This window comes from Narcine bancroftii, unplaced genomic scaffold (assembly GCF_036971445.1).
Source record: "Narcine bancroftii isolate sNarBan1 unplaced genomic scaffold, sNarBan1.hap1 Scaffold_269, whole genome shotgun sequence".
In the NCBI taxonomy this organism is placed as follows: Eukaryota; Metazoa; Chordata; class Chondrichthyes; order Torpediniformes; family Narcinidae; genus Narcine; species Narcine bancroftii.
The window spans coordinates 157,989-230,077 of NW_027212004.1; the positions used below are offsets into that span (position 1 = coordinate 157,989).

The following is a 72,089-nucleotide window of genomic DNA, read 5'->3' on the forward strand; positions in this document are numbered from 1 at the left end:
GTAACCCCACTACCCAGAGCCACCGTAACCGCACTACCCAGAGCCACCATAATCCCACTACCCAGAGCCACCATAACCCCACTCCCAGAGCCACCGTAATCCCACTACCAAGAGCCGCCGTAACCCCACGACCCACAGCCGCCGTAACCCCACCACCCAGAGCCGACGTAACCCCACTACCAAGAGCCGCTGTAACCCCCAGTACCCAGAGCCACCGTAACACCACTACCCAGAGCCACTACCCAAAGACACCGTAACCCCACTACCCAGAGCCACCGTAACCCCACTACCCAGAGTCACTGTAACCCCACTACCCAGAGCCACCGTAACCCCAAGACCCAGAGTCGCCGTAAACCCAAGACCCAGAGCCGCCGTAACTCCACGACACAGAGCCGCCGGAACCCCACGACCCAGAGCCGTCGTAACCCCACGACCCAGAGCCGCTGTAACCCCACTAGCCAGAGCTGCCGTAACCCCACCACCCAGAGGGGTCTTAACTCCACCATCTAGAGCTCCCATAACCCTACCACCCAGAACCGCCGTAACCCCACTACCCAGAGCCACCGTAACCCCACAACCCAGAGCCACCGTAACCCCACTACCCAGAGCCACCGTAACCCCACTACCCAGAGCCACCGTAACCCCACTACCCAGAGCCACCGTAACCCCACCACCCAGAGCCACCGTTACCCCACCACCTAGAGCCACCGTAACCCCACCACCCAGAGCCACTACACAGAGCCTCCGTAACCCCACCATCCAGAGCCACCGTAACCCCACCACCCAGAGCCACCGTAAACCCACCACCCAGAGCCACCATAACCCCACCACACAGAGCCACCCTAACCCCATCACCCTGAGCCACCGGAACCCCACTTCCCAGAGCCACCGTAACCCCACCATCCAGAGCCACCGTCACCCCACCACCCAGAGCCACCGTAACCCCACCACCCAGAGCCACCGTAACCCCACCACACAGAGCCACCCTAACCCCATCAGCCTGAGCCACCGTAACCCCACTTCCCAGAGCCACCATAACCCCACTACCCAGAGCCACCGTAACCCCACTACCCAGAGCCACCGTAACCCCACCATCCAGAGACACCCTAACCCCACCACCCAGAGCCACCCTAACCCCACCACCCAGAGCCACCGTAACCCCACTACCCAGAGCCACCATAACCCCACTGCCCAGAGCCACCATAAACCCACTACCCAGAGCCACCGTAACCCCACCACCCAGAGCCACCCTAACCCCACCACCCAGAGCCACCCTAACCCCACCACCCAGAGCCGACGAAACCCCACTACCAAGAGCCGCTGTAACCCCCAGTACCCAGAGCCACCGTAACCACACTAACCAGAGCCACCGTAACCCCACTTCCCAGAGCCACCGTAACCCCACTACCCAGAGACACCGTAACCCCACTACCCAGAGACACCGTAACCCCACTACCCAGAGCCACCGTAACCCCACTACCCAGAGTCACCGTAACCCCACTACCCAGAGCCACCGTAACCCCACTACCCAGAGCCACCGTAACCGCACTACCCAGAGCCACCATAACCCCACTACCCAGAGCCACCATAACCCCACTCCCAGAGCCACCGTAATCCCACTACCAAGAGCCGCCGTAACCCCACAACCCACAGCCGCCGTAACCCCACCACCCACAGCCGCCGTAACCCCACCATCCAGAACCGCCGTAACCCCACTACCCAGAGCCACCATAACCCTACTACCCAGAGCCAACGTAATCCCACTACCAAGAGCCGCCTTAACCCCCAAGACCCAGAGCCGCCGTAACTCCATGACACACAGCTGCCATAACCCCACGACCCAGAGCCGCCGTAACCCCACGACCCACAGCCGCCGTAACCCCACCACCCAGAGCCGACGTAACCCCACTACCAAGAGCCGCTGAAACCCCCAGTAACCAGAGCCACCGTAACACCACTAACCAGAGCCACCTTAACCCCACTACCCAGAGCCACCGTAACCCCACTACCCAAAGACACCGTAACCCCACTACCCAGAGCCACCGCAACCCCACTACCCAGAGTCAACGTAACCCCACTACCCAGAGCCGACGTAACCCCAAGAACCAGGGCCGTCATAACCCCACGACCCAGAGCCGTCGTAACCCCACGACCCATAGCCGCTGTAACCCCACTAGCCAGAGCTGCCATAACCCCACAACCCAGAACCGCCGTAACCCCACTACCCCGAGCCTGCGTAACCCCACAACCCAGAGCCACCGTAACCCCACTACCCAGAGCCACCGTAACCCCACTACCCAGAGCCACCGTAACCCCACTACCCAGAGCCACCGTAACGCCACTACCCACAGCCACCGTAACCCCACCACCCAGAGCCACCGTAACCCCACCACCTAGAGCCACCGTAACCCCACTACCCAGAGCCACCGTAACCTCACTACCCGGAGCCACCGTAACTCCACTACCCTGAGCCACCGTAACCCCACCACCCAGAGCCACTACACAGAGCCTCCGTAACCCCACCATCCAGAGCCACCGTAACCCCACCACCCAGAGCCACCGTAACCCCACCACACAGAGCCACCCTAACCCCATCACCCTGAGCCACCGGAACCCCACTGCCCGGAGCCATCGTAACCCCACCATCCAGAGCCACCGTAACCCCACCACCCAGAGCCACCGTAACCCCACCACCCAGAGCCACCATAACCACACCACCCAGAGCCACCCTAACCCCACCACCCAGAGCCACCCTAACCGCACCACCCAGAGCCACCGTAACCCCACTACCCAGAGCCACCATAACCCCAATTCCCAAGAGCCACCGTATCCCCACTACCCAGAGCCACCATAACCCCACCACCCAGAGCCACCGTAACCCCACCACCCAGAGCCACCGTAACCCCACCACACAGAGCCACCCTAACCCCATCACCCTGAGCCACCGTAACCCCACTTCCCAGAGCCACCGTAACCCCACTACCCAGAGCCACCGTAACCCCACTACCCAGAGCCACCGTAACCCCACCACCCAGAGCCACCGTTACCCCACCACCTAGAGCCACCGTAACCCCACCACCCAGAGCCACTACACAGAGCCTCCGTATCCCCACCATCCAGAGCCGCCGTAACCCCACCACCCAGAGCCACCGTAAACCCACCACCCAGAGCCACCATAATCCCACCACACAGAGCCACACTAACCCCATCACCCTGAGCCACCGGAACCCCACTTCCCAGAGCCACCGTAACCCCACCATCCAGAGCCACCGTAACCCCACCACCCAGAGCCACCGTAACCCCACCACCCAGAGCCACCGTAACCACACCACCCAGAGCCACCCTAACCCCACCACCCAGAGCCACCCTAACCCCACCACCCAGAGCCACCGTAACCCCACTACCCAGAGCCACCATAACCCCACTGCCCAGCGCCACCATAAACCCACTACCCAGAGCCACCGTATCCCCACTACCCAGAGCCACCGTCACCCCACCACCCAGAGCCACCGTAACCCCACCACCCAGAGCCACCGTAACCCCACCACACAGAGCCACCCTAACCCCATCACCCTGAGCCACCGTAACCCCACTTCCCAGAGCCACCATAACCCCACTACCCAGAGCCACCGTAACCCCACTACCCAGAGCCACCGTAACCCCACCATCCAGAGACACCCTAACCCCACCACCCAGAGCCACCCTAACCCCACCACCCAGAGCCACCGTAACCCCACTACCCAGAGCCACCATAACCCCACTGCCCAGAGCCACCATAAACCCACTACCCAGAGCCACCGTAACCCCACCACCCAGAGCCACCCTAACCCCACCACCCAGAGCCACCCTAACCCCACCACCCAGAGCCGACGAAACCCCACCACCCAGAGCCACCCTAACCCCACCACCCAGAGCCACCCTAACCCCACCACCCAGAGCCACCCTAACCCCACCACCCAGAGCCACCCTAACCCCACCACCCAGAGCCGACGAAACCCCACTACCAAGAGCCGCTGTAACCCCCAGTACCCAGAGCCACCGTAACCACACTATCCAGAGCCACCGTAACCCCACTTGCCAGAGCCACCGTAACCCCACTACCCAGAGACACCGTAACCCCACTACCCAGAGCCACCGTAACCCCACTACCCAGAGTCAACATAACCCCACTACCCAGAGCCACCGTAACCCCACTACCCAGAGCTACCGTAACCCCACTACCCAGAGCCAACCTAACCCCACCACCCAGAGCCACCCTAACCCCACCACCCAGAGCCGACGTAACCCCACTACCAAGAGCCGCTGAAACCCCCAGTAACCAGAGCCACCGTAACACCACTAACCAGAGCCACCTTAACCCCACTACCCAGAGCCACCGTAACCCCACTACCCAAAGACACCGTAACCCCACTACCCAGAGCCACCGCAACCCCACTACCCAGAGTCAACGTAACCCCACTACCCAGAGCCGACGTAACCCCAAGACCAAGGGCCGTCATAACCCCACGACCCAGAGCCGTCGTAACCCCACGACCCATAGCCGCTGTAACCCCACTAGCCAGAGCTGCCGTAACACCACCACCCAGACGGGTCTTAACTCCACCATCTAGAGCTGCCATAACCCCACAACCCAGAACCGCCGTAACCCCACTACCCCGAGCCACCGTAACCCCACAACCCAGAGCCACCGTAACCCCACTACCCAGAGCCACCGTAACCCCACTACCCAGAGCCACCGTAACCCCACTACCCAGAGCCACCGTAACCCCACTACCCAGAGCCACCGTAACGCCACTACCCAGAGCCACCATAACCCCACCACCCAGAGCCACCGTAACCCCACCACCTAGAGCCACCGTAACCCCACTACCCAGAGCCACCGTAACCTCACTACCCAGAGCCACCGTAACTCCACTACCCTGAGCCACCGTAACCCCACCACCCAGAGCCACTACACAGAGCCTCCGTAACCCCACCATCCAGAGCCACCGTAACCCCACCACCCAGAGCCACCGTAAACCCACCACCCAGAGCCACCGTAACCCCACCACACAGAGCCACCCTAACCCCATCACCCTGAGCCACCGGAACCCCACTGCCCGGAGCCACCGTAACCCCACCATCCAGAGCCACCGTAACCCCACCACCCAGAGCCACCGTAACCCCACCACCCAGAGCCACCATAACCACACCACCCAGAGCCACCCTAACCCCACCACCCAGAGCCACCCTATCCCCACCACCCAGAGCCACCGTAACCCCACTACCCAGAGCCACCATAACCCCACTGCCCAGAGCCACCGTATCCCCACTACCCAGAGCCACCGTAACCCCACCACCCAGAGCCACCCTAACCCCACCACCCAGAGCCACCCTATCCCCACCACCCAGAGCCACCGTAACCCCACTACCCAGAGCCACCATAACCCCACTGCCCAGAGCCACCGTATCCCCACTACCCAGAGCCACCGTAACCCCATCACCCTGAGCCACCGTAACCCCACTTCCCAGAGCCACCATAACCCCACTACCCAGAGCCACCATAACCCCACTACCCAGAGCCACCGTAACCCCACTACCCAGAGCCACCCTAACCCCACCACCCAGAGCCACCCTAACCCCACCACCCAGAGCCACCCTAATCCAACCACCCAGAGCCACCGTAACCCCACTACCCAGAGCCACCATAAACCCACTACCCAGAGCCACCGTAACCCCACTACCCAGAGCCACCATAACCCCACTGCCCAGAGCCACCGTATCCCCACTACCCAGAGCCACCGTAACCCCACCACCCAGAGCCACCCTAACCCCACCACCCAGAGCCACCCTATCCCCACCACCCAGAGCCACCGTAACCCCACTACCCAGAGCCACCATAACCCCACTGCCCAGAGCCACCGTATCCCCACTACCCAGAGCCACCGTAACCCCATCACCCTGAGCCACCGTAACCCCACTTCCCAGAGCCACCATAACCCCACTACCCAGAGCCACCATAACCCCACTACCCAGAGCCACCGTAACCCCACTACCCAGAGCCACCCTAACCCCACCACCCAGAGCCACCCTAACCCCACCACCCAGAGCCACCCTAATCCAACCACCCAGAGCCACCGTAACCCCACTACCCAGAGCCACCATAAACCCACTACCCAGAGCCACCGTAACCCCACCACCCAGAGCCACCCTAACCCCACCACCCAGAGCCACCCTAACCCCACCACCCAGAGCCACCCTAACCCCACCACCCAGAGCCGACGAAACCCCACTACCAAGAGCCGCTGTAACCCCCAGTACCCAGAGCCACCGTAACCACACTAACCAGAGCCACCGTAACCCCACTTGCCAGAGCCACCATAACCCCACTACCCAGAGACACCGTAACCCCACTACCCAGAGACACCGTAACCCCACTACCCAGAGCCACCGTAACCCCACTACCCAGAGTCACCGTAACCCCACTACCCAGAGCCACCGTAACCCCACTACCCAGAGCCACCGTAACCGCACTACCCAGAGCCACCATAACCCCACTACCCAGAGCCACCATAACCCCACTCCCAGAACCACCGTAATTCCACTACCAAGAGCCGCCGTAACCCCACAACCCACAGCCGCCGTAACCCCACCACCCAGAGCCGACGTAACCCCACTACCAAGAGCCGCTATAACCACCAGTACCCAGAGCCACCGTAACACCACTACCCAGAGCCACCGTAACCCCACTACCCAGAGCCGCCGTAAGCCCATGACCCAGAGCCACCGTAATCCCACTACCCAGAGCCACCGTAACCCCACTACCCAGAGACACCGTAACCCCACTACCCAGAGCCACCGTAACCCCACTACCCAGAGTCACCGTAACCCCACTACCCAGAGCCACCGTAACCCCACTACCCAGAGCCACCGTAACCGCACTACCCAGAGCCACCATAACCCCACTACCCAGAGCCACCATAACCCCACTCCCAGAGCCACCGTCGTCCCACTACCAAGAGCCGCCGTAACCCCACGACCCACAGCCGCCGTAACCCCACCACCCAGAGCCGACGTAACCCCACTACCAAGAGCCGCTGTAACCCCTAGTACCCAGAGCCACCGTAACACCACTACCCAGAGCCACTACCCAAAGACACCGTAACCCCACTACCCAGAGCCACCGTAACCCCACTACCCAGAGCCACCGTAACCCCACTACCCAGAGTCACTGTAACCCCACTACCCAGAGCCACCGTAACCCCAAGACCCAGAGCCGCCGTAAACCCAAGACCAAGAGCCGCCGTAACTCCACGACACAGAGCCGCCGGAACCCCACGACCCAGAGCCGTCGTAACCCCACGACCCAGAGCCGCTGTAACCCAACTAGCCAGAGCTGCCGTAACCCCACCACCCAGAGGGGTCTTAACTCCACCATCTAGAGCTGCCATAACCCCACCACCCAGAACCGCTCTAACCCCACTACCCAGAGCCACCATAACCCTACTACCCAGAGCCACCGTAATCCCACTACCAAGAGCCGCCTTAACCCCCAAGACCCAGAGCCGCCGTAACTCCATGACACACAGCCACCAAAACCGCACGACCCAGAGCCATCGTAACCCCACAATCCAGAGCCACCGTAACCCCACCACCCAGAGCCACCGTAACCCCACCACCCAGAGCCACCGTAACCCCACCATCCAGAGCCACCGTAACCCCACCACCCAGAGCCTCCGTAAACCCACTGCCCAGAGCCACGTTAACCCCACTACCCTGAGCCAACGTAACCCCACTACCCAGAGCCATCGTAACCCCACTACCCAGACCCACCATAACCCCACTACCCAGAGCCACCGTAACCCTAACTCCCAGAGCCACTGTAACCCCACTACCCAGACCCACCATTACCCCACTACCCAGAGCCACCGTATCCCCACTATCCAGAACCACCTTAACCCTACCTCCCAGAGCCACCGTTACCCCACTACCCAGATCCACCGTAACCCCACTACCCAGAGCCACCGTATCCCCACTACCCAGAGCCACCGTAACCCCACTACCCAGAGCCACCGTAACCCCACAACCCAGAGCCACCGTAACCCCACTACCCAGAGCCACCGTAACCCCACTAGCCAGAGCCGCCGTAAGCCCATGACCCAGAGCCACCGTAATCCCACTACCCAGAGCCACCGTAACCCCACTACCCAGAGACACCGTAACCCCACTACCCAGAGCCACCGTAACCCCACTACCCAGAGTCACCGTAACCCCACTACCCAGATCCACCGTAACCCCACTACCCAGAGCCACCGTAACCGCACTACCCAGAGCCACCATAACCCCACTACCCAGAGCCACCATAACCCCACTCCCAGAGCCACCGTCGTCCCACTACCAAGAGCCGCCGTAACCCCACGACCCACAGCCGTCGTAACCCCACCACCCAGAGCCGACGTAACCCCACTACCAAGAGCCGCTGTAACCCCTAGTACCCAGAGCCACCGTAACACCACTACCCAGAGCCACTACCCAAAGACACCGTAACCCCACTACCCAGAGCCACCGTAACCCCACTACCCAGAGCCACCGTAACCCCACTACCCAGAGTCACTGTAACCCCACTACCCAGAGCCACCGTAACCCCAAGACCCAGAGCCGCCGTAAACCCAAGACCAAGAGCCGCCGTAACTCCACGACACAGAGCCGCCGGAACCCCACGACCCAGAGCCGTCGTAACCCCACGACCCAGAGCCGCTGTAACCCCACTAGCCAGAGCTGCCGTAACCCCACCACCCAGAGGGGTCTTAACTCCACCATCTAGAGCTGCCATAACCCCACCACCCAGAACCGCTCTAACCCCACTACCCAGAGCCACCATAACCCTACTACCCAGAGCCACCGTAATCCCACTACCAAGAGCCGCCTTAACCCCCAAGACCCAGAGCCGCCGTAACTCCATGACACACAGCCACCAAAACCGCACGACCCAGAGCCATCGTAACCCCACAATCCAGAGCCACCGTAACCCCACCACCCAGAGCCACCGTAACCCCACCACCCAGAGCCACCGTAACCCCACCATCCAGAGCCACCGTAACCCCACCACCCAGAGCCTCCGTAAACCCACTGCCCAGAGCCACGTTAACCCCACTACCCTGAGCCAACGTAACCCCACTACCCAGAGCCATCGTAACCCCACTACCCAGACCCACCATAACCCCACTACCCAGAGCCACCGTAACCCTAACTCCCAGAGCCACTGTAACCCCACTACCCAGACCCACCATTACCCCACTACCCAGAGCCACCGTATCCCCACTATCCAGAACCACCTTAACCCTACCTCCCAGTGCCACCGTTACCCCACTACCCAGATCCACCGTAACCCCACTACCCAGAGCCACCGTATCCCCACTACCCAGAGCCACCGTAACCCCACTACCCAGAGCCACCGTAACCCCACAACCCAGAGCCACCGTAACCCCACTACCCAGAGCCACCGTAACCCCACTACCCAGTGGCACCGTAACCCCATGACCCACAGCCATCGTAATCCCACTCTCTGCAGAGGTCTTTCTGGTTGGGATGTGCCTTTGTTTTTGCTCATTTGAAAACAGCTTAAATGTACTTATAAATACTACTGATATTATTCTACGTTCCAAAATATTCCAAATTCTGGTAGTGTCTGTTCCACAGGATGTCGGATAAATGATTGAGCACCTGGAAACAGAAAGATGAAAGTGTTAGAGAAGAGGAATCAAACTATTATATAAACACTATATCATAACAGTCAAATGACAACAAAGTCATAAAAACTTCAACAATTATAACATATGGCGAATTGTAAAAAGTCACAAAATTATATAATACGACAAATTCTATCCTCTCCCCTTCTGAACTTCTCAGGTAAGTACAAATCATTTCACTACCATTAAAGTAAAACACAAAATAATAAAGCAAGTTTCTAGTGATCACATAAATTAGGAAAATATTGAATAAAAGTAGCTCATAAACAGAGAAAGTTTAAATGTGATCAAGGTAGAAGAACATCGGAGATTCCCCAAAGTATCTTTTCCTTTAGCAGGCCCTTTCTACAACCAGAAGGACTATTACACAGCTGACATCCGTCAGGAGGCCCAGTCCAAATCTGGCACCTGCAAGACAGACCATCCCACAACAGGCACCTGGCTGGCGGTCCATTCCTCATCTGGCATCTGGGAGGTGGACTATCCACACCTGGCACCTGGCAGGTGGTCCATTCCACATCTGGCAAGCAGACCATTCCATATCTCGCAGGCAGACCATCGCACATCTGGCAACTGGTAGGCGGACAATTCCACATCTGGCAGGCGGACCATCCCACATCTGGCAGAAAAGCTATTACACATCTGGCATCTAGCATCAGGAACATTCCACATCCGGCATTGAAAGGTGGACTATTCCACATCTGGCATCTGGCAGGCCGACCATTCCACATCCGGCATCTCGTAGCAGAAACATTCCACATCCGGCATCTGGCATTTGGAGAATTCCACATCAAGCAGGAGGAAGATACTACTGGGGTCATGACCAACTCACACATACCAGAACCAACACCAAATTAACTAAGGAGTCGTCAGATGTTCGCGAACGTCAAATTCCTAAGCATTAAAACTCTGAGGATCTGTCATGGAGCCTCCATGGTGATGCTTTCATAAAAAACCCTCACCATTGGCAATACTGTGTGATGTGCCTGAGGAGATTCATTATCACAATGAAACCACCTTAACCTCCACAGGTGTACTATGCAGATCATTCTGGTAGGTTGGATCACTGCCTGGTCTGGAGGTGCCATCTCTCAGGTAAATGATAATTTCGAGAGGGTGTTTAACTCTCCCTGTAACATCACAGGCACCAGAATTCACTCCAGTCAGAATCTATACATGACATGCTGTCTTAAAATAAAAGTCTCTATCATGTAAAACCTCCACCACCCAGACCATAACATCCTCACTCTACTATCATTGGATAAGGTACTGGAGCCTGAGGAATAGAGGTCAATGCCACAATGTCAGTTTCTTCCCTGATGCCACCAGATCCTGTATAATCAATGAGCCAAAGACACAGCCTTGCTTTTTTGTGCACTGTTAACTTTATTTTTAAGTCTAGTTCTGAACGATGGTTATAAGATGAATGTTTTCTCCATCCTGCTGCCCCAAATCACCAAATATTAGGACATGTTCTTGACAATAAATCCTGATTCTGAACCTGACAAGATATGAAAGGTATCTTCACAAAAAGTGGAAATAGGTGCATGAGAACAAAAAATATGTAAATAATTACCTTCCCAGCAGGAGGCACACTGCACATCCGGCATCCGGATTGAGGCTCTTTCCACATCCGGCAGGAGGACTATTCCACATCCAGCATCCGGCAGGAGTCCCGTTCCACATCCGGCAGGAGGCCCATTTCACATCCGGCATCCGGATGGAGGCCCATTCCACATCCGGCAGGAGGACTATACCACATCCGGCATCTGGCAGGAGGCCCAATCCACATCCGGCTGGTGGCCCCTTTCATATCCGGTACCCGGCTGGAGGCCCATTGCTTCAAAGGCATGAGGCTCTCTTTTAAAATATTTTCAGTGGCCTTTACAGAAACAGGAAACAAACAGAAGCCATTAATCAATGGTAATACATAAAAAGGAATATTCAGATAAAATACAAATTATAAAAATAAATTGATCATGTCTAACCATTATATCATAACAAACAGAAATAAAGTGATAAACATTTAAACAATTAAAACATATGTCTAATAGAACATGATTTAAGGAGTATACTATACTCAAAATTCCTTCCCCTTCCCTTCTGAAGTTCTTTAGTGAGTACATAAAATTTCACTACCATTAAAAAACACAAACATATAAAGCAAGGTCCAAGTGATTAAATGTTACAAAAACTTTGAATTAAAGTGCCCATGGACATAGAATGTTTAAATGTGAATCTGTGGAAGAACATCTGATTATTCAAAGTTAGGCCTGCCACCATATCACAGAGTAATTGAGTGTTTTTACGGGCAACAGCATCTTTCCAACTCATCAATATTAAACGTCGAGCAACAAGGGAGGTAAAAGAGGCTGCATGTGGTTAATTCATAGTTCAATTCATTTAGGTAGTCTCTGTTGATTCAAAAGGAGCAATATTAGATTAGTTATCAACTTCAGGACGTCCTTCAATACCATTGTTCCCTCAGTGCTGGTCAAAAATCAACTAACTTTATCCCTCTGTAACTCACTCTACAATTGGATCTTTGACATTCTCATTGGAAGACCACTGTCAGGACGAATTGGAAACAAGGTCTCTTCCCCACTGATCATCAACACAGGCGCAGTCCAAGGATGTGTGCTTAGCCCCCTGCTCTACTCTCTGCAAACCCATGACTGTGTGTGGTGAGCCATAATTCCATTGCTATCGACATGTTGGCTGATGACACCAGAATGGTCAGCAAACAATAAATGGCAATGATGAAGCGAAGAAGGAAGGACATAGATCAGCTGGTTGAATGCTAACAAATCAAACCATTCACTCAATGTCAACAATACAATGGATAAGATTTTGGATTCAGCAGGAAGTCAAAAGAACACGACCCAGTCTTCATGGAGGTGTCAGGAGTGCAGATGTTCGCAAACGTCAAATTCCTAAGCATTAAAACTCTGAGGATCTGTCATGGAGGCTCCATGGTGATGCTTTCACCAAAAAGCCTCACCATTGGCTATACTGTGAGATGTACCTGAGGAGATTCATTATTGCAATGAAGACACACCTTAACCTCCACAGGTGTACTATGCAGATCATTCTGGTAGGATGCATCACTGCCTGGTCTGGAGGTGCCATGTCTCAGGAAAATGATAATTTCGAGAGGGTGTTTAACTCTCCCTGTAACATCACAGGCACCAGAATTCACTCCAGTTAGAACCTATACATGACATGCTGTCTTAAAATAAAAGTCTCTATCATGTAAAACCTCCACCACACCAGACAATAACTTCCTCACTCTACTATCATTGGATAAGGTACTGGAGCCTGAGGAATAGAGGTGAATGCCACAATGACAGTTTCTTCCCTGATGCCACCAGTTCCTGTATAATCAATGAGCCAAAGACACAGCCTTGCTTTTTTGTGCACTGTTAACTATATTTTTAAGTCTAGTTCTGAACGATGGTTATAAGATTAATGTTTTCTCCATCCTGCTGCCTCAAATCACCAAATATTAGGACATGTTCTTGACAATAAATTCTGATGCTGAACCTGACATGAAAGGTATCTTCACAAAAAGTGGAAATAGGTGCATGAGACCAAAAAATATGTAAATAATTACCTTCCCAGCAGGAGGCACACTGCACATCCGGCATCCGGATTGAGGCTCTTTCCACATCCGGCAGGAGGACTATTCCACATCCAGCATCCGGCAGGAGTCCCGTTCCACATCCGGCAGGAGGCCCATTTCACATCCGGCATCCGGATGGAGGCCCATTCCACATCCGGCAGGAGGACTATTCCACATCCAGCATCCGGCAGGAGTCCCGTTCCACATCCGGCAGGAGGCCCATTTCACATCCGGCATCCGGATGGAGGCCCATTCCACATCCGGCAGGAGGACTATACCACATCCGGCATCTGGCAGGAGGCCCAATCCACATCCGGCTGGTGGCCCCTTTCATATCCGGTACCCGGCAGGAGGCCCATTGCTTCAAAGGCATGAGGCTCTCTTTTAAAATATTTTCAGTGGCCTTTACAGAAACAGGAAACAAACAGAAGCCATTAATCAATGGTAATACATAAAAAGGAATATTCAGATAAAATACAAATTATAAAAATAAATTGATCATGTCTAACCATTATATCATAACAAACAGAAATAAAGTGATAAACATTTAAACAATTAAAACATATGTGTAATAGAACATGATTTAAGGAGTATACTATACTCAAAATTCCTTCCCCTTCCCTTCTGAAGTTCTTTAGTGAGTACATAAAATTTCACTACCATTAAAAAACACAAACATATAAAGCAAGGTCCAAGTGATTAAATGTTACAAAAACTTTGAATTAAAGTGCCCATGGACATAGAATGTTTAAATGTGAATCTGTGGAAGAACATCTGATTATTCAAAGTTAGGCCTGCCACCATATCACAGAGTAATTGAGTGTTTTTACGGGCAACAGCATCTTTCCAACTCATCAATATTAAACGTCGAGCAACAAGGGAGGTAAAAGAGGCTGCATGTGGTTAATTCATAGTTCAATTCATTTAGGTAGTCTCTGTTGATTCAAAAGGAGCAATATTAGATTAGTTATCAACTTCAGGACGTCCTTCAATACCATTGTTCCCTCAGTGCTGGTCAAAAATCAACTAACTTTATCCCTCTGTAACTCACTCTACAATTGGATCTTTGACATTCTCATTGGAAGACCACTGTCAGGACGAATTGGAAACAAGGTCTCTTCCCCACTGATCATCAACACAGGCGCAGTCCAAGGATGTGTGCTTAGCCCCCTGCTCTACTCTCTGCAAACCCATGACTGTGTGTGGTGAGCCATAATTCCATTGCTATCGACATGTTGGCTGATGACACCAGAATGGTCAGCAAACAATAAATGGCAATGATGAAGCGAAGAAGGAAGGACATAGATCAGCTGGTTGAATGCTAACAAATCAAACCATTCACTCAATGTCAACAATACAATGGATAAGATTTTGGATTCAGCAGGAAGTCAAAAGAACACGACCCAGTCTTCATGGAGGTGTCAGGAGTGCAGATGTTCGCAAACGTCAAATTCCTAAGCATTAAAACTCTGAGGATCTGTCATGGAGGCTCCATGGTGATGCTTTCACCAAAAAGCCTCACCATTGGCTATACTGTGAGATGTACCTGAGGAGATTCATTATTGCAATGAAGACACACCTTAACCTCCACAGGTGTACTATGCAGATCATTCTGGTAGGATGCATCACTGCCTGGTCTGGAGGTGCCATGTCTCAGGAAAATGATAATTTCGAGAGGGTGTTTAACTCTCCCTGTAACATCACAGGCACCAGAATTCACTCCAGTTAGAACCTATACATGACATGCTGTCTTAAAATAAAAGTCTCTATCATGTAAAACCTCCACCACACCAGACAATAACTTCCTCACTCTACTATCATTGGATAAGGTACTGGAGCCTGAGGAATAGAGGTGAATGCCACAATGACAGTTTCTTCCCTGATGCCACCAGTTCCTGTATAATCAATGAGCCAAAGACACAGCCTTGCTTTTTTGTGCACTGTTAACTATATTTTTAAGTCTAGTTCTGAACGATGGTTATAAGATTAATGTTTTCTCCATCCTGCTGCCTCAAATCACCAAATATTAGGACATGTTCTTGACAATAAATTCTGATGCTGAACCTGACATGAAAGGTATCTTCACAAAAAGTGGAAATAGGTGCATGAGACCAAAAAATATGTAAATAATTACCTTCCCAGCAGGAGGCACACTGCACATCCGGCATCCGGATTGAGGCTCTTTCCACATCCGGCAGGAGGACTATTCCACATCCAGCATCCGGCAGGAGTCCCGTTCCACATCCGGCAGGAGGCCCATTTCACATCCGGCATCCGGATGGAGGCCCATTCCACATCCGGCAGGAGGACTATACCACATCCGGCATCTGGCAGGAGGCCCAATCCACATCCGGCTGGTGGCCCCTTTCATATCCGGTACCCGGCAGGAGGCCCATTGCTTTAAAGGCATGAGGCTCTCTTTTAAAATATTTCAGTGGCCTTTACAGAAACAGGAAACAAACAGAAGCCATTAATCAATGGTAATACATAAAAAGGAATATTCAGATAAAATACAAATTATAAAAATAAATTGATCATGTCTAACCATTATATCATAACAAACAGAAATAAAGTGATAAACATTTAAACAATTAAAACATATGTCTAATAGAACATGATTTAAGGAGTATACTATACTCAAAATTCCTTCCCCTTCCCTTCTGAAGTTCTTCAGTGAGTTTATAAAATTTCACTACCATTAAAAAACACAAACATATAAAGCAAGGTCCAAGTGATTAAATGTTACAAAAACTTTGAATTAAAGTGCCCATGGACATAGAATGTTTAAATGTGAATCTGTGGAAGAATATCTCATTAATTCAAAGTTAGGCCTGCCACCATATCACAGAGTAAATGTGTGTTTTTACGGGCAACAGCATCTTTCCAACTCATCAATATTACACGTCGAGCAACAAGGGAGGCAAAAGAGACTGCATGTGGTTAATTCATAGTTCAATTCATTTAGGTAGTCTCTGTTGATTCAAAGGGAGCAATATTAGATTAGTTATCAACTTCAGGACGTCCTTCAATACCATTGTTCCCTCAGTGCTGGTCAAAAAGCAACTAACTTTATCCCTCTGTACCTCACTCTGCAATTGGATCTTTGACATTCTCATTGGAAGACAACAGTCAGGACGAATTGGAAACAAGGTCTCTTCCCCACTGATCATCAACACAGGCGCAGTCCAAGGATGTGTCCTTAGCCCCCTGCACTACTCTCTGCAAACCCATGACTGTGTGTGGTGAGCCATAATTCCATTGCTATCGACATGTTGGCTGATGACACCAGAATTGTCAACAAACAATAAATGGCAATGATGAAGCGAAGAAGGAAGGACATAGATCAGCTGGTTGAATGCTAACAAATCAAACCATTCACTCAATGTCAACAATACAATGGATAAGATTTTGGATTCAGCAGGAAGTCAAAAGAACACGACCCAGTCTTCATGGAGGTGTCAGGAGTGCAGATGTTCGCGAACGTCAAATTCCTAAGCATTAAAACTCTGAGGATCTGTCATGGAGGCTCCATGGTGATGCTTTCACAAAAAAGCCTCACCATTGGCTATACTGTGAGATGTACCTGAGGAGATTCATTATCGCAATGAAGACACACCTTAACCTCCACAGGTGTTCTATGCAGATCATTCTGGTAGGATGCATCACTGCCTGGTCTGGAGGTGCCATGTCTCAGGAAAATGATAATTTCGAGAGGGTGTTTAACTCTCCCTGTAACATCACAGGCACCAGAATTCACTCCAGTTAGAACCTATACATGACATGCTGTCTTAAAATAAAAGTCTCTATCATGTAAAACCTCCACCACACCAGACAATAACTTCCTCACTCTACTATCATTGGATAAGGTACTGGAGCCTGAGGAATAGAGGTGAATGCCACAATGACAGTTTCTTCCCTGATGCCACCAGTTCCTGTATAATCAATGAGCCAAAGACACAGCCTTGCTTTTTTGTGCACTGTTAACTATATTTTTAAGTCTAGTTCTGAACGATGGTTATAAGATTAATGTTTTCTCCATCCTGCTGCCTCAAATCACCAAATATTAGGACATGTTCTTGACAATAAATTCTGATTCTGAACCTGACAAGATATGAAAGGTATCTTCACAAAAAGTGGAAATAGGTGCATGAGACCAAAAAATATGTAAATAATTACCTTCCCAGCAGGAGGCACACTGCACATCCGGCATCCGGATTGAGGCTCTTTCCACATCCGGCAGGAGGACTATTCCACATCCAGCATCCGGCAGGAGTCCCGTTCCACATCCGGCAGGAGGCCCATTTCACATCCGGCATCCGGATGGAGGCCCATTCCACATCCGGCAGGAGGACTATACCACATCCGGCATCTGGCAGGAGGCCCAATCCACATCCGGCTGGTGGCCCCTTTCATATCCGGTACCCGGCAGGAGGCCCATTGCTTTAAAGGCATGAGGCTCTCTTTTAAAATATTTCAGTGGCCTTTACAGAAACAGGAAACAAACAGAAGCCATTAATCAATGGTAATACATAAAAAGGAATATTCAGATAAAATACAAATTATAAAAATAAATTGATCATGTCTAACCATTATATCATAACAAACAGAAATAAAGTGATAAACATTTAAACAATTAAAACATATGTCTAATAGAACATGATTTAAGGAGTATACTATACTCAAAATTCCTTCCCCTTCCCTTCTGAAGTTCTTCAGTGAGTACATAAAATTTCACTACCATTAAAAAACACAAACATATAAAGCAAGGTCCAAGTGATTAAATGTTACAAAAACTTTGAATTAAAGTGCCCATGGACATAGAATGTTTAAATGTGAATCTGTGGAAGAATATCTCATTAATTCAAAGTTAGGCCTGCCACCATATCACAGAGTAAATGTGTGTTTTTACGGGCAACAGCATCTTTCCAACTCATCAATATTACACGTCGAGCAACAAGGGAGGCAAAAGAGACTGCATGTGGTTAATTCATAGTTCAATTCATTTAGGTAGTCTCTGTTGATTCAAAGGGAGCAATATTAGATTAGTTATCAACTTCAGGACGTCCTTCAATACCATTGTTCCCTCAGTGCTGGTCAAAAAGCAACTAACTTTATCCCTCTGTACCTCACTCTGCAATTGGATCTTTGACATTCTCATTGGAAGACCACAGTCAGGACGAATTGGAAACAAGGTCTCTTCCCCACTGATCATCAACACAGGCGCAGTCCAAGGATGTGTGCTTAGCCCCCTGCTCTACTCTCTGCAAACCCATGACTGTGTGTGGTGAGCCATAATTCCATGGCTATCGACATGTTGGCTGATGACACCAGAATGGTCAGCAAACAATAAATGGCAATGATGTAGCGAAGAAGGAAGGACATAGATCAGCTGGTTGAATGCTAACAAATCAAACCATTCACTCAATGTCAACAAAACAATGGATAAGATTTTGGATTCAGCAGGAAGTCAAAAGAACACGACCCAGTCTTCATGGAGGTGTCAGGAGTGCAGATGTTCGCGAACGTCAAATTCCTAAGCATTAAAACTCTGAGGATCTGTCATGGAGCCTCCATGGTGATGCTTTCACAAAAAAGCCTCACCATTGGCTATACTGTGAGATGTACCTGAGGAGATTCATTATCGCAATGAAGACACACCTTAACCTCCACAGGTGTATTATGCAGATCATTCTGGTAGGTTGCATCACTGCCTGGTCTGGAGGTGCCATCTCTCAGGAAAATGATAATTTCGAGAGGGTGTTTAACTGTCCCTGTAACATCACAGGCACCAGAATTCACTCCAGTTAGAACCTATACATGACATGCTGTCTTAAAATAAAAGTCTCTATCATGTAAAACCTCCACCACACCAGACCATAACTTCCTCACTCTACTATCATTGGATAAGGTACTGGAGCCTGAGGAATAGAGGTCAATGCCACAATGTCAGTTTCTTCCCTGATGCCACCAGATCCTGTATAATCAATGAGCCAAAGACACAGCCTTGCTTTTTTGTGCACTGTTAACTTTATTTTTAAGTCTAGTTCTGAACGATGGTTATAAGATGAATGTTTTCTCCATCCTGCTGCCCCAAATCACCAAATATTAGGACATGTTCTTGACAATAAATCCTGATTCTGAACCTGACAAGATATGAAAGGTATCTTCACAAAAAGTGGAAATAGGTGCATGAGAACAAAAAATATGTAAATAATTACCTTCCCAGCAGGAGGCACACTGCACATCCGGCATCCGGATTGAGGCTCTTTCCACATCCGGCAGGAGGACTATTCCACATCCAGCATCCGGCAGGAGTCCCGTTCCACATCCGGCAGGAGGCCCATTTCACATCCGGCATCCGGATGGAGGCCCATTCCACATCCGGCAGGAGGACTATACCACATCCGGCATCTGGCAGGAGGCCCAATCCACATCCGGCTGGTGGCCCCTTTCATATCCGGTACCCGGCAGGAGGCCCATTGCTTCAAAGGCATGAGGCTCTCTTTTAAAATATTTTCAGTGGCCTTTACAGAAACAGGAAACAAACAGAAGCCATTAATCAATGGTAATACATAAAAAGGAATATTCAGATAAAATACAAATTATAAAAATAAATTGATCATGTCTAACCATTATATCATAACAAACAGAAATAAAGTGATAAACATTTAAACAATTAAAACATATGTGTAATAGAACATGATTTAAGGAGTATACTATACTCAAAATTCCTTCCCCTTCCCTTCTGAAGTTCTTTAGTGAGTACATAAAATTTCACTACCATTAAAAAACACAAACATATAAAGCAAGGTCCCAGTGATTAAATGTTACAAAAACTTTGAATTAAAGTGCCCATGGACATAGAATGTTTAAATGTGAATCTGTGGAAGAATATCTCATTAATTCAAAGTTAGGCCTGCCACCATATCACAGAGTAAATGTGTGTTTTTACGGGCAACAGCATCTTTCCAACTCATCAATATTACACGTCGAGCAACAAGGGAGGCAAAAGAGACTGCATGTGGTTAATTCATAGTTCAATTCATTTAGGTAGTCTCTGTTGATTCAAAGGGAGCAATATTAGATTAGTTATCAACTTCAGGACGTCCTTCAATACCATTGTTCCCTCAGTGCTGGTCAAAAAGCAACTAACTTTATCCCTCTGTACCTCACTCTGCAATTGGATCTTTGACATTCTCATTGGAAGACCACAGTCAGGACGAATTGGAAACAAGGTCTCTTCCCCACTGATCATCAACACAGGCGCAGTCCAAGGATGTGTGCTTAGCCCCCTGCTCTACTCTCTGCAAACCCATGACTGTGTGTGGTGAGCCATAATTCCATTGCTATCGACATGTTGGCTGATGACACCAGAATGGTCAGCAAACAATAAATGGCAATGATGAAGCGAAGAAGGAAGGACATAGATCAGCTGGTTGAATGCTAACAAATCAAACCATTCACTCAATGTCAATAAAACAATGGATAAGATTTTGGATTCAGCAGGAAGTCAAAAGAACACGACCCAGTCTTCATGGAGGTCTCAGGAGTGCAGATGTTCGCGAACGTCAAATTCCTAAGCATTAAAACTCTGAGGATCTGTCATGGAGCCTCCATGGTGATGCTTTCACAAAAAAGCCTCACCATTGGCTATACTGTGAGATGTACCTGAGGAGATTCATTATCGCAATGAAGACACACCTTAACCTCCACAGGTGTACTATGCAGATCATTCTGGTAGGTTGCATCACTGCCTGGTCTGGAGGTGCCATCTCTCAGGAAAATGATAATTTCGAGAGGGTGTTTAACTCTCCCTGTAACATCACAGGCACCAGAACTCACTCCAGTTAGAACCTATACATGACATGCTGTCTTAAAATAAAAGTCTCTATCATGTAAAACCTCCACCACACCAGACCATAACTTCCTCACTCTACTATCATTGGATAAGGTACTGGAGCCTGAGGAATAGAGGTCAATGCCACAATGTCAGTTTCTTCCATGATGCCACCAGATCCTGTATAATCAATGAGCCAAAGACACAGCCTTGCTTTTTTGTGCACTGTTAACTTTATTTTTAAGTCTAGTTCTGAACGATGGTTATAAGATGAATGTTTTCTCCATCCTGCTGCCTCAAATCACCAAATATTAGGACATGTTCTTGACAATAAATCCTGATTCTGAACCTGACAAGATATGAAAGGTATCTTCACAAAAAGTGGAAATAGGTGCATGAGACCAAAAAATATGTAAATAATTACCTTCCCAGCAGGAGGCACACTGCACATCCGGCATCCGGATTGAGGCTCTTTCCACATCCGGCAGGAGGACTATTCCACATCCAGCATCCGGCAGGAGTCCCGTTCCACATCCGGCAGGAGGCCCATTTCACATCCGGCATCCGGATGGAGGCCCATTCCACATCCGGCAGGAGGACTATACCACATCCGGCATCTGGCAGGAGGCCCAATCCACATCCGGCTGGTGGCCCCTTTCATATCCGGTACCCGGCAGGAGGCCCATTGCTTCAAAGGCATGAGGCTCTCTTTTAAAATATTTTCAGTGGCCTTTACAGAAACAGGAAACAAACAGAAGCCATTAATCAATGGTAATACATAAAAAGGAATATTCAGATAAAATACAAATTATAAAAATAAATTGATAATGTCTAACCATTATATCATAACAAACAGAAATAAAGTGATAAACATTTAAACAATTAAAACATATGTCTAATAGAACATGATTTAAGGAGTATACTATACTCAAAATTCCTTCCCCTTCCCTTCTGAAGTTCTTTAGTGAGTACATAAAATTTCACTACCATTAAAAAACACAAACATATAAAGCAAGGTCCCAGTGATTAAATGTTACAAAAACTTTGAATTAAAGTGCCCATGGACATAGAATGTTTAAATGTGAATCTGTGGAAGAACATCTGATTATTCAAAGTTAGGCCTGCCACCATATCACAGAGTAATTGAGTGTTTTTACGGGCAACAGCATCTTTTCAACTCATCAATATTAAACGTCGAGCAACAAGGGAGGCAAAAGAGACTGCATGTGGTTAATTCATAGTTCAATTCATTCAGGTAGTCTCTGTTGATTCAAAAGGAGCAATATTAGATTAGTTATCAACTTCAGGACGTCCTTCAATACCATTGTTCCCTCAGTGCTGGTCAAAAAGCAACTAACTTTATCCCTCTGTACCTCACTCTGCAATTGGATCTTTGACATTCTCATTGGAAGGCCACAGTCAGGACGAATTGGAAACAAGGTCTCTTCCCCACTGATCATCAACACAGGCGCAGTCCAAGGATGTGTCCTTAGCCCCCTGCACTACTCTCTGCAAACCCATGACAGTGTGTGGTGAGCCATAATTCCATTGCTATCGACATGTTGGCTGATGACACCAGAATTGTCAACAAACAATAAATGGCAATGATGAAGCGAAGAAGGAAGGACATAGATCAGCTGGTTGAATGCTAACAAATCAAACCATTCACTCAATGTCAACAATACAATGGATAAGATTTTGGATTCAGCAGGAAGTCAAAAGAACACGACCCAGTCTTCATGGAGGTGTCAGGAGTGCAGATGTTCGCGAACGTCAAATTCTTAAGCATTAAAACTCTGAGGATCTGTCATGGAGGCTCCATGGTGATGCTTTCACAAAAAAGCCTCACCATTGGCTATACTGTGAGATGTACCTGAGGAGATTCATTATCGCAATGAAGACACACCTTAACCTCCACAGGTGTACTATGCAGATCATTCTGGTAGGATGCATCACTGCCTGGTCTGGAGGTGCCATGTCTCAGGAAAATGATAATTTCGAGAGGGTGTTTAACTCTCCCTGTAACATCACAGGCACCAGAATTCACTCCAGTTAGAACCTATACATGACATGCTGTCTTAAAATAAAAGTCTCTATCATGTAAAACCTCCACCACACCAGACAATAACTTCCTCACTCTACTATCATTGGATAAGGTACTGGAGCCTGAGGAATAGAGGTGAATGCCACAATGACAGTTTCTTCCCTGATGCCACCAGTTCCTGTATAATCAATGAGCCAAAGACACAGCCTTGCTTTTTTGTGCACTGTTAACTATATTTTTAAGTCTAGTTCTGAACGATGGTTATAAGATTAATGTTTTCTCCATCCTGCTGCCTCAAATCACCAAATATTAGGACATGTTCTTGACAATAAATTCTGATTCTGAACCTGACAAGATATGAAAGGTATCTTCACAAAAAGTGGAAATAGGTGCATGAGACCAAAAAATATGTAAATAATTACCTTCCCAGCAGGAGGCACACTGCACATCCGGCATCCGGATTGAGGCTCTTTCCACATCCGGCAGGAGGACTATTCCACATCCAGCATCCGGCAGGAGTCCCGTTCCACATCCGGCAGGAGGCCCATTTCACATCCGGCATCCGGATGGAGGCCCATTCCACATCCGGCAGGAGGACTATACCACATCCGGCATCTGGCAGGAGGCCCAATCCACATCCGGCTGGTGGCCCCTTTCATATCCGGTACCCGGCAGGAGGCCCATTGCTTTAAAGGCATGAGGCTCTCTTTTAAAATATTTCAGTGGCCTTTACAGAAACAGGAAACAAACAGAAGCCATTAATCAATGGTAATACATAAAAAGGAATATTCAGATAAAATACAAATTATAAAAATAAATTGATCATGTCTAACCATTATATCATAACAAACAGAAATAAAGTGATAAACATTTAAACAATTAAAACATATGTCTAATAGAACATGATTTAAGGAGTATACTATACTCAAAATTCCTTCCCCTTCCCTTCTGAAGTTCTTTAGTGAGTACATAAAATTTCACTACCATTAAAAAACACAAACATATAAAGCAAGGTCCCAGTGATTAAATGTTACAAAAACTTTGAATTAAAGTGCCCATGGACATAGAATGTTTAAATGTGAATCTGTGGAAGAATATCTCATTAATTCAAAGTTAGGCCTGCCACCATATCACAGAGTAAATGTGTGTTTTTACGGGCAACAGCATCTTTCCAACTCATCAATATTACACGTCGAGCAACAAGGGAGGCAAAAGAGACTGCATGTGGTTAATTCATAGTTCAATTCATTTAGGTAGTCTCTGTTGATTCAAAGGGAGCAATATTAGATTAGTTATCAACTTCAGGACGTCCTTCAATACCATTGTTCCCTCAGTGCTGGTCAAAAAGCAACTAACTTTATCCCTCTGTACCTCACTCTGCAATTGGATCTTTGACATTCTCATTGGAAGACCACAGTCAGGACGAATTGGAAACAAGGTCTCTTCCCCACTGATCATCAACACAGGCGCAGTCCAAGGATGTGTGCTTAGCCCCCTGCTCTACTCTCTGCAAACCCATGACTGTGTGTGGTGAGCCATAATTCCATTGCTATCGACATGTTGGCTGATGACACCAGAATGGTCAGCAAACAATAAATGGCAATGATGAAGCGAAGAAGGAAGGACATAGATCAGCTGGTTGAATGCTAACAAATCAAACCATTCACTCAATGTCAATAAAACAATGGATAAGATTTTGGATTCAGCAGGAAGTCAAAAGAACACGACCCAGTCTTCATGGAGGTGTCAGGAGTGCAGATGATCGCGAACGTCAGATTCCTAAGCATTAAAACTCTGAGGATCTGTCATGGAGCCTCCATGGTGATGCTTTCACAAAAAAGCCTCACCATTGGCTATACTGTGAGATGTACCTGAGGAGATTCATTATCGCAATGAAGACACACCTTAACCTCCACAGGTGTACTATGCAGATCATTCTGGTAGGTTGCATCACTGCCTGGTCTGGAGGTGCCATCTCTCAGGAAAATGATAATTTCGAGAGGGTGTTTAACTCTCCCTGTAACATCACAGGCACCAGAATTCACTCCAGTTAGAACCTATACATGACATGCTGTCTTAAAATAAAAGTCTCTATCATGTAAAACCTCCACCACACCAGACCATAACTTCCTCACTCTACTATCATTGGATAAGGTACTGGAGCCTGAGGAATAGAGGTCAATGCCACAATGTCAGTTTCTTCCCTGATGCCACCAGATCCTGTATAATCAATGAGCCAAAGACACAGCCTTGCTTTTTTGTGCACTGTTAACTTTATTTTTAAGTCTAGTTCTGAACGATGGTTATAAGATGAATGTTTTCTCCATCCTGCTGCCCCAAATCACCAAATATTAGGACATGTTCTTGACAATAAATCCTGATTCTGAACCTGACAAGATATGAAAGGTATCTTCACAAAAAGTGGAAATAGGTGCATGAGAACAAAAAATAAGTAAATAATTACCTTCCCAGCAGGAGGCACACTGCACATCCGGCATCCGGATTGAGGCTCTTTCCACATCCGGCAGGAGGACTATTCCACATCCAGCATCCGGCAGGAGTCCCATTCCACATCCGGCAGGAGGCCCATTTCACATCCGGCATCCGGATGGAGGCCCATTCCACATCCGGCAGGAGGACTATACCACATCCGGCATCTGGCAGGAGGCCCAATCCACATCCGGCTGGTGGCCCCTTTCATATCCGGTACCCGGCAGGAGGCCCATTACTTCAAAGGCATGAGGCTCTCTTTTAAAATATTTTCAGTGGCCTTTACAGAAACAGGAAACAAACAGAAGCCATTAATCAATGGTAATACATAAAAAGGAATATTCAGATAAAATACAAATTATAAAAATAAATTGATCATGTCTAACCATTATATCATAACAAACAGAAATAAAGTGATAAACATTTAAACAATTAAAACATATGTGTAATAGAACATGATTTAAGGAGTATACTATACTCAAAATTCCTTCCCCTTCCCTTCTGAAGTTCTTTAGTGAGTACATAAAATTTCACTACCATTAAAAAACACAAACATATAAAGCAAGGTCCAAGTGATTAAATGTTACAAAAACTTTGAATTAAAGTGCCCATGGACATAGAATGTTTAAATATGAATTTGTGGAAGAACATCTGATTATTCAAAGTTAGGCCTGCCACCATATCGCAGAGTAATTGAGTGTTTTTACGGGCAACAGCATCTTTCCAACTCATCAATATTAAACGTCGAGCAACAAGGGAGGCAAAAGAGACTGCATGTGGTTAATTCATAGTTCAATTCATTTAGGTAGTCTCTGTTGATTCAAAAGGAGCAATATTAGATTAGTTATCAACTTCTGGACGTCCTTCAATACCATTGTTCCCTCAGTGCTGGTCAAAAGGCAACTAACTTTATCCCTCTGTACCTCACTCTGCAATTGGATCTTTGACATTCTCATTGGAAGAACACAGTCAGGACGAATTGGAAACAAGGTCTCTTCCCCACTGATCATCAACACAGGCGCAGTCCAAGGATGTGTGCTTAGCCCACTGCTCTACTCTCTGCAAACCCATGACTGTGTGTGGTAAGCAATAATTCCATTGCTATCGACATGTTGGCTGATGTCACCAGAATGGTCAGCAAACAATAAATGGCAATGATGTAGCGAAGAAGGAAGGACATAGATCAGCTGGTTGAATGCTAACAAATCAAACCATTCACTCAATGTCAACAAAACAATGGATAAGATTTTGGATTCAGCAGGAAGTCAAAAGAACACGACCCAGTCTTCATGGAGGTGTCAGGAGTGCAGATGTTCGCGAACGTCAAATTCCTAAGCATTAAAACTCTGAGGATCTGTCATGGAGCCTCCATGGTGATGCTTTCACAAAAAAGCCTCACCATTGGCTATACTGTGAGATGTACCTGAGGAGATTCATTATCGCAATGAAGACACACCTTAACCTCCACAGGTGTACTATGCAGATCATTCTGGTAGGTTGCATCACTGCCTGGTCTGGAGGTGCCATCTCTCAGGAAAATGATAATTTCGAGAGGGTGTTTAACTGTCCCTGTAACATCACAGGCACCAGAACTCACTCCAGTTAGAACCTATACATGACATGCTGTCTTAAAATAAAAGTCTCTATCATGTAAAACCTCCACCACACCAGACCATAACTTCCTCACTCTACTATCATTGGATAAGGTACTGGAGCCTGAGGAATAGAGGTCAATGCCACAATGTCTGTTTCTTCCATGATGCCACCAGATCCTGTATAATCAATGAGCCAAAGACACAGCCTTGCTTTTTTGTGCACTGTTAACTTTATTTTTAAGTCTAGTTCTGAACGATGGTTATAAGATGAATGTTTTCTCCATCCTGCTGCCCCAAATCACCAAATATTAGGACATGTTCTTGACAATAAATCCTGATTCTGAACCTGAGCAGATATGAAAGGTATCTTCACAAAAAGTGGAAATAGGTGCATGAGACCAAAAAATATGTAAACAATTACCTTCCCAGCAGGAGGCACACTGCACATCCGGCATCCGGATTGAGGCTCTTTCCACATCCGGCAGGAGGACTATTCCACATCCAGCATCCGGCAGGAGTCCCGTTCCACATCCGGCAGGAGGTCCATTTCACATCCGGCATCCGGATGGAGGCCCATTCCACATCCGGCAGGAGGACTATACCACATCCGGCATCTGGCAGGAGGCCCAATCCACATCCGGCTGGTGGCCCCTTTCATATCCGGTACCCGGCAGGAGGCCCATTGCTTGAAAGGCATGAGGCTCTCTTTTAAAATATTTTCAGTGGCCTTTACAGAAACAGGAAACAAACAGAAGCCATTAATCAATGGTAATACATAAAAAGGAATATTCAGATAAAATACAAATTATAAAAATAAATTGATAATGTCTAACCATTATATCATAACAAACAGAAATAAAGTGATAAACATTTAAACAATTAAAACATATGTCTAATAGAACATGATTTAAGGAGTATACTATACTCAAAATTCCTTCCCCTTCCCTTCTGAAGTTCTTTAGTGAGTTCATAAAATTTCACTACCATTAAAAAACACAAACATATAAAGCAAGGTCCAAGTGATTAAATGTTACAAAAACTTTGAATTAAAGTGCCCATGGACATAGAATGTTTAAATGTGAATCTGTGGAAGAATATCTCATTAATTCAAAGTTAGGCCTGCCACCATATCGCAGAGTAATTGAGTGTTTTTACGGGCAACAGCATCTTTCCAACTCATCAATATTACACGTCGAGCAACAAGGGAGGCAAAAGAGACTGCATGTGGTTAATTCATAGTTCAATTCATTTAGGTAGTCTCTGTTGATTCAAAAGGAGCAATATTAGATTAGTTATCAACTTCAGGACGTCCTTCAATACCATTGTTCCCTCAGTGCTGGTCAAAAAGCAACTAACTTTATCCCTCTGTACCTCACTCTGCAATTGGATCTTTGACATTCTCATTGGAAGACCACAGTCAGGACGAATTGGAAACAAGGTCTCTTCCCCACTGATCATCAACACAGGCGCAGTCCAAGGATGTGTGCTTAGCCCCCTGCTCTACTCTCTGCAAACCCATGACTGTGTGTGGTGAGCCATAATTCCATTGCTATCGACATGTTGGCTGATGACACCAGAATGGTCAGCAAACAATAAATGGCAATGATGAAGCGAAGAAGGAAGGACATAGACCAGCTGGTTGAATGCTAACAAATCAAACCATTCACTCAATGTCAACAAAACAATGGTTAAGATTTTGGATTCAGCAGGATGTCAAAAGAACACGACCCAGTCTTCATGGAGGTGTCAGGAGTGCAGATGTTCGCGAACGTCAAATTCCTAAGCATTAAAACTCTGAGGATCTGTCATGGAGCCTCCATGGTGATGCTTTCACAAAAAAGCCACACCATTGGCTATACTGTGAGATGTACCTGAGGAGATTCATTATCGCAATGAAGACACACCTTAACCTCCACAGGTGTACTATGCAGATCATTCTGGTAGGTTGCATCACTGCCTGGTCTGGAGGTGCCATCTCTCAGGAAAATGATAATTTCGAGAGGGTGTTTAACTCTCCCTGTAACATCACAGGCACCAGAACTCACTCCAGTTAGAACCTATACATGACATGCTGTCTTAAAATAAAAGTCTCTATCATGTAAAACCTCCACCACACCAGACCATAACTTCCTCACTCTACTATCATTGGATAAGGTACTGGAGCCTGAGGAATAGAGGTCAATGCCACAATGTCAGTTTCTTCCCTGATGCCACCAGATCCTGTATAATCAATGAGCCAAAGACACAGACTTGCTTTTTTGTGCACTGTTAACTTTATTTTTAAGTCTAGTTCTGAACGATGGTTATAAGATGAATGTTTTCTCCATCCTGCTGCCCCAAATCACCAAATATTAGGACATGTTCTTGACAATAAATCCTGATTCTGAACCTGAGCAGATATGAAAGGTATCTTCACAAAAAGTGGAAATAGGTGCATGAGACCAAAAAATATGTAAACAATTACCTTCCCAGCAGGAGGCACACTGCACATCCGGCATCCGGATTGAGGCTCTTTCCACATCCGGCAGGAGGACTATTCCACATCCAGCATCCGGCAGGAGTCCCGTTCCACATCCGGCAGGAGGTCCATTTCACATCCGGCATCCGGATGGAGGCGCATTCCACATCCGGCAGGAGGACTATACCACATCCGGCATCTGGCAGGAGGCCCAATCCACATCCGGCTGGTGGCCCCTTTCATATCCGGTACCCAGCAGGAGGCCCATTGCTTCAAAGGCATGAGGCTCTCTGTTAAAATATTTTCAGTGGCCTTTACAGAAACAGGAAACAAACAGAAGCCATTAATCAATGGTAATACATAAAAAGGAATATTCAGATAAAATACAAATTATAAAAATAAATTGATCATGTCTAACCATTATATCATAACAAACAGAAATAAAGTGATAAACATTTAAACAATTAAAACATATGTGTAATAGAACATGATTTAAGGAGTATACTATACTCAAAATTCCTTCCCCTTCCCTTCTGAAGTTCTTTAGTGAGTACATAAAATTTCACTACCATTAAAAAACACAAACATATAAAGCAAGGTCCAAGTGATTAAATGTTACAAAAACTTTAATTAAAGTGCCCATGGACATAGAATGTTTAAATGTGAATCTGTGGAAGAACATCTGATTATTCAAAGTTAGGCCTGCCACCATATCACAGAGTAATTGAGTGTTTTTACGGGCAACAGCATCTTTCCAACTCATCAATATTAAACGTCGAGCAACAAGGGAGGCAAAAGAGACTGCATGTGGTTAATTCATAGTTCAATTCATTTAGGTAGTCTCTGTTGATTCAAAAGGAGCAATATTAGATTAGTTATCAACTTCAGGACGTCCTTCAATACCATTGTTCCCTCAGTGCTTGTCAAAAAGTAACTAACTTTATCCCTCTGTACCTCACTCTGCAATTGGATCTTTGACATTCTCATTGGAAGACCACAGTCAGGACGAATTGGAAACAAGGTCTCTTCCCCACTGATCATCAACACAGGCGCAGTCCAAGGATGTGTGTTTAGCCCCCTGCTCTACTCTCTGCAAACCCATGACTGTGTGTGGTGAGCCATAATTCCATTGCTATCGACATGTTGGCTGATGACACCAGAATGGTCAGCAAACAATAAATGGCAATGATGTAGCGAAGAAGGAAGGACATAGATCAGCTGGTTGAATGCTAACAAATCAAACCATTCACTCAATGTCAACAAAACAATGGATAAGATTTTGGATTCAGCAGGAAGTCAAAAGAACACGACCCAGTCTTCATGGAGGTGTCAGGAGTGCAGATGTTCGCGAACGTCAAATTCCTAAGCATTAAAACTCTGAGGATCTGTCATGGAGCCTCCATGGTGATGCTTTCACAAAAAAGCCTCACCATTGGCTATACTGTGAGATGTACCTGAGGAGATTCATTATCGCAATGAAGACACACCTTAACCTCCACAGGTGTACTATGCAGATCATTCTGGTAGGTTGCATCACTGCCTGGTCTGGAGGTGCCATGTCTCAGGAAAATGATAATTTCGAAGGGTGTTTAACTCTCCCTGTAACATCACAGGCACCAGAATTCACTCCAGTTAGAACCTATACATGACATGCTGTCTTAAAATAAAAGTCTCTATCATGTAAAACCTCCACCACACCAGACCATAACTTCCTCACTCTACTATCATTGGATAAGGTACTGGAGCCTGAGGAATAGAGGTGAACGCCACAATGACAGTTTCTTCCCTGATGCCACCAGTTCCTGTATAATCAATGAGCCAAAGACACAGCCTTGCTTTTTTGTGCACTGTTAACTATATTTTTAAGTCTAGTTCTGAACGATGGTTATAAGATTAATGTTTTCTCCATCCTGCTGCCTCAAATCACCAAATATTAGGACATGTTCTTGACAATAAATCCTGATTCTGAACCTGACAAGATATGAAAGGTATCTTCACAAAAAGTGGAAATAGGTGCATGAGACCAAAAAATATGTAAATAATTACCTTCCCAGCAGGAGGCACACTGCACATCCGGCATCCGGATTGAGGCTCTTTCCACATCCGGCAGGAGGACTATTCCACATCCAGCATCCGGCAGGAGACACGTTCCACATCCGGCAGGAGGCCCATTTCACATCCGGCATCCGGATGGAGGCCCATTCCACATCCGGCAGGAGGACTATACCACATCCGGCATCTGGCAGGAGGCCCAATCCACATCCGGCTGGTGGCCCCTTTCATATCCGGTACCCGGCAGGAGGCCCATTGCTTCAAAGGCATGAGGCTCTCTTTTAAAATATTTTCAGTGGCCTTTACAGAAACAGGAAACAAACAGAAGCCATTAATCAATGGTAATACATAAAAAGGAATATTCAGATAAAATACAAATTATAAAAATAAATTGATCATGTCTAACCATTATATCATAACAAACAGAAATAAAGTGATAAACATTTAAACAATTAAAACATATGTCTAATAGAACATGATTTAAGGAGTATACTATACTCAAAATTCCTTCCCCTTCCCTTCTGAAGTTCTTTAGTGAGTACATAAAATTTCACTACCATTAAAAAACACAAACATATAAAGCAAGGTCCAAGTGATTAAATGTTACAAAAACTTTAATTAAAGTGCCCATGGACATAGAATGTTTAAATGTGAATCTGTGGAAGAACATCTGATTATTCAAAGTTAGGCCTGCCACCATATCACAGAGTAATTGAGTGTTTTTACGGGCAACAGCATCTTTTCAACTCATCAATATTAAACGTCGAGCAACAAGGGAGGCAAAAGAGACTGCATGTGGTTAATTCATAGTTCAATTCATTTAGGTAGTCTCTGTTGATTCAAAAGGAGCAATATTAGATTAGTTATCAACTTCTGTACGTCCTTCAATACCATTGTTCCCTCAGTGCTGGTCAAAAAGCAACTAACTTTATCCCTCTGTACCTCACTCTGCAATTGGATCTTTGACATTCTCATTGGAAGACCACAGTCAGGACGAATTGGAAACAAGGTCTCTTCCCCACTGATCATCAACACAGGCGCAGTCCAAGGATGTGTGCTTAGCCCCCTGCTCTACTCTCTGCAAACCCATGACTGTGTGTGGTGAGCCATAATTCCATTGCTATCGACATGTTGGCTGATGACACCAGAATGGTCAGCAAACAATAAATGGCAATGATGAAGCGAAGAAGGAAGGACATAGACCAGCTGGTTGAATGCTAACAAATCAAACCATTCACTCAATGTCAACAAAACAATGGTTAAGATTTTGGATTCAGCAGGATGCCAAAAGAACACGACCCAGTCTTCATGGAGGTGTCAGGAGTGCAGATGTTCGCGAACGTCAAATTCCTAAGCATTAAAACTCTGAGGATCTGTCATGGAGCCTCCATGGTGATGCTTTCACAAAAAAGCCTCACCATTGGCTATACTGTGAGATGTACCTGAGGAGATTCATTATCGCAATGAAGACACACCTTAACCTCCACAGGTGTACTATGCAGATCATTCTGGTAGGTTGCATCACTGCCTGGTCTGGAGGTGCCATCTCTTAGGAAAATGATAATTTCGAGAGGGTGTTTAACTCTCCCTGTAACATCACAGGCACCAGAATTCACTCCAGTCAGAACCTATACATGACATGCTGTCTTAAAATAAAAGTCTCTATCATGTAAAACCTCCACCACACCAGACCATAACTTCCTCACTCTACTATCATTGGATAAGGTACTGGAGCCTGAGGAATAGAGGTGAACGCCACAATGACAGTTTCTTCCCTGATGCCACCAGTTCCTGTATAATCAATGAGCCAAAGACACAGCCTTGCTTTTTTGTGCACTGTTAACTTTATTTTTAAGTCTAGTTCTGAACGATGGTTATAAGATGAATGTTTTCTCCATCCTTCTGCTTCAAATCACCAAATATTAGGACATGTTCTTGACAATAAATCCTGATTCTGAACCTGACCAGGTATGAAAGGTATCTTCACAAAAAGTTGAAATAGCTGCATGTGGACAAAAGATATGTTAACAATTACCTTCCCAGCAGGAGGCACATTGCACATCCGGCATCCGGATTGAGGCTCTTTCCACATCTGGCAGGAGGACTATTCCACATCTAGTATCCGGCAGGAAGTCTGTTCCACTTCCGGCAGGGGGCACAATTCACATCCGGGCACCAGAGGCCCATTCCACATCCAGCAGGAGGACAATTCCACATTCGGCAGGAGGTCCATTCCACATACGGCAGGAGGACTATTCCACATCCTGATTCCGGCAGGAGGCCTATTCCACATCCGGCAGGGTGCCCATTTCACATTGTCTCATAAACCTTCAGACCAGATAAGTTGAAACACTTGGAAATCACTTCAGTCAAACAAGCAGAAGGTCCTGTAGTGATGCTCTTCTTATCATGGGAGATCCACAATATCAGTGGCAATGAAGAAGGGTCAATTCACTGTCTCTTTGCCAAAAGAGGGCAGTTCTACTGTATCCATTTCTACAAGCTACTTTGTGTAGCCTTTGCCTGGGTTTGTAAAATTATTGTAGAAGAAAAACAAGTTCCAAAATTTCCATGCAAGAGTTGAAAATCAGTCACATGAAGAAACAAATCTTTGAAAACAACTTGACAAGAAATTTGTGAGTTTTGTGGTCTGATGCCTCACGCTTTCTCCATAATTGATTTTGAACAGCAGCAAAGACTAAGTTCAACACAAAAGCTTTCTGAGACTGAACTTTAAAATCATCTCTTCAGAATTAAGCTTAAACTATAATGGGCACCCCCTCCTCACACACACACACACACACACACACACACACACACACACATTCATTTGCGCATTGTGGGGTTAAGTTACATTTATGTTTAGAGTTAAGGAACAAACGATAAACTATAAATAAAAAAACGATTGTTTGGAAGATATTGTTTTCTTTGTGAATTTCTATTGCTGCTGGTCTCGTATTTAACACATTCCCTGGCTTTCTTCCTGTTAACCATGATTCCCTGACTAATCCTATACATCTCAATCTCTGCCTTAATTACTCCCAATGTCCTCACTTCCACAATTGCCTTTAGCAACAAGCTTCACAGACTCGTGAGCCCTGGACTAATGAAATATTTTGCATCTCTCTTTTAAATTGACACCCTTTAATCCTGAAATTATGCCCTCTTATCCTACAATCCACTGTCATGGGAAACATCCTTGCCACATCTACTCTGGCTCGGCCTTCCAGCATTTGAACTGCCTCAATAAATTTCCCCTCATCCTCTGTACTCTATCAAGAACAGCCGAAAAGCTTAAAACGATTCCTCAAATGCTAACCCTTTGAATCCTGGTATCATTCCAGTAAATCATCTCTTAACCCTCTCGTCTCCTAAATGCAATTCTACGATTAATGAAGTCCAATATACAGTATGCCTTGTTAATCACAGAATCAACCTGAACAGCTTTTTGGAGCCCCCTATGGACTCAAACCACAAGATCCCTGTGATCCTCCACACTGCCAAGAGTCTTACCATTAAAACTAAATTCTGCCATCATATCTGACCTACCAAAATGAACCAGTTCGCATTTCTTTGGATTGAATTCCAACTGCCACTACTCAGCCGGGATTTTGCTTCCAAACGATGTCCTGCTGTAACCTCTGACAGCCCTCCACACTATCCACAACACCCCCAATCACTGTGTCATCTGCAAACTGACTAACCCATCCCTCCACTTCCTCATCCAGGTCATTGATCCAAATCACAATGGTTCCCAGAACAGATCCCTGAGGAACACCACTGGGCACCTACCTCCATGCAGAATAGGACCCGTCCACAACCACTCTCTCCCATCTGTGGTCAAGCTCATTCTGCATCCACAATGCAATGCCCCTTTGGTTGCTTTGCCTCCATACCTTCTCAATAACACTTGCATAGGGAACCTTATCAAACGCCTTGCAGAAATTCATATACCCAACATCTCCTGCTCTTCCTTCATCAATGGGTTCAGTCCCAGCCTCAAAGAAATTCAATCAGGCTCGTAAGGCTCAACCTGCCCTGGACAAAGTCACCTTGACTCTTCTTCATCATAGTCGACCTCTCCAAATGTTCATAAATCCTGCCTCTCATCATCTTCTCCATCAATTGACCAACCACTGCTCGATCATTTCCTGGGCTACCTCTACTCACTTTCCTGAATAAAGAATCAACATCCTCCGGAACCTCTCCCGTCCCATCGATGATTCGAAGATCGTTGCCAGAGGTTCAGCGATCTCCTCCCTCACCTCCTAGAGTCGCCTGGGATCCATCTCATCTGGTCCCAGCCACTTCTCCAACTTGATGCTTTCCAAAAGCTCCACCACATCCTCTCTCTTTTATCTCCAGGCTCAAGCTTTTCAGTTTGCTGCAGGTCATCACTTCAATCACCAAGATCCTGTTCCATCGTCAAGTCTTCATCAACCCCTCTGCTATTTCCTCACTTTCCCATTGTTACACTTGATAGGTCCTATTCTTTCACGTCTTATCCTCTTGCTCTTCACCCACTTGTAGAATGTCTTGATGATGTCGTGGTCTTACAGTTCAAAAATACACGCCACTTTTGAACAAATCTGCTCCTACACCCCCACTTATCTCCACCACTGTGTCAGCAGGATCAAGGCCTGTCCGACATGTCCTGTGCTGGGAAGGGAGCTGAATCTCATGCTCGGAATCAGAGATTGACAAGAATATGTGTCACAAATTTTGCTGAAACTGAATAACATTAATATTGACTTCTCTGGCTGTCGTTAAGCTCCCCACTTCAATTCTCCCCCATCACCTTCCCCAAGATCTGTCTCTCTCCCCTTTCCCTTTCTCCTTTCCCACAGACATCATCAATGCTCACCTCTCTGTTGGATATGACACCATTACGTGTATGCAATGATTTATACTGAATATTTGGTAGTAATTTCTGTAGTATGTAATGAATAAAGCATTGAGTTAGTCGGCATTGACGATATGACTGTCATTATTTACAATGGGGGGCTCGAACATAACAGTGGCAACAAGGATTCAAGAACTCACTCAACCATGACACATTTATCATTTCTAACTCCAGAAGACAGTGAGATGGCGGCAGAAGTTCCTGCAGCTCCCTTAGACTAATCCAATGAAGATGAAGACACGTGGGAAGCATATGTAGAAGGTTTTGATGATCATTGTATTGTACATGATATGACTGAAAATCCTCCATCCAATAAAAACGGGCATTGTTTTTAACCCTAATGGGAGGAGGCACCTGAGCTCTTAAGATCGCTGACCAGCTCACACATGCCTTCAACGAAAACATCTGCTGAAATCTGTCAAGTGATCGCTCAACACCTTAACACCCCACCTCCAGTGATGACAGAAAGTCATAAATTTTACCGATGTAAACAACAACACAGAGAGTCTGTCCCCAATTTCATGTAAACTGTCTAGATACAATGCAGTTGGGCAGATCAAAGACGTCAAGAGATCAATTCATAATGGGTTTAGCTGAACAAACGACCCGAAGAAAACAAATTGCAGCACAAAATCTGACACCTGAACTGGCGTTAGACATTGCTACTGCCGCCGAGACAGTGGGAAGCAATGCAGATGTCTGTCCGAGAGACTTGGCTATCAATAAATCTTGGCGCCAAGATTCTTCCCGCCAGGAACCTGCCCGTCAAAAATGTTTTTGCTGTGGGAAGACGAATCAAAGTCCCAATATTTGCTACTTCAAAAAGCCAAATGCCACAAATGCAATGTGAAGGGGCACATCAAAGCAAGATGGCCATTGATTAAACTGAGGAAAGATTACCAGCCAGACTCCTGAAAAGTACATTTTGACCAAGAGACGGGAAAAGCCAGACACTGAAATCCGGATACCAATGAATCAGAAGTGGAACCAAACCAAAGTGAACATGTGATCCAAGTAATCCCCGTCCGTGGGCCACAAAGAGCCAAATTTTTACATCCACGTCCACATGAACAGCAAACTGATATGGATGGAACTCAATACAGGAGGAGCGGTTTCCCTCAGGCCCAGAACAATGAAGGAGGGCCAGCTACCACACACAGATGCTCCATCTTAAAAACAGTTATTGGGAAGGAAATACAAGTTCTTGCCAAGTGCAATGTACACGTTAAGGATCAATCGAATCAGTTGCCCCTCTATATCACCTAGAGGCCAGAATTGCTCGGTCCTCATGGTTAACAACTTTCAGCTGGATTGGCAAGAAATAGGGAACATAATCAGTCAAAAGAACAAAGAAAAGTGGGATGAACACCTGCTGCAAACCACACACCTCAAACTGGCTCCAATTTTAAAATGTGATGGTAAGGAGATCAAAGCAATCCTGGTGTCTCACCAAGGTTTAGATAATTAAAATAAGAAAACATCACTCCTGTCCAGGTGAACGCAAGACTATGGAGCAGTACTAGGCTATTCAGCCCTACTACCTGGCCTTCTCCCCTTGATGCTCTGACTAATCAAGAATCTCTGCCGATGACCTGGCTCCATAACTGCCTGTGGCAACAAATTCCACAGATTCACCACCCTCTGGCTACAGACATTCCTCCACATTTCTGCTCTAAGTGGAATTCCTTCAATCCTGAAGTTGTTCCTTCTCTTCAACTCTTCCATCATAGGAAACAACTGTTCTACATCCACTCTGACCATGCCTGTCAACATTCAAAATGTTTCAATGATGACCTCCCCCCCACACATTCTCCTAAATTCTAACGAGTCCAGGCCGAGAGCCAGCAAACATTCCTCATGCCATGTATCCCGCACACTTGCAGCACCAGGCTGTTAGTTTTCCAACAGCTTCCAAGTCCTGCACCATTCCTGCTTGGAAATATATTTCTGGTCCTTCATCATCCCTGGATCTTAATCCTGGAAGACCCCCCTCCCCCACCCTCCTGCCTAAAAGCAGCTTCACCAGAAAGATGGCTGCACTTCAAGAAGGCAGTTCAGCCCCACACTCCCCAAAGCTGAGTGGTAAATACTTGCTTTCAGATTAGATTAGATTAGATATGATTTATTGTCATGTCATCAAACATAAATGTAATATTACACATCATCAACAATATTACAGCAGGTAACATCAAGGATCCACACCACACAGCACATGTTCTGTTCTCGCTGGATAGGGTGTAGGGGCCACAAGACTCACACCACTAGGTTCAGGAACAGCCGCTCCCCCTCCACCATCAGACTCTTCAACAACAAACTCAATCAGGGCTTCATTTAAGGACATTACTTTGCCACTTTATGATTTTTCCCACTTCTCTTTATTGCACAGTCTGTTTCCATTTCTTTATTTGTTTCCGCAGTGTCCAGTTTTTTCTTGCAATTCCAAGAAGTGGTCATTTGGTCTGGCCCACAAGATAACAAATCTCAGGGTTGTATGTGCGATCATTCATGTACCTTGACTATAAATCTGAATCTGAAATCATTGCCCTCAGTCTGACAATAATGCAGACAAAGATTCACTGTGAGCCTGAACATTGACTGGCTCCCCTTACAGTCAGGCAAAGAGAGGTCAAAGAGAGTCCCTTCACAGTCATTGGGTGACCGTGGATTTGTCTCCGATGCTCCCGCAGCCTCTGCCAGACTCCCGTTCAGTTCAAATCATGGCCCGTTCCAAACCTACAGCACAGTGAGGAAGTCTTCAAAGCCCAAGGCATACAAAACGTGGATGTTAAACTGATTGGAATCCAGCATCTCAACAGCAACTCACTTGTACATGAGAAATGACATCTATTCGAGTTGACTTGTTCATGTGAAGTCTTGTTTGATGTCTATCATTTCCATTTCTTAAGAAAGTGCATCCAGAAATGTGAAAAGCTGAGACATGAAACAATGTACCTCAAACAAGTTTAAAGGGATGTCCATCAACTTTGTATTCAAGAATATGCCTTAAATATTGTACCTCTCCATGGTAAAATTCCAATGAGATTCTTGTATTAGCCAGGTGACACTGTCCACCTGACATTAATACTACTTATTCCCGCTGGTGTGACTCGAATTAAAGCCATGTCTTGTACTTTGTGGTTCTGTTGGGATTTTTGAACCTCACAGGAGGCACAATGATACAAGGGTAGTTCTATTGCGTCTGTTTCTTCATGGGACTTCGTGTAACCCTTGCTTGGGTTTTTTAAATCATTGGGGAAGAAAAACGTCCTGAAATTTCCATGCAAGAGTGGAAAATCAGTCATATGAAGAAACAATTCTTTGGAAACAACTTGACAAGAAATTTGTGAGTTTTGAGGTCTGATGGCTCACGCTTCCTCCATAATTGCTTTTGAACAGCAGTAAAGACTATTTTCAACACAAAAATTTCTGAGACTGAACATTAAAATCAACTCTTCAGAATTAAGCTTATAATTTAATAGTTTGGGTTTTGCCCCATGCGCGCATGCACACACATTTGCACATCATGTGGATAAGTTAGATTTAAGTTTCGAGTGAAGTAAGAGATTATTAATAAATAAATGATTGTTGTGAAGATACCCTTGCCTTTGTGAATTTCTATTGCTGCTGGTCGAATATTTAACACATTCCCTGGCTTCTTCCCTGTAAACCAAGATTCCCAGACTAATACAAAGCATAGCAATCTCTGCCTTAAATACTCCCAAAGACCTCGCTTCCACAGCCGCCTGTGGGATCAAGCTCCACAGATCATGAACCTCTGGCTAAAGAAACTTTTCTGAATCTCTCTTTTAAATTGGCATCTTTTCTCCAGAAATTATACCCTCGTCCTAAAATCCAGGCCATGGGAAACATCCTTTCCCCATTTACTCTGGCCAGGCCTTTAGCATTTGAACTGCCTCGATATGTTTCCCCTCATCCTCTGTACTCCAGCTGAAAACCATTCCTCATATGTTAACCCTTTCAATCCTGGTCTCATTCCAGTAAATCTTCTCTCAACCCTCTCCGAAGCCAGCACTTTGTTTCTCAAATAAGGCACCAAAACTGTCCCCAATACTCCAAGAGAGGCCTTACCTGAGCTTGATGGAGTCTCAACATCACACCCCTGCTCTTGCCTGCTGTCCCTCTGGGAATGAATCCCAACATCGCATTCACCCTGTTTATAACAGAATGGAATGTTCTAGAACTCATCAGGATGACCAACGGCCTTCATCGCAATCCATCAATAATGGTGATTTCAGGTGGGATTGTGATGAATAAATTAGAACTTCCCTGGACATTCCATGTTGTCTTTTGAATGTCCCTCTTGTTCCAGCCTCCATCACCACCCTTGGCAATGCATTCCAGGCACCCACCACACTCTGTGGAAAATAACATCTGGCCTCTGTTATCACCACTAAACTTTCCTCTGAAACTACATTTTCATAAAATTGAATTATTCCCAATCAACTCACATGATCCTATATATGACAATATACCATTTAAGATTGTTTTTTTATAATTTTTTTATTTTTCACACCATAAACCACATTGACCAAGATACATACATTTTCCTTTTCAAATATATAGTGTCATTTTCTACCCCACCCCTCCCTCCTCCCATCCCACCCTCCCTACCTCCCCTCCCCCCCCCATTCATTTAAAGTACAGAATCTAAGATACATTAAACCAGTCAAACAATGTTGTCATTCAATAAAAATAAACAATAAATTCCACTGAGTCAATTCTTTTCATTTCCGTCTCCTTTCATTAATTTAGGTGGTAGATGTCCCCGGTAGGTTTTCTCTATTATGTTTCATGTATGGCTCCCATATTTGTTCAAATATTTCAATATTATTTCTTGATTATATGTTATTTTTTCTAATGGAATACATTTATTCATTTCTATATACCATTGTTTTATTCTCAAATTATCTTCTAATTTCCAGGTTGACATAATACATTTTTTTGCTACGGCTAGAGCTATCTTAACAAATCTTTTTTGTGCATCCTCCAAATCAATTCCAAATTCTTTGTTTTTTATGTTACTTAGGAGGAAGATCTCTGGGTTTTTTGGTATATTGTTTTCTGTAATTTTATTTAATATCTGGTTTAGATCTTCCCCAAATTTTTCAACTTTCTCACATGTCCAGATTGCATGAATTGTTGTTCCCATTTCTTTTTAACAACGAAAACATCTGTCAGATACTGTTGGGTCCCATTTATTTAACTTTTGAGGTGTAATGTGTATCCAGTGTAATGTGTATCCAGTTATATTGTATCATAGGTAACCTCGTGTTTATTGTATTTCTCATCGTTCCAGAGCATAAATTCTCCCATGTTTCCTTCTTTATCTTTATGTTTAAATCTTGTTCCCATTTTTGTTTAGTTTTACCATTTGTTTCCTCATTCTCCTTTTCTTGCAGTTTAATATACATATTTGTTATACATTTTTTGATTATCATTGTATCTGTAATCACATATTCAAAATTACTTCCCTCTGGTAACCTCAGACTGCTTCCCAATTTGTCCTTCAAGTAGGATCTCAGTTGGTAGTATGCCAACACTGTATCTTGAGTTATGTTATAATTATCCTTCATTTGTTCAAAGGATAGTAATTTATTTCCTGAAAAACAATTTTCTATTCTTTTGATCCCGTTTTTCTCCCATTCTTTCAAGGAAAGGTTATCTATTGTAAAAGGGATTAGCTGATTTTGCGTCAGTATTAGTTTTGGTAATTGGTAATTTGTTTTACTCCTTTCTACATGAATCTTCCTCCAAATATTGAGCGGATGATGTAATACTGGAGAACTCCTACATTGTACCAATTTTTCATCCCATTTATATATGTTCAGGTATCTTCTCCCCTATTTTATCTAGTTCTAATCTAGTCCAATCTGGCTTTTCCCTTGTTTGATAAAAATCTGATAGGTATCTTAATTGTGCGGCTCTATAATAATTTTTGAAGTTTGGCAGTTGTAAGCCTCCTTGTTTATACCATTCTGTTAATTTATCTAGTACTATCCTCGGTTTCCCACCTTTCCATAAAAAATTCCTTATTATTTTCTTTAACTCCTTGAAGAATTTCTCTGTCACGTATATTGACAATGCCTGAAACAGAGGGACATGTTCATTTTAATACAGTTTATCCTTCCTATTAGTGTTAGTGGTAAATCTTTCCAATGCTATAAATCGTCCTGTAATTTTTTCATTAGTGGATAATAATTGAGTTTATATAGATGGCCGAGGTTTTTATTTATTTGTATACCTAGGTATCTTATTGCTTGCATTTGCCATCTGAATGGTGATTCCTTCTTAAATTTTGAGAAATCGGCATTATTCATTGGCATTGCTTCACTTTTATTTGCGTTAATCTTGTAACCCAACACTTCTCCATATTCCTTCAATTTCTTATGTAATTCTTTTATTGACAATTCTGGTTCTGTTAAGTATACTATAACATCATCTGCAAATAAACTGATTTTATATTCCTTGTCTTTTATTTTTATCCCTTTTATTTTATTTTCTGTTCTTATCAATTCTGCTAGTGGTTCTACAGCTAACGCGAACAATAAGGGTGATAGTGGGCATCCCTGCCTTGTTGATCTGCTTAAATTAAATTACTTTGATATATATCCATTTACTGTCACTTTCGCCAATGGCCCCTTATATAATGCTTTAATCCAATTAATATACTTCTCTGGTAAACTGAATTTTTGCAATGCTTTGAATAAATTAATTCCATTCTACTCTGTCAAAGGCCTTCTCTGCGTCTAAAGCAACTGCTACTGTTGGCGCTTTACTCCCTTCTACTGCATGAATTAAGTTAATAAATTTACAAATATTGTCTGTTGTTCGTCTTTTTTTAATAAATCCAGTTTGGTCTAGATTTACCATTTTAGGTACATAATCGGCTAATCAGTTTGCTAATAGTTTAGCTATTATCTTATAATCTGTGTTAAGTAATGATATTGGTCTATATGATGCTGGTGCGAGTGGATCTTTCCCTATCTTTGGTATTACTGTAATTATTGCTGTTTTGCATGAATCTGGTAAGCTTTGTGTTTTGTCAATCTGGTTGATTACTTCCAGGAGGGGAGGAATTAATAAATGTTTAAATGTTTTATAGAATTTTATTGGGAATCCGTCATCTCCTGGTGTTTTATTATTTGGTAGTTTTTTAATTATCTCTTGTATTTCTACTATTTCAAATGGTTCTGTTAATTTATTTTGTTCCTCTATTTGTAATTTTGGTAGTTCAATTTTAGTTAAAAATTCATCTATTTTCCCTTCTTTCCCTTCGTTTTCAGTTTGGTATAATTGTTCATAGAATTCTCTGAAGTTTTCATTAATCTCCGTTGGATTTTATGTGATTTGTTTATCTTTTTTCCTTGATGCCAATACCATTATCTTAGTTTGTTCTGTCTTAAGCTGCCATGCTAGAATTTTGTGTGTTTTTTCTCCTAGTTCATAATATTTCTGTTTTGACTTCATTATGTTCTTCTCCACCTTATATGTTTGTAGTGTTTCATATTTTATTTTTTTTAATCTGCCAATTCTTTTCTTTTAGTTGTGTCTTCCTTCATTGTTAATTCTTTTTCTATATTTACTATTTCTCTTTCCAACTGCTCTGTTTCCTGATTGTAGTCCTTCTTCATCTTAGTTACATAACTTATTATTTGCCCTCTGATGAATGCTTTCATTGCGTCCCATAGTATAAACTTATCTTTCACTTATTCCGTATTTATTTCAAAGTACATTTTAATTTGTCTTTCAATGAATTCTCTAAAATCCTGCCTTTTAAGTAGCATGGAGTTTAATCTCCATCTATACATTCTTGGATATTGTCAATATCATGGGTGAATGGTCCGATAATATTCTAGCTTTATATTCTGTTTTTCTTACTCTGTCTTCCATATGAGCTGAGTATGTTTTATGTCTACCCGAATAATATGAATATTCCTTTTCCTTTGGGTGTTGTTTCCCCCATATATCCAAAAGTTGCATTTCTTGCATCGATTTAATTATAAATTTGGTTACTTTGTTCTTTCTGTTAATTTTTTTCCCAGTTTTATCCATATTTGAATCCAAATTAAAGTTGAAATCCCCTCCTATTAATATGTTCATTTGCGTGTCTGCTATCTTCAAAAAAATATCTTGCATAAATTTTTGATCTTCTTCATTAGGTGAATATACATTGAGTAAATTCCAAAACTCCGAGTATATCTGACATTTTATCATTACATATCTCCCTGCTGGATCTATTATTTCCTCTTCTATTAAAATTGGTACATTTTTACTGATTAATATAGCTACTCCTCTAGCTTTTGAATTATATGACGCTGATGTTACATGTCCTACCCAATCTCTCTTTAATTTCTTATGCTCCATTTCAGTTAAATGTGTTTCTTGCACGAATGCTATATCATTTTTTTCTTTTTTCAGTAAATTTAGCAGTTTCTTCCTTTTGATTTGGTTATGTATTCCATTAATATTTAAAGTCATATAGTTCAACGTAGCCATTTCATACTTTGCTTATCTTCCCTTTCCGTTTCCTCATAATCACCTTTCCTTCTTATCCATTTCTGCTTTCTTGTTTTGAACACTTTATAAGACAACATTTCTAAAACATCAAACATTTACCTTATTCTCCTATCTAAAATTTCTTTAACCCCTCTATCCCCTCCCCTTCCTGAGTTGCCCTTTATCCCTTTTCGGGCAACCACATCTCCCCTCTCCATTTGGATTTGCGAATTCACTCGCAAGCATGAACTGATTTCGCAATGACTGTAACTCCTCCCCACCCAGCCCCCCGGAAAAGTTTTCAATTTTCATATATAACAAAGGTCACTCTTTTAATTCCCTCCTTATTTCCTCTGTTCCCTTTCATTCCCTTATTAATTCTTATCTATACTCTATATATTTTCCTCTAAATATGGATACACTCATGGACACACATATATACATACACATCTATATATATATATTACCCATATACACACATACATATAGTTCGTGGTCATTTTTACTCTTATTACATGTCTTCATCTCTCTGCTTGTTTTGTAGTTGTTCTGCAAATTTTCGTGCTTCCTCCGGATCCAAGAATAGTCTGTTTTGTTGCCCTGGAATAACTATTTTAAGTACCGCTGGGTACTTTAATATAAATTTATATCCTTTTTTCCATAGGATCGTTTTTGCTGTATTGAATTCCTTCCTCTTCTTCAGGAGTTCAAAACTTATGTCTGGATAGAAAAAAAAATTTTGACCTTTGTATTCCATTGGCTTTTTGTCTTCTCTTATTTTCTTCATTGCTTTCTCCAATATATTTTCTCTTGTTGTATATCTTAAGAATTTTACTAAAATGGATCTTGGTTTTTGCTGCGGTTGTGGTTTCGGGGCTAGTGTTCTATGTGCCCTCTCTATTTCCATTTCTTCCTGTAATTCTGGTCTTCCTAGGACCCTGGGGATCCAGTCTTTTATAAATTCTCTCATATTCTTGCCTTCTTAATCTTCCTTAAGGCCCACTATCTTTATATTATTTCTTCTATTATAGTTTTCCATTATATCTATCTTCTGAACTAACAGCTCATGTGCCTCTTTAACTTTTTTATTAGATTCTTCTAATTGATCTTTTAAGTCCTCTACTTCCATTTCTACGATTATTTCTCGTTCTTCTACATTGTCCACTCTTTTTCCTATCTCTGATATGACCATTTCTATTTTATTCATTTTTTCTTCTGCACTCTTAATTCTTCTTTTTATTTCATTAAATTCTTGTAATTGACATTCTTTTACTGATTCCATATATTCTTTAAAAAAAATGTATCCATTGTCCTGCCTTTTCCCTTCATCTTCCATTTCTCTGTTCTTCTTCTTCTTCTTCTTCCTCTGGGTTGGCCATCTGTTGTTTCCTTGTTTTCTTTTTGCTCTCTTCTTTCTTGTTCTCGTTGTTTTCTATGTTCTCTTCCTGTTGCTGTGTTGCAGTTGTCACTCTCAGCTGTGGAGATCGACTCCTCAGCTGTTCCCCCCTCCCGTCAGTGTGTTTTTTTTCATGCGCATACGTGGTTGCGCACTTTTACTCGGCTCCGCGAGCCATTTTGTAGTCCCGAGCTTGGGACTTCCACCGACCTTAGGGAGTGGGCTTCTCTCTCCGCAGCGGGCCTCCTCGGACAGGTAAGGCCTTCACCTTCTTCTTCCGACGTTCTTTCTTCTTCTCTTCTTCCCGTTGCTTTCGACTTTTCTCTCTTCGCTGCCATTTTCTTCTCACCTTTACTTTTACTTTGTTTTAATTTTTATTCTTGTACCTTTGTGTTTTGTGTGTTTTTTTTTCAACTTTTCCAGAGAGGGCTGGAATTCCCTGACCGGCCACTACTCCATCACGTGACTCCTCCACCATTTAAGATTGTTAAAGAGCATTTTATTTATTTAGGTGTTAAAATCACCAGGAATTTTAAAGATTTGGTTAAATTAAATTTTGCTCCTTTATTTGTTTTTGTGAAGCAATCTTTTACTAGATGGGCCCTGTAGACTTTGTCTTTGGTTGGCCGTATTAATGCTGTTAAAATGATAACATTATTTAAAGTTTGAAATCTATTTCAAGCTGTCCAAATTTTAATTCCGAAATCTTAATTTGATGATATTGATTTGAAGATTTAATCTTTGATGCACCATCAATAATCGCATAAGACTGAAGTGAAACTGATGGGCTTTTATTAACTATAGACTGGAACAGCCGTCACCCTCATTGTCTGATCGAGACAGAGTGGATTGGGGAGCAAACAAAGAATTATGGGTAGGATCGGTCTTGGGAGGCATTTCCTGTCAGCAGCACCCAATCACAGCACGACATCGGTTTACCACACCATTATATTTGGAATGGTGAAGGCATCAGATTGGGCTTCACTTCCAGAAACCTAAGAAGGATGGTGGTCTGATTTTACTATTGGGCACTTAATATTTCTTGTCTGATTTTTTTTGGATTTATTACTTGGATAAATTTGATCGTCCACACTGGGTAGATTTGGAATTGAAATCTGTCTAGAATGATTCCTTCACTTCTTTGTAGGGTCAGCATGACCTTTTAGATGAACTCAGATCAGTAAGTAGATTTCCAAACCCGTGTCCTATTGTTGCAACCACTTCAACCCAGAGATAAAGCCTCTGACTATCCAACAATCAATGCCTCTCATTATCTTAAACACCTCTATCAGGCACTTCTCATCCTCCGTCAGTCCAAGGAGAAAAGGCTGAGTTCACTCACCTGCTTTCACAAGGCACGTTCCCTAAACCAGGCAACATCCTTGTAAACCTACTCTGCACCACATCCTTCCAGTAGTGAGGTGACCAGAATTGAGCACAGTACTCCAACTGGAGTCTGACCAGGGTCCTATAGACAAAGGACCACCCTTGGCAATGCATTCCAGGCACCCACCACACTCTGTGGAAAATAACATCTGGCCTTTCTCATCTCCACTTAACTTACCTCCACTTGCCTTCAACAGGTGCCCTCTGATTTTTGCTGTTGCTGCCCCAGGGAAGAGGTGTTGGTTCTCCATCCTATCTAAGCCCATCGTCATCTTATGTACTTCTATTAAGTCTCCTCTCTTCCTTCGAGAGGTTCTGTGGTGAGGAGCCAGGAGATGGGTGATCAGCCGTTGTTCTTGGAACAGAGTAACAAGATGGTCAGCGAGGCAAGAGAAAAGTGGGGAATGTCTGGAATGAATCATTCAGGAAGTGATAGCAGGCCATCTAAAGTGATGGTGGGATGAGATAGAGGCAATGGAAATGGTGTTGGATTCAGCTATCCAGTCCTTTTGAGGATGTCATTGTCAGATTAGATGAGTGGGAGCCAGATTGGGTGTTGATCTATTTTAAGGCATTTGGAAAGGTGCTTCACGAGACACGATGAAACAAAATAGGAGAATGGGTGATTGTGATTGAGGACTATATACTGACATGGAGTGTGGGTTAGTTCATGGACAGAATATGGACAGTATGGCTGTTCACCAGTCTTTTGCAAACCGGTGAAGGGCAGCTGGTATCATCCCAACTGTTCATAATTCATGTCAGTGATGTGGTAAAGAGGTCCAAATGGAGGGAGGTAGCATTCGAACCTTTGATGACATGGTGGGAGACAGGGTGGTTGGGAGAGATGTGGCCAATGCTGTGCCACAGGAATCACTGTTGGTCACTGAGGCATGGCTTTAAGATGGGAATGAACATTTGCAGTGCCTGAGGAACAATTTGTTACTGAGAGGGCGATCCATATCTGGAACAAGCTGCTAGAGGAAATTGTGGGGGAAAGTACAATTATGATTTTAATAGATATTTAGACAGATATATGGATAGGAAGAGCTTGGAAGAATCTGGGTCAAATGCAGGAAATGGGACAAGCCCTTAATCCTAAGTTGGTCGAGGGGAACAAATTAGATGGAAGGATCTGTTCCATGCCGTAGTTCGCCAGGATTAAGTCAAGTCCAGTTTTTTGGCATCTGACTGTACAAGCACAAGCCGACGAAACAGCATTCTCTGGTCCTCGGTGCAAACATTCCGACACAAAACCAGACATATCACACATAAAAACAAACAATACATATGCAGGAGAAGTATTTTTCTCTGAAGGAAATACTATTTTGTCCAAATTAGAGCCTTGGATGTTAGTGTGAGCAGATCCTTTTGGTCATTCACCATTCTCACCGCCTGTGGGAAGGAACTGTTCCTCAGCCTTTTATAACCATATAACAATTACAGGATGAAAACAGGCCACATGGGCCATTCTAGGCCGCACTGATTTAAGTGAACTCCACTAGTTCCACCTACCTGCTCACTGCCAAAAATGCTCAATCCATGTACTCATCCAACCTCCTGTTAAATGACAATATTGACCCTACTGTAACGACCTCTTCCGAAAGGTCATCCCACTCAGCCACCACTCTCCGAGTGAAGAAGCTTCTTCTTGTGTTACTTCTAACATTTTGCCATCTAACCCTTAACTTATGACCCCTCGTTCCAATCTCTCTTACCCTCAAGGAGAAGAGACTATCTGAAATAGGTATATGACAAAGTAATGTTATCATTTTAACAGCATTAATACAGCCAACCAAAGACAGTCAACAGGGCCCATCTAGTAAAAGATTGCTTCACAAAAACAAATAAGGGAGCAAAATTTAATTTAACCAAATCTTTAAAATTTCTGGTGATTTTAACACCTAAATAAATAAAATGCTCTTTAACAATCTTAAATGGTGGAGGAGTCACGTGATGGAGTAGTGGGCGGTCAGGGAATTCCAGCCCTCTCCGGAAAAGTTGAAAAAAAAACACACAAAACACAAAGGTACAAGATTAAAATTTACAATAAAGTAAAAATAAAGGTGAGAAGAAAATGGCAGCGAAGAGAGAAAAGTCGAAAACAACGGGAAGAAAAGAGGAAGAAAGAATGTCGGAAGAAGAAGGTGAAGGCCTTACCTGTCCGAGGAGGCCCGTCGCGGAGAGAGAAGCCCGCTCCCTCAGGTCAGTGGAGGTCCCGTGCTCGGGACTACAAAAATGGCTTGCAGAGCTGAGTAAAAGTGCGCAACACCGCACGCGCAAGGAGTCGCGCATGCGCAATGCGCATGAAAAAAAAACACACTGACGAGAGGGGGGACCAGCTGCGGAGTCGATCTCCACAGCTGAGAGAGACACCTGCAACACAGCAACAGGTGCAGAACACAGACAATAACGACAACAAGAAAGAAGAGGGTAAAAAGAAAACAAGGAAACAACAGATGGTCAATCCAGAGGAAGAAGAAGAAAAAGAACAGAAAGAAGTGGAAGAAGAAGAGAAAAGCAAGACAATGGATGAACCTTTTTTTAAAGATTATATGGAATCAGTGAAAGAATGGCAATTACAAGAATTTGATGAGATAAAAAGAAGAATAAAAACGCAGAAGAAAGAATGAATAAAATGGAAGTGGCCATATCAGAATTGGCAAAAAGAGTGGAAAATATAGAAAAATGTGAAACATTTGTAGACATGGAAGTAAAAGACTTAAAAGAGAAATTAGAAGAATCTAATAAAAAAGTTAAAGCGCAACATGAGCTGTTAGCTCAGAAGATAGATATAATGGAAAACTATAATAGAAGAAATAATATAAAGATAGTGGGCCTTAAGGAAGATGAAGAAGGCAAGAATATGAGAGCATTTATAAAAGATTGGATCCCCAGGGTCCTAGGACGACCAGAATTACAGGAAGAAATGGAAATAGAGAGGGCACATAGAACTTTAGCCCCGAAACCATAACCGCAGCAAAAACCAAGATCCATTTTAGTAAAATTCTTAAGATATACAACAAGAGAAAATATATTGGAGAAAGCAATGAAGAAAGTAACAGAAGACAAAAAGCCACTGGAATATAAAGGTCAAAAATTTTTTTTCTATCCAGACATAAGTTTTGAACTCCTGAAGAAGAGGAAGGAGTTCAATACAGCAAAAACGATCTTATGGAAAAAAGGATATAAATTTATGTTAAAGTACCCAGCGGTACTGAAAATAGTTATTCCAGGGCAACAAAACAGACTATTCTCGGATCCAGAGGAAGCAAGGAAATTTGCAGAACAACTACAAAACAAGCAGAGAGATGAAGACATGTAATAAGAGTAAAAATGACCACGATCTATATGTATGTGTGTAAAGGGGTATATGTGTGTATATATAGTGTGCATACATGAATGTATCTGTATTTAGAAGAAAATATATAGAGTATAGACAAGAATTAATAAAGGAGGGAAATGGAATAGAGGGAATAAGGAGGGAATTAAAAGAGTGACCTTTGTTACATATGAAAATTGAAATCTTTTCTGGGGGGGCTGGGTGGGGAGGAGTTACGGTCACTGCAAAATCAGCTGACGTTTGCGAGTGAATTCGCAAATCCAAATGGAGAGGGGAGATGTGGTTGTCCAACAAGGGATAAAGGACAACTCAGGAGGGGGAGGGGAGAATGGGGGTTAAAGAAGTTTTAAATAGGAGAATAATGAAAATATTTGATGTTTTAGAAATGTTGTCTTATAAAGTGTTCAAAACAAGAAAGCAGAAATGGATAAGAAGGAAAGGTGATGATGGAGAAACGGAAAGGGAAGATAAACAAAGTATAAAATGGCAACACTGAACTATATGACTTTAAATATTAACGGAATACATAACCAAATTAAAAGGAAGAAGCTGCTAAATTTACTGAAAAAAGAAAAAATTGATATAGCATTCGTGCAAGAAACACATTTAACTGAATTGGAGCACAAGAAATTAAAGAGAGATTGGGTAGGACATGTAACAGCAGCGTCATATAATTCAAACGCAAGAGGAGTAGCTATATTAATTAGTAAAAATGTGCCAATTAAAATAGAAGAGGAAATAATAGATCCAGCAGGGAGATATGTAATGATAAAATGTCAGATATATTCGGAGTTTTGGAATCTACTCAATGTATATTCGCCTAACGAAGAAGATCAAAAGTTTATGCAAGATATTTTTTTGAAGACAGCAGATACGCAAGGGAACATATTAATAGGAGGGGATTTCAACCTGAATTTGGATTCAAACATGGACAAAACTGGGAAAAAAATTAACAGAAAGAACAAAGTAACCAAATTTATAATTAAATCGATGCAAGAAATGCAACTTTTGGATATATGGAGGAAACAGCACCCAAATGAAAAGGAATATTCATATTACTCGGCTAGACATAAAACATACTCAAGAATAGACCTATTTTTGTTATCAGCTCGTATGCAAGATAGAGTAAGAAAAACAGAATATAAAGCTAGAATATTATCGGACCATTCACCCTTGATATTGACAATAGAGTTAGAGGACATCCCCCCAAGAATGTACAGATGGAGATTAAACCCCATGTTACTTAAAAGGCAGGATTTTAGAGAATTCATTGAAAGACAAATTAAAATGTATTTTGAAATAAATACGAAATCAGTGAAAGATAAGTTTATACTATGGGATGCAATGAAAGCATTCATCAGAAGGCAAATAATAAGTTATGTAACCAAGATGAAGAAGGACTATAATCAGGAAACAGCAGTTGGAAAGGGAAATAGTAAATATAGAAAAAGAATTAGCAATGAAGGAAGATACAACTAAAAGAAGAGAATTGGCAGATAAAAAAATAAAATATGAAACACTACAAACGTATAAGGTGGAGAAGAACATAATGAAGACAAAACAGAAATATTATGAACTAGGGGAAAAAACACACAAAATTCTAGCATGGCAGCTTAAGACAGAACAAGCTAAGAAAATGGTTTTGGCATCAAGGAAAAAAGAGAAACAAATCACATATAATCCAACGGAGATCAAGGAAAACTTTAGAGAATTCTATGAACAATTATACCAAACTGAAAATGAAGGGAAAGAAGGGAAAATAGATGAATTTTTAACTAAAATTGAACTACCAAAATTACAAATAGAGGAACAAAATAAATTAACAGAACCATTTGAAATAGTAGAAATACAAGAGTTAATAAAAAAATTACCAAATAATAAAACACCAGGAGAGGATGGATTCCCAATAGAATTCTATAAAACATTTAAAGATTTATTAATTCCTCCCCTCCTGGGAGTAATCAACCAGAATGATAAAACACAAAGCTTACCAGATTCATGTAAAACAGCAATAATTACAGTAATACCAAAGACAGGGAAAGATCCACTCGCACCAGCATCATATAGACCAATATCTTTACTTAACACAGATTATAAGATAATAGCTAAACTATTAGGAAACAGATTGGCAGAGTATGTACCTAAAATGGTAAATCTAGACCAAACTGGATTGATTAAAAAAAGACGCACAACAGACAATATTTGTAAATTTATTAACTTAATTCATGCAGTAGAAGGGAGTAAAGCGCCAACAGTAGCAGTTGCTTTAGACGCAGAGAAGGCCTTTGACAGAGTAGAATGGAATTATTTACTTAAAGTATTGCAAAAATTCAGTTTACCAGAGAAGTATATTAATTGGATTAAAACATTATATAAGGGGCCATTGGCGAAAGTGACAGTAAATGGATATATATCAAAGCAATTTAACTTAAGCAGGTCAACACGGCAGGGATGCCCACTAACACCTTTATTGTTCGTGTTAGCTATAGAACCACTAGCAGAATTGATAAGAACAGAAAATAAAATAGAAGGGATAAAAATAAAAGACAAGGAATATAAAATCAGTTTATTTGCGGATGATGTTATAGCATACTTAACAGAACCAGAATTATCAATAAAAGAATTATATAAGAAATTGAAGGAATATGGAGAAGTGTCAGGTTCCAAAATTAACGTAAATAAAAGTGAAGCAATGCCAATGAATAATGCGGATTTCTCAAAATTTAAGAAGGAATCACCATTCAGATGGCACATGCAAGCAATATGATACCTAGGTATACAAATAAATAAAATTCTCAGCCATCTATAGAAACTCAATTATTATCCACTAATGAAAAAATTACAGGACAATTTTGAGCATTGGAAAGATTTACCATTAACACTAATAGGAAGGATAAACTGTATTAAAATGAACATTTTCCCAAGGATATTATACCTATTTCAGGCATTGCCAATACACTTGACAGAAAAATTCTTCAAGGAGTTAAAGAACATAATAAGGAAATTTTTATGGAAAGGTGGGAAACCGAGGATAGCACTAGATAAATTAACAGAATGGTATAAACAAGAAGGCTTACAACTGCCAAACTTTAAATATTATTATAGAGCCACACAATTAAGATACCTATCAGATTTTTATCAAGCAAGGGAAAAGCCAGATTGGACTAGATTAGAAGTAGATAAAATAGGGGAAAAGATACCTGAACACATATTATATAAATGGGATGAAAAATTGGTACAACGTAGGAGTTCTCCAGTATTACATCATCTACTCAATATTTGGAAAAAAGATTCATGTAGAAAGGAATAAAACAAATTACCAATTACCAAAACTAATATTGATGCAAAATAAGTTACTCCCTTTTACAATAGATAACCTTTCCTTTAGAGAATGGGAGAAAAAAGGGATCAAAAGAATAGAAAATTGTTTTTCAGGAAATAGATTATTATCCTTTGAACAAATGAAAGATAAATACAATATAACTCAAGATACAGTGCTGGCATATTACCAATTGAGATCCTACTTGAAGGACAAATTAGGAAGCAGTCTGAGGTTACCAGAGGGAAGTAACTTTGAATATGTGATTACAGATACAATGATAATCAAATGATTTATAACAAATATGTATATTAAACTGCAAGAAAAGTAGAAGGAGGAAACAAATGGTAAAACTAAACAAAATTGGGAACAAGGTTTATATATAAAAATAAAAAAGGAAACATGGGAGAAGTTATGTTCTGGAACGATGAGAAATACAATAAATACGAGGTTACGTATGATACAATATAACTGGATACACAGGCTATACATTACACCTCAAAAGTTAAATAAATGGGACCCAACAGTATCTGACAGATGTTTTCGATGTAAAAGAGAAATGGGAACAACAATTAATGCAATCTGGGCATGTGAGAAAGTAGAAAAATTTTGGGAAGATCTAAACCATATATTAAATAAAATTACAGAAAACAATATACCAAAAAATCCAGAGATCTTCCTCCTAAGTAACATAAAGAACAAAGAATTTGGAATTGATTTGGATGGTGCACAAAAAAGATTTGTTATGATAGCTCTAGCCGTAGCAAAAAAATGTATTATGTCAACCTGGAAATTGGAAGATAATTTCAAAATACAACAATGGTATATAGAAATGAATAAATGTATTCCATTAGAAAAAATAACATATAGTTTAAGAAATAATATTGAAATATTTGAACAAATATGGGAGCCTTACATGAAACACAATAGAGAAAACCTACTGGGGACATTCACTACCTAAATTAATGAAAGGAGAAGGAAATGAAAAGAATTGACTCAGTGGAATTTATTGTTTATTTTTATTGAATGACAACATTGTTTGAATGGTTTAATGTATCTTAGATTTTGTACTTTAAATGGATGGGGGTGGAGGTAGGGAGGGAGGGATGGGAGGAGAAAATGGTACTGTATATATTTGAAAAGGAAAATGTATGTATCTTTGTCAATGTGGTTTATGGTGTGAAAAATTTAAAAAAATGTAAAAAAAAAGAAGAGATTATACACATCTACTCTATCTATTTCCTTCATAAATTTATATACCTCTATCAAATCGCCTCTCAACCTTCTGCATTCCAATGAATAAAGACCCAGTCTACTCAAACTTTCTCCGTATTCTACATACTGCAATCCAGGAAACATTTTAGTAAATCTTCTCTGCACCCTCTCTACCTTATTGATATCCTTCCTATAATTTGGAGACAAGAACTGCACACAATATTCCAAACCTGGCCTCAACATTTCCTCCCACCTCCTATATTCTATGCTACGATTTATAAGGCCACCATACCAAAAGCCTTCTTCACCAGCCTATCTACATGAGTCGCCACCCTCAAAGAACGCTGAACCGTTATTCCAAGATCTCTTGGTTCTTCTGCATTCATCATCACCCCCTCCCCTTCACTTCATTTTGTGTATTTTTCCCAAAATGAAGTACATCTCTCTTCTCTACATTAAACTCCATCTGCCACCATTCAGCCCACTCTTCTAAGCCGTCCATATCCTTCTGCAGTCCACAAAAACCCTCCTCACTATCCACAACACCCCCACTTTTGTATCATCCACATATTTACTACCCAATTTACCACGCCATCATCCAAATCATTCATGTAAATGATGAACAATAAAGGACCCAAAACCGATCCCTGAGGCACACCGCTGGTCACTGACTTCCATCCTCACAGACAGTTGTCCACCATGACTCTCTGGTGCCCATCTGACTACCTCAACATCTATCCCTAGTGACTGAACCTACCTCACCATGTGGAACCTTATCGAAAGCCTTACTGAAATCTAAACAGACCACGTCTACTGCTCTACCTTCATCAACTTTTCTATTCACTTCCTCAAAAAATTCAACAAGATTTGTCAAACATGACTTCCCATCACAAACCCATGTTGGATGGCGCTGATCAATCCCTGCCCCTCTCGATACTTATACATATTATCCCTAAAAATACTTTCCATTAGTTTACCCACCACCGATGTCAAAATTACTGGCCAATAATTGCTGGGCCTACACCTTAAGCCCTTTTTAAACAGAGGAACCACATTTGCAACACGCCAATCCCACAGCACCACACCCTCCTCCAGTGACTGTGGAAAAATCACTGTCAGAGCCTTTGCTATTTCCTCCCTGACTTCCCTTAAGGTCCTGGGGAAAATCCCATCGGGATCTGGAGACCTATCCAGCTTTATATACCTCAGAAGTTCGAACAACCCCTCTTTGCTGATCCCTATGTTTTCCATAACTACCCCTTTTGCCTCACTTATCCTACACAATTCCATAGCCCTTTCCCTAGTGATTACTGATGAGAAGAACTCATTCAATATCTCTCTAATCTCATTTGGCTCCTTACATGCTCCGATTCTCCAGTGGACCAATTCTATCCTTCACTCTCCTTTTGCTATTCACATAGCATAAACCCTTCGGATTTACTTTCACTCTATTTGCTTTTCCCACCTTGTACCTTCTTTTCGCTTTCTTAATTTCCTTCTTAAGCTTCTTTCTACAATCTCTGTATCTTTCAAGCATCTCGTCTATCCCTTGCTTCCCGTATTTAATGTAAGCCTCCTTCTTGTCTTGAACCAACTTCCTAATCTCTCTTGAAAACCACGGCTCTCGTGAACATCTGGCCCTGTCTTCTATCCTGACAGGAACATAAAGATTCTAAACCTTCAAAATCTCACTTTTAAATGTCCTCCAATTCTCCACCTCCTTCCCAAAAAAAGACAAATCAGCCCAAACCACACCCTGCAAATCCCTTCTCATTTCATCAATCTGGCTTTCCCCCACTCAAAGACCTTCATCATCGGACCAGACCTATCCCTTTCCATAATTATGCAGAAACTAATGGTACCATGATCACTGGATCCGAAGTGCTCCCCAACAGTAGGTCCAACACTCCCCCCTCTCTCGTGGATACCTTAACATATTGCTGCATCAAGCTATCCTGCCCACATTTGACAAATTCTAAGCCACCCAGGACTTTCACTGACGGCGTCTCCCAATCTATATTAGGAAAATTAAAATCCCCAACTAACACAACTCTGTGCTTATTGCACACCTCAGCTATTTCCTTCCACATTTGCTCCTCTAGTTCTCACTCTCCACTAGGTGGTCTATAATACACCCCTATAATTGTAACCTCACTTTTTCTATGTTTTCATTCCACCCACACTGCCTCCCTCGATGAGCCCTTCAATATATCACGCCTCACCACTGCTGTAATATTTTCCCTGACAAGTAATGCCACACACCCGCATAACCCTCCCCCCCACCCCCCCCACCCACTTACCCCTCCAATTCTCTCACATCTAAAGCAGAAAAATCCTGGAATATATAACTGCCAATCACATCCCTCATGCAAACACATCTCACTAATATCCACCACATCATCCTGCCAAGTGTCTATCCCACCTTCAGCTCGTCCACCTTACTTTTGATAGAGTTGAATGGAGATACTTGTTTGAAATTTTGGAAAGGTTCAATTTTGGTTTTGGACTGAATTCCTGGATTAAGTTACTTTATTTGAAACCAACTGCAGTAGTTATTACGAATGATCTCAAATCTTCGCCACTCACATTGTTTTGATGTACTAGACAAGGCCGTCCCCTCACACTTCACTTTTTAATCTGGTGTTAGAACCCCTTGCAATTGCACTCTGTAATTCAAATGAGATTCAAGGAAGAGATGAAGGACATCGCCTCTCTCGATGCAGATGATCTTCTCGTCTCTATTTGAGATCCTGCTCATTCTATCCCTGCGATGCTTGCTTTACTATCACATTTTGGGAGGGTTTTCTGGATATAAACTACATTTTCATCAAAATGAATTATTTCCAATCAATTCACATGATCCTATTTATGACAATATACCATTTAAGATTGTTAAAGAGTATTGTACATACTTAGGTGTTAAAATCACCAGGAAATTTAAAGATTCGTTTAAATTAAAATTTGCTCCTTTATTCGCTTTTGTGAAGCAATCTTTTACTCGATGGGCCCTGTTGACTTTTTCTTTGGTTGGCTGTATTAATGCTGTTAAAATGATAACATTACTTTGTCATATACCTATTTCAGCTGTCCCAATTTTTATTCCGAAATCTTAATTTGATGATATTGATTTGAAGAATTAATCTTTGATGACTAATCAAACTGATCGACTTTTATTAACTATAGACTGGAACAGCCGTCAACCTCATTGACTGATCAAGGCAAACAAAGAATTATGGGTAGGATCAGTCTCGGGAGGCATTTCCTGTCAGCAGCACCCAATCACAGCACGACACCGGTTTACCACACCCTTATATTTGGAATGGTGAGGGCATCAGACTGAATCAGCTTCACTTCCAGAAACCTAAGAAGGAGGGAGGTCTAGCCTTACGGAATTTGAGATTTTGCTATTGGGCACTTAATATTCGCTGTATGATTTTTTGGGTTTATGACTTGGATAAATTTGATCGTCCATTCTGGGTAGATTTGGAATTGAAATCTGTCCAGAATGATTCCTTAGCTTCTTTTTAGTGTCAGCGTTACCTTTTGGACGACCTCAGATCAGTAAGTAGATTTCCTAACCCGTGTCCTCTTGTTGCGATAATTCCCATCTTGGGAAAAACCTTCTCACTATTCACATCATCAATGCCTCTCATCATCTTAAACACCTCCATCAGGTCCTCTCATCCTCTGTCAGTCCAAGGTGAAAAGCCCGAATTGACTCACCTGCTTTCATTAGCCATGCTCCCCAAATCAGGGAACATCCTTGGAAATCTCCTCTGCACCCTTTCTATGGTTTCCACATCCTTCCAGTAGTGAGGTGACCAGAATTGAGCACTCTACTCCAACTGGGGTCTGACCATGTCCCCATATCACTGCAACATTACATCGTGGCTCCTAAATCCAATTCCACGTTTAATCAAGGCCAATACACTGATCAGCTTCTTAATCACGAAATCAACCTGCACAGCTGCTTGAGTCTCCTATGGACTCGGACGTCAAGATCCCTCTCATCCTCTACCCTGCCAAGAGTCTTCCCATGAAAACTATATTCTGCCATCCTTTAACAAACTGTTTAAAGACAGCTCGGAGGAGTTGGCAGCAGGACTAGGCAGCAGTACCATGTGGGAGAGCACTGTGTCTCCACTGGCTGAACACGCTGGATTTGTACAAGTGACAACGCTGCCATTTCTCAACACAGTTTGCCAGTGATATCTGATCCCAAGAGACAAGAGATAGACACTGTAGAGAGCTGATAGTGGAATCAGTGGCCAAACCTCGTGGCTGAGGACATCAGCATATGTGGGGGCTGCCCAGTTGGTATCTTGGGGTAGAAAGGGCGAGAGGAATATTATTCATCCTAGCTCTGCCTCTCAGAATCTTGTAGACCTCTATTAAGTCTCCTTTCGTCCATCTTCACTCCAAAGAGAAAAGTCTCAGCTCTGGTTAAGACTTACTTTCCTATCCAGGCAAATTCCTGGGAACTCTGTTCTGCACCCTCTCCACAGCTTCCACATCCTATAATGGATGATGGTAGATGGGGAGAGAGGGGGTGGGACAGATGATGGATGGAATCTACAGTTCTATATCCTCACAGTCACATCAAAATGAGGTTAATTACTCCCTGACCAACAGGTGATCTCTCTGGGACCAACAGGTGAATCGACCCTGACCTACGTGTGACCCCTGTCCAATAGGTGACCACTCTTTGATCAAAAATGACCTGTCCCTAACCTACAGGTGACATCTGACCAACAGGTGACCTCTGAACAGCAGGAGACATCTCCCTGACCTACAGGTGACCCATGACTAATAGATGACCTCCTGACAAAACGAAGACCTCTCCCTGACCCACAGGTGACCCCTCGACCACAGGTAACACCTTCCTGACCAACAAATGACCCCCTGACTAACAGGTGACTTGACCAACAAGTGACCACTGCTTGACCAACATATGACCCTGACCAACAGGTGATGTCTCCCTGACTAACATGTAGACTCCTTCCTGACCAATGTAGACTCCTTCCTAATCAACAAGTGACTCTCTCTGACTAATGGATCACTCCAGGCTAACAGGTGACACCTGACTAACAGTTGATTCCTGAACAAGATGACCCCTGACCAAAAGCTGACCTTGAACAACAGCAGATCTCAGACCAACAGGTGACCCTTAAAAAACAGAAGACTTCTCCCTGACCAACAGTTCATTTCTCCCTCATTAACATCTGACCACTGACCAAAAGTTGACACTTGACCCATTGGTAACCCTTGGTCAATATGTGGTCCCTCTCTCATGTATAAAAACAACTGACCTTCTCCAGCAAACCATCAAAGTCAGTCTCCTGGTTCATCTGTTGTTTTTAGGTAAGCAAGAACCCTTTAATGATTTTTGTGCACTCTTCAAAGGCCTTGCCAAAAGGAATCAAGAGACAGTATGTCTCTTGCTGTTGCTTTAAAGACAATAGTCTATTCAACCTTAACGTCAATTCAGTTAACACCAACTTGTGAAATCTCCAGTGGTGTTCTTCACAACTTCTGCAAAGTCACTGTGGATATAAATTCTTCAGTATTTCAAATAAGATCTGCTTTAAAGTGTGTGTGTATGTACATAACCTGCTCTATGTTTCCCAATTTTTCTCCCAAAAATATTTCTATATATTCTGTCACATGCCCAACAGGAGATCTCTCTCTGACCAATAGGTGACCACCATATGCAGGCCATTTGAGTCCACGTTGGTCGCCAGGGTTAACTGGCCCAACCTGTCCCCCATCCCTTTTAGTCACTGCCTGAAGGTACTGGGGATCTGGTTTGGAGGGGTTGAGGCATGCACTAAGAATTGAACAGAGCAATCATTAAGGTCCTCCAAAAATGGTCATTGTGACTTTTGACCAACAGGTGACTTCTCTCTGACCAATATGTGACCCTTGACCAACAGATAACCCTTGACCAAGTGACCCACTGCATATCCAAGCGAAAACCTTTCCCTCACCCAAAGGGGGCCCCTGACCAACAGGTGACTATGACCTGCCAACAGGTGACCCCGGATCCACCTTTGAGCCTGCCCTGACCGACAGGTGGCCCATAACCAACAGGTGACTCCTGATCCACAGAAGACACCTTGCTAACCCACAGGTGGCCCCTGACCCACAGGTGATTCCTTCCTGATCAATAGATGAATCCTTCCTGACTAACACGTGACTTTTCACCAAACAGAACTCTCCCTGGCCAAAAGGTGACACCTGACCTGCAGGTCACCTCTTCCTGACCAGCAGGTAACCCTTGACCAACAGGTAACTAACTACTCCTTGACCAACACATGCCCTGTCCTGACCTAGATGACCACTTGACCAACAGATGACCTCTCCCTAACCAATTCGTGACCATTGTCCAGCAGGTGACAACCTGACCAACTGACAACCACTCTCTGAATAACAGGTTACCCCTGATGAACAGATCACCTCTCCCTGACCAACAGGTGACCACGGAACAACGGGTGACCCCTGAACAACACATGACTTCTGAAGAACACGTACCCTTCAAAAACATACTGGGATGTAGGTCAATGGGGTGTAAGGACTTGTAGGACCGAATTGGTGGCCTGTTACAATTCTGTTTGTCTAATTATATAAATTAAAGAAAAACAGGTGACCCCCTCCCCAAGAGTTAACTCTCCCTGAGCAACAGAGTGAGGAGTCTGAGGAGATTTGAGATGTCACCAAAGACTTGTCAATTTCTACCGGTTGCATCACCTGAGCTGCCAATACACAAGACAAGAAAAGGCAACAGAATGTTGTGAACTCAGCCAGTGCCACCATGGGCATTAGTCCCCACTGCATCGAGGACATCTACAAGAGGCGGTGTCTGCAGAAACCAGACTCTATCCTCAAGGACCCCACCCCAGCCTGTGTCAACTTCTCACTGCTACCATTGGGATGGAGGTACAGAAGCCTGATGAACAGCCAACAGCACAAGGACAGCTTCTTCTCCTCTGTCCACAATAGCCCGATAGCTGTTTCATGAACACTGTTCTTGAAGCTTGGGTTGGGGGGAGGGGGTGTCAGGCAGAAGGTTTGTGAACTACGACCACCTGCAACCTTGAGGCATGGCCTTGTGACCCTCGCTCTGCCAGTGCTGTCAGGCGTGGGGTTGCCCGTGGTTGGAGCATGCTGGGAGCAGCACCGTGCATGCTGGGAGCAGTGTCAGGCATTCTAAGGGCAACAAAGTGCCGACTGTGATGTCTATTTTTGTGAGAATAGCCTTCTACTCAAAACAGAGATGCTGCATGAGGGAGAGTTGACTGTTGAAGTGGTCTGTCAGTTGTCACCTCAGTGGCTGGCATATTCAAAGTGTTTTATTCTGTGTAACAAGGCAATAAACTGATAACATCTATGAAGAGGGCAACAGTATTGTGAGCCAGCATCATTTCAAAGCCTCTGGTTCCTTCTGGTTGCCTTGCCGACTCCTGATACATATTTTTACAGGATGCAACTTCATCCACTTCTGAGTGGTTCCCACAATTCCAGATCTCTCAAGGTTGCCCTTGCAGGTTGATAGGATCGTTCAGAAGGCTTATGGTATTCTGGCCTTCATTAGTTGGAGATTGAGATCAAGAGTTGAGAGGTCACGTTACAGCTCGAGAAAACTGGTTAGACCACAATTAGAATATTGTGTTCAGTTCTGGTTTCCTTATTACTGGAAGCTTTGGAGAGGGTAAATGTAAATGTTTCACTATCATCATGTAACACTACATTTAGAATGTAAAATACATGAAATTCTTTAACTTTTTTCTACCGGAAGGCGGACAGAGTGTTGCCCATTTCTCCAGCGCCCCTCAGAATCCTACAGCACCGGGTGTCCCTAGGCAGTCTCCCCTCCAAGTCCTGACCAGTCCTGAGCCTGCTTCGCTTCCAAGATCAGGCAATCTCAGGCGTATTCAGGTTATTAGGGTGCAGAGAAGATTTATAGGAGGTTGCCTGAACTGAAAAATGAGGCAAGCTTAACAGAGCTAGGGCTTTTCCCTTTGGAGTGAAGAAGGATAAGTGGTGACAATAGAGTCCTACAAGATTATGAGGGCATTGGTAGGGTGGACAGGCGGCAACATTTTCCTGGGGTGAGAGGAGCAAATACCAGAAGACAGAGAGGTGTTAATGAGACTCTTTCTCAGAAAGGATGTGATGTTGTTGGAGATGGTGCAGAGATTTACTACGATGATTCCTGGAATGCAGGGGCTGGCGTATGAGGAACATTTGGCACCACAAGGGTTGTATATGTTGCAGTATAGGTGAATCTCATAGAGATCTTTTGAATATTGAAAGATTTTAACAGAGAGAATGCAGATTAGATGTTTTCCTTGATAGGTGAATTGAGGACAAGGGTCATCGTCTTAAAATTAGAAATTATTCATAGAGGAGGAACTTCTTTCGTCAGAGGGTCGTGGATCTGTGGAACTCACAGCCGCACAAGGCAGTGGAGGCCAGATCACGAGGAGAATTTAAATAGGAAATAGATAAGTATCTCATTAGTAAGGGTATCAGGGACCTGGGAAAAAGGCTGGAAATCAGGTGTTCAGCTGAGTGTAGAGTCATGGAACAGACTGGATGGGCCTAGTGACCTGCTTCTGTCCCTTGTGATCAGATTTCCGAATGTTCAACGAACCATAGACACGATCTCATATTCTCTTCTTTTGAAAATGTAATTTATAGCAATATTTGCGCCTATGATACTGCTGTGGAACAATAAATTGCGTGAAATGTTCATGAGAATAAATTCGGATCTGGATTCTGCATTGTTCCAAAACAAGGTCTAATTAATAGAGTAGAGATACATGCTCCATTTGTGTCTGGTGGACTTTGCTTATTGTTGTACACTACTCTGATCTGGAATGATGGATGCCAGTGTAAGTTTGTTGTCTGTCTCAGTTGCTATTGTATGTGTGTGTCGTCAACTTCCAAAATGGCTATCCCCATGGTTTGCACGCAGTCGCCGTCAGAGTTGACGTTAACCATATCCATCGTGCTCGGGCCCCCACTATGGTATTTTCCACGACGAGAAATGGGGCCAAAGGTGACACAATCCAAGTTGGCGATGGCCGTTGTTCACATGAAGCACTGGAAGGGTAAGATCTGGCCCTACGCACTTATGCTTAGTGTCCCTTTCTTCCGCAGCTGAAACTGGCTGCGCTTCTGGCATGTCATCTCTTTCATGGATGCTTTATTTGGGAGTGAGATGGGTAGAAGTTGGGGAATATCTTTGATAGGGTTAGACCATAAGATTTAATGCATGCAGTTACCAGCTTCTGGAGTTCTGTTTTGATTTTCAGAGAGATTTTGTGACCCTTTAGGCTGTGAAGTTTCTGCTGCATTTCAGTCAATGGAAATCATTTCTAGACTGGACTGGGGCTGTGCCAACAGAGAGGCTGGGTCGAGAGGAACTGTTCGCCCTGGAATGACAGAGGCTGGGGGGTGATTTGAGAGAGGCTTGGAAAATAGAAAGGACATGTGCCAAGCATAGAGAAATGTAATGTATTAATATGAACGTTACAGTCTGGTGTCCCATGACACACTTGACTCCAATCACACCCAATTAACCTGCCAACGCTGTATGTTTCGGAGGGTGGGAGGAAACCGGAGCACCTGGCAAAAACTCACGCAGGTCATGGGGAGAAAGTACAAACCCTTCACACCCCAACCAGGGAACACAACACAAACTCTGCCCACGTCACTCTTCACTCTGTCCTTTCATTTACACTTGTGGCTGCTCTCACTCAATCCCTCTGCTCATTAAACAGTTCTCCTGTCCCATTTCAGATTCAAGATTCCTTTGTTGTAATATGGCACGAGATTTGCTTTAATCTGTCCTAATTCGCACCACCCAGCACACACTCTTTTCTCGCTGCTACCATCAGGAAAGAGGTATTGGTGCCACAAGCCCTGCACCACCAGGTTCAGGAACAGCTGCTCCCCCTCCACCATCAGACTCTTCAACCACAAACTCAATCAGGGATTCATTTAAGGTCTCTCAATTGTGCACTTTATTGAGTTTTTCTTTTATTCTCTCTGTATTGCAGTTTGTTTACATTTATTATTTGCTTACAGTTAGAACCATAGAACACTGCAGCACAGAAAACAGGCTGTTCAGCCCTTCTAGTCTGTTCCAAAATATTATTCTGCTGGTCCCATTGACCTGCACTGAGTCCATAACCCTCCAGACCTCTCCCATCTGTGAATCTATTCAATTTATTCAAGAGTGAGCAGGCATTCACCTTATCAGTTGGCAGTTCGTTCCACACTCCCACCACTTTCTGAGTTCCCCCTAATGTTCCCCAAATTCCTTTCTCCTTTCACCCTAAAGCCATGTCCTCTCGTAATCTGTGGAAAGAGCCGACTCTCATTTACTGTCTATTCCCCAGAATTTTGTAAACCTCGATCAAATCTCTCCTCATTCTTCGACGCTACAAGGAATAAAGTCCTAACCTGTTTAATCTTTCCCTATAACTCAACTCCTGAAGACCTGGCAACGTCCTAGAAAATCTTCTCTGCCCTCTATCAATCTTACTGATATCCTTCCTGTAGTTAGACGACCCAGAACTGCACACAATACTCCAAATTTGACCTCTCCAACATCTGATACAACCTCATCATAACTTCCCAACTCCTCGATCAATACTTTGATTTATGAAGGCCAAGATGCCAAAGCTTTCTTTACAACCTTTAGTTCTTTATATGAGAACATTGAGTCCAGTTGTGTTTGCAGGACCAATAAGTGGTAATTCTGCCTGACCCACAACAAAAATGATCTGAGGGTTGTATGTGATGTCATGTATGTACTCGGACAATAATTCTGAAATCTGAATGTTCCGGAGACTGGGGCTTTGAATTAAAGGAGAGGTTGGATAGACTGGGACTGTTCTCCTTCGAGTGTAGGAGGCTGAGGGGGACCTCAAAGATCTTGAAATCTTATGTTAATTCGCCTTTTTTCCCCAACAGGTAAAATCAGAGGACATAGATTTAAATTGAGAGGGGAAAGATTTAAAATGGACCTGAGGGGCATCATTTTCACCCAGAGGGCGGCGGGGCAAGTGGAACGAGCTGTCAGAGGAAGTGGTAAAGCCGGGGACTATTGTAATGTTTTAAGGACATTTACCCAGGTACAGATTCACAGGGATATGGGCCAAATGCAGGTGAATGGGACCAGTTGAAGAGGACAACTTGGGTTTCAGGGTCGAGCTGGTCTGAAGGGTCGGTCTCTGTGGATTACAATTCCATGAGTCTCTGATATCAGTGACTGCACAATCTCTTCCATAGAAAACTCCAGCAGAACAACAGGCCTTTTGGCCCTTTTAGTCTGTGCTGAACTATTATTTTATACAGATCAAACTGACCTGCACCTAGCCTAGAACATAGCCTTCTCATCAAGGTACAAGCCCTAAGTTTTATTAACTATTAAAATCAAGCCGGCATTCACCACTTCAGCTGGCAGTTGGTTCCATTCTCCCACCACTCTCTGTGTGAAGAAGTTCCCCCCAAATGTTCCCTTTCAACATTTCACCTTTCATACTTGATCCATGCCCTCTGGTTCTTATCTCACCTTAATTCAGTGGATAAAAAGCCTGCTTGCATTTGTTCCATCTACATCGCTCAGAATTCTGTGTCCATGTAAGTAGAACAGTGCAGCGGAAGCGTGCTGGGCCCACAACCCAGAGGGCGATGGATCTAGATATTCTTTGGGTGCCATGGTTGGCTTAGCAGTTATCACAACTCTTTTCATCGCCAGCGATTGGGCCCAGGGTTCAAATCACGTGCTATCTGCAAAAAGTTTATACTGTGAGAGATTATGCTATATTTTATATTGGTTATAGATATGTTTTAAAATGAGATAAATTGTGGCTGGTTTTTTAGTGGAGGTCACATACAAACACTTCAAAACAGATCTCATTTAAAATGCCAGAGCTCTCCTCAAGGCAGACAGTCCAGGCTCCGGGTGCCTTTGCAAAACTTTGAAGAATGACTATAAGGATTTCACAAGTACGGGTTAATTCGAACTGCTGTGGAGTGATGGATTATTGTTTTGGAAAGCAGCAGATGAACAAACTCAGAGGATTAGCTCTGGTGCCGCAGTCTGAGTGCAGTTGGCTGTTCTCAGATGTGGTTTTTTCTCTGTGAGAGAGTAAGGGGGAGAGAGAGAGAGAGAGAGAGAGAGAGAGAGAGAGAGATAGAGAGAGAGAGAGAGAGAGAGAGAGTGATTGGAAGATGGGTTGGGAGTCCTGACTTCAGCCTGGTCAAAGCCCTTGTGGTCCACACAAGAGGAGATGTCTGGCTGTATAATGTTTCACTTGAAATAAGGGAAACATAAAAGGAATAGTGTGGTGACCTGTCTGATGATATGCTGCAGTACCTAACTCGGCCACTAGGTGGCGTAGAGACTCGGCACCCGGCCTAATGACATCCATCTCTCTCTCTCTCCCTCCCTCTCTCTCACGACCCCCGGAACCACTGTAAACACAGCAAGCAGCCAACTAGATCTTTATGTGAGTGAAATCAAGCTGTGTGGCCCCAAACACTATTGTGCCTGTGTTTTCCTTTGGTGCATCCTGCCACAATTTTTTCCACTCACATAAAATTTGAGTGATCACACCCAAGCACAACGAGGAGATCGAGGAGGAGGTCAAACCTTTCATGGTTCAGATATGTGCGAGCCCCCCCCAAACCTGGTGGACTTTGGCTCAGACATGGGGATGAGAGTGAGGACGGCAGACCCTCAGTGGACATCTACCAGGTAACGCCAGTCACCAGGGAGTCCCACATCCATCAGTGGAAGCGACAGTCCCCAGCCCCAGCACAATCGGAGCACTTAGAAATGAATCAACGGCAGCACTGGATGCTACGGCCGGAAAGCCTGGAACTAGACCCCTGAGACCCCTGCATACGCACGCATTTCAGTCCCTGCAGACATTGTTTCCTGAATCACAGTCACGTGCTGATGCCCACTGCCCACCCAGAAGACCTTTTCATGCAGCTGGTGGCCCAGCTGGGAGACCACCTGTACACATTAGTCCAGAACTGTGCCTCATACAGGGAGGCTATGGACATGCTCCAGTCCCACTATCTCCAAGGGGGAGGTGAAGTTCACACGAGACACTGTCTCCTGACCAGAAGACAGCAACCAGGGGAGTCCTTCCGGGATTTCATGCTCTCAGTAAGAGCCCCAGCACGGGCATACAACTTCTGTGCTAGAATACCACAGCAAATAGCACAGGACCTGATGAGGGACACTCTGGTGGCAGGAGTTCGGTCAAACAAAATCCGCCAGCGGCTATTAGAACAAAGCACGGTGTCCCTGGAAGAGACTGTTAGGGTGGCAAAGGCAATGGGAGACGGCTAGAAACAACCTTGGGGAATACCTTCCCAACCACAGCGCCAAGCACATCATTCCAACTCTGCTAGATTCGCTGACACCCCGCCAAGATCGGGCCAAGAATATGGAGATGACAACGGCTCCAGTTCTGTGGCCAAAACCCCCACCCCTAGGACGCTGCCCAGCAATAGACGCGGACTGCTCGAAATGTAGAAAACAAAGGCATTATGCTCGGGTCTGCAGGAGCCCATGGGCGACCACCAAGACACAATGTCATGTAAATAGGCAGCAGGATAGCTCTGGTTCTTCCCCAGGTCAGCCAGGAAGGAATGTCATGTGCACCCAGAGGGAGCAGCTACCTTGAACCTTGGATCCAGAGGAGGAACGCCACCATGACGGAGATCTCGAGGAGACTGAGGAGAGCACAATGGATTCCCTGCGGATCAATCAGATGAGTCCACACAATTTGTCAGAGGCTACAGTCTCTGTGCAGCAGTGACTGTGACACGAGGTACAAAATGGGAAGATGGACTTCAGACTGAGTCTGATACTGTGACACGAGGTTCAGAGTGGGGAGAAGGGTCAACGGTGATGTATGGTAGAATGAGGCAGACACTGTGAAACCGGGTAAACAGTGGGGGGAGGATTTAGCAGTGATATACGGTAGACTGAGGTAGATATTGTGACACCGTGTTCGGGAGAAGGTTTATCAGTGATGTAAGATAAACAGGGGCAGATACTGTGACAACAGGTTCACAGTGGGAAAGAGTTTTAACGGTGATACACAGGAGACTGAGGCAGATACTGTGAGACAGGATTCACAGTAGTGTGAAGGTTTAACAGTGATATACAATAAACTGTAAACCGAACACCCAACCCCAACCAACCAATTTTCCCCTGCAACCGCTGCAACCGTGTCTGCCTGTCCCGCATCGGACTTGTCAGCCACAAACGAGCCTGCAGCTGACGTGGACATTTACCCCCTCCATAAATCTTCGTCCGCGAAGCCAAGCCAAAGACAATAAACTGTGACATATACTGTAACACCAGGTTCGTAGAGGGTAGAAGTTTTATTTTTGATGTGACAGTCGATTGAGGCAAATAGTGTGACATCGGGTTCACAGTCATGAGAAGGTATAACATTGCAGTTTGAGACACTATATCAGATATTGTGAAAACAGGTACACAGTGGAGAGAAGGTTTAATGGTGATATACGGTAAATTGAGACAGGTAATGTGACCCTGGGTTCACAGTAATGAAAGGTTTAATAGTAATTGACGAAAAACAGTGTCAGATACCATACACCCAGGTTCATGGTGGGGAGATGGTTAAATGGTGATGTATGGCAGACTGAGGCAGATACTGTTACACTGTGTTCACAGTGGGGAGAAGGTTTATCAGTGATGTGCAGTGGAGTGAGACAGAAACTGTGACACCGGGTTCAGAGCAATACAAAGGTTAAACAGTGATGAACATAAAACTTTGGCATATACTGTGACACCAGGATCAAAGTGGGGACTAAGTTTAATGGTGATACACAGGAGACTGAGGCTGAAAGAGTTTACATCGGGTTCACAGTGGGGAGAGGGTTTAACGTTGTGTGCTGAGACAAATACTGTGACACCGGGTTCAGTGCAAAGAAAAGGTTTAACAGTGATGTACGATAAACTGTGGCAGATACTGTGAAACCAGTTTAAAATGGAGAGAAGGTTTATCAGTGATACAAAATAAACTCTGGCATATACACTTATACACGGTTCACAGTGAGTAGAAGCTTTAACAGTGATGTACGGTGGACTGTGACGGATACTGTGAAACCGGGTTCACATTTGTGAGACGGTTTAACAGTGAGGTTCAATGAACTGTGGCAGGTACTGTGACACCGGGTTCACAGTGCAGAGGAGGTTTCAAGGTGACACGTGATACATTGTTGCAGATACAGAGACACAGACTTAACAGTGGGGAGATATTTTAATGGTGATTTTCGGGAGATTGAGGCAGATATTATTTCACCGGGTTCACAGTAGGGAGAAGTTTTAACGTGGTGTATGGTTGACTGAGGTAGATACTGTGACACCAGGTTCACAGTCGGGTGAAGGTTTAACGGTGATGTGCGGTAGAAAGAGGCAGATACTGTGAAACTGGGTAAACAGTGGGGAGAGGATTTAGCGGTGATATACAGTAGACTGAGGTAGATATTGTGACACCTTGTTCGGGAGAAGGTTTATCAGTAATGTAAGATAAACAGTGGCAGATACTGTGACAACAGGTTCACAGTGGGAAGGGTTTAACAGTGATACACAGGAGAGTGAGACAGATACTGATACACAGGGTTCACAGTAGGGAGACGGTTTAAAGGTGATTTTCGGTAGTTTGAGACTGATACTATGACACAGGATTCACACTAGTGAGAAGGTTTAACAGTGATGTACGGTAAATGTTGGCAGATACCATGAAAATGGGTTCACAGAAGTGAGAAGGTTTAATAGTGATGTATGATTAACTGTGGCTGATACTGTGACAGCAGTTTCAGAGTTGGGAGAAGGTTTAATGGTGATGTATGGCAGACTGAGGCAGAAACAGTTACATTGGGATCTCAGTGGGGTGAAGGTTTACCAGTGATGAATGATAAACTGTGGCAGAAACTCTGAAAACAAGTTTCCGGTGGAGATAAGGTTTAACAGTGATGTGAGATAAAGTGTGGCAGATCCTGAGACACCAGGTTAACAGAGGTGAGAATGTTTAATGGTGATGTATTATTGACTTAGGCAGGTACTCAGACTCCAGGCTTACAGTAGTGAGAAGGTTTAACGGTGATGTACGGCAGACTGA

General features: G+C 43.9%; 1 long non-coding RNA gene across 1 annotated transcript; it reads right to left on the minus strand.

Annotated features, from left to right (window-relative positions):
* Positions 1–19,588: 19,588 nt before the first annotated feature.
* On the minus strand, positions 19,589–23,933 carry LOC138750795 (uncharacterized). Its single transcript, XR_011349510.1, has 3 exons — positions 23,654–23,933; positions 21,612–21,917; positions 19,589–19,874 (listed from the first exon to the last, which is right to left on the minus strand). It is a non-coding gene; the product is annotated as an uncharacterized lncRNA (long non-coding RNA).
* Positions 23,934–72,089: the final 48,156 nt, after the last annotated feature.